This window comes from Homarus americanus, unplaced genomic scaffold (genome assembly GCF_018991925.1).
Source record: "Homarus americanus isolate GMGI-L3 unplaced genomic scaffold, GMGI_Hamer_2.0 scaffold41027, whole genome shotgun sequence".
In the NCBI taxonomy this organism is placed as follows: Eukaryota; Metazoa; Arthropoda; class Malacostraca; order Decapoda; family Nephropidae; genus Homarus; species Homarus americanus.
Genome location: NW_024745073.1, coordinates 917,377 through 989,465, shown reverse-complemented (window position 1 = coordinate 989,465; position 72,089 = coordinate 917,377). Strand labels below are relative to the sequence as shown.

Sequence of the window (72,089 nt, the reverse complement as noted above, 5' to 3'; positions counted from 1 at the left end):
TCTGATGGCCCTCCTTTGAACATTTTCAACCAACTGACAGTCCCTAGCATATCTCGGGGACCAGATGGGGTGACAGTACTCCAGATGGGGAAGCACTTCACTCCTGAAGATTGTTACGAGGGACGGACCATCTAGATATCTGAACGACCTTCTTATAAGACCCAATAATTTTTTTGCCTGATTTACCTTCTTTTCACAATGGCCCGAGAACTTCAGCTCATTGTCAACATACACACCTAGGTCCTTCTCACATACAGTCTCAACTAGTGCAGTTTCTTAAGCTGCTAAAACCTATCAAACCCATTTCATGTAAACCTAAGATTAAAATTAATGATACGTAGTAGGCAGCTATCAAACAGGGAGGTACTACTGCTTGGGAATATATTGGAAGCATAGGGTGTTGTCTAATGGTAGACCCTGCTGCCATATGGCATCACAAAAATTGTGACCAAGTCCCAGGTTGGTGATCTGACTTTCTGCCTCATTTACACAAAATTGCAGGGTCCTAATCGTTTCTCTTACTATAGACAACACAACATATACATTGTATCGTTTCTCACTATTTTTTTTGTTCGTTATCAATATTATTATTATAATATTTTTTTTATAATTGTTTTTGTTTTATTATTATTATTATTATTATTATTATTATTATTATTATTACTATATGTACTATCATTTTTGCCTCCAGGCCCTGATGTGGGTCATTCTGTCCTGGGTGGGCTAATCCCCATTAAAAACAAAAAACAAAAATAAAATGGTAAGACATCAGCTCTACACGTGGAGAATTTTTTCAATGCTTATGGTGGCGGCACACTGGGCAGTTTCTTCCAAACATGTTTGGCAAACACGGTCTGGCCAGCAAAACAAAGAGACGTTTTGCATCATACTGGGATGTTTTATTGGCGCATCTACCCAACACAACGAAAATAACAACAAAGCATTTAGATGAGGTTTGCCATGGATCCTGTTACTACAGTTGAGGCCTTGCAGGATTGTTATAGTTCTTCAATTGCTGAAGCAAGTGAGGCATCTGCAAAGGCTAAAGAAAAAACAATGGGTGTGTCGTGACTTTGATTTAGTGGTGACGGCTGGCTGGTCAAACAAGACCCTGAATAATGATTTAATAATACTAAAGAAATTTTAAAATGACGAATAAATAGAAATGTCACTGTTTATGTGTTATAATTTAAATTATTATTGTTTCATGAGTTATGTCAATTTTTACTTGAAATTATATGATGTTCATGTAAGCACCTATCTGGCCAGCAAAGATCCCTGCCAAACCGTTGTCCATTTTTTTGCAACAGTGGAAATCCTGCTGTTTGCTGGTTCGTCAGGCCAGCGGCCAGCAACATGTTTGGAGGAAAGTGCCCAGTCTGCCGTCACCTTTATCTGGAACATCTCTGTGGGTTACTGTTTACTACCAGTACTATGAGTACAATATCCAATGAGATAATATCACACGACTAATTATGTGGATAATGTAATTATGCTATATTGTACTTATGGCATTTACATGTGGGAATCATATCATTGTTTAATACTAATCACATTCAGTCATGAATCATGTGTAGGTGAGCAACATCAAGACGATGTGGGCACAGCCAATACAGCCCTATTGTAATCCTATCAGTCTCATAGGGGTGAATCCCTTCTCTGCGGAATTAGACTCTTCCGTCTCCTTCTCCTATTTTTAGTGGTAGTGAATGAGATATTTCGTGGGTCTGTGAGTTACAGAGAAGCCCAATGGACGTAAATATGTTAGGGTTGTGATGATCTGAAAGTGTTCCGAGGGATAAATAAATTTCTAAGTAATCAAAAGATGAGATTGCTGAATTTCTGTAAAAATGCTTCTGCTTGTGTAAAGGCTACACTAAAATTATGATCATCATTAAATAGTAAAACATGTGGTTAAAACATGTGGTTAAAACTGCAATAAAAATTTCAGTCATCCATAGACAAGGTATTTGATAGTTATCACGTGGGCACAGGAAATAGCTGCATCAAGAAAAACGCTGGAAAACATGTTATTGTTGGAGAAAAACAGCCACACTGTATCAGTGTGGCCAATCAGTGTTCCCCACAGCTGTCCATAGTAACATCCCCCTGGGAATAAGTTATCAGTCTGGAAGCCAGTTACAGTAACAGAGTGAAATGCTAGTGCCAGGCTTCACACGTCAACTATACACCCAGGCAGTGGGTCACTATTCAAGCACGAGACACGCAACGCTGCACAGCTGCAGACACAAAAATGAATAAACCAAATAGTAACGAGAATACAATGGTTGAGAGACCTTGATGTCACTCTAATGTAGCGTTCAGATGACTAAGACGTGTACAGTATATATCTTTGTAAACATTATCTCCTCCAAGGGTACTCAATCCTTTTCTTGGATTGCACCTTTTAGGGTGTAAATTTTCAATTGATATTTTATCAGCATGATTATCATTATATAAGAGTGTGTTACAGCCATGCAGAATGTAAAAAAAATAATCTTGTTATTTTGTATTACAGTATATACTGTATATTCGTCACTATATAACAGGCGTAATTTATGAAATAAGTTTACAATGTTGTAAATGTAGAACATTAATAGGGTTTTTTCTGTGTAATGACAATATTGAATAGTGTTCCCTTGACACCGATGGTGTTCTTGACCCACAAAAAATATTAGAGTGAAAAGGATTACAAAACCACCATCCTCACTACCGGTACCCTACCCTGTCCACCAACCCTCACTCCTCACCTCCTGCTTCATTTTGCCTATGACTTGCACCTTTGTTTGGGGGATATTTTGTTCATAAAGACTGTAGATACTTGCAGAGTTTTGCTTACAAAACTCAATTTATAGCACAACATCCAAGTTTAGAACATATTATTTAAGAGGAGACCCGTCAAATAGCTGCCTTGTTAATTTTATTGTTTAAATGATCTTCAAATGTCACTTTAATATCAGGTGTCACCTCCAGATCCTCATTGTTTGTTTGTTCTCGTTAATTCAGGTCGTTCATTTCCATCCTTCACATATATGGTTCCTATCTCTTGTCCTGCTAACAATCATCATACTTCACATTTTGTCTTTCTGTCCACATTGTTTTCAGTTACTGTGATAAACTCACATAATCCAGACAAAAGTAACTCAATAATTGGCTAAAAAGGAACTATTCATCAGGCAGTCACCACATAAACGGTTTGCCAATTGAAAATTTATCAAGCATAAGAAAAAAATATGCATTTTAATTAATAAATCTACTGTGGAGCACCGGAAAATTGCCCGTTTCCGTTGCTCAGAGGATAAACCGGTCCTGTACATCTAAGATAATGAATGATACGTAGTAAAGTATATAATTTGTTTTTTTAATTTTTTAAATGAGAAATAGCATCTGCAGTAAGCCGCCATTCACTAAATGTATGAGATAAAAGAAATTTGTAATTCACATTTATCATAACCAATTAAAATCTATGAATGTTGTAGTCTTAAACAGTAGAGTATCTATGAAGTTCCTCTGAAAATGTATTTCGGCTTGGTATAGATTCCTTCCTCCCTCTTCTCTCCTACACAGTCACACAAAAACAAATACTGTACTCAACCACCATCATCTTCACTGCACCATTTTTATTCTTCCTCCTCCTCACCACTATCATTTGCCACAACGCCGCCCGAATTGCAATTAATCTTTAATCAGAATTTTTGGCACATTAGGGTCAAAAGGTTATAACGACGATTAAAAATTTAATTATCGCTGCCACATTCTGTCGGTGTCTGAGATAAATGAAACACCATTAAGCAATTACTGCGTAGGTTCGTATGTAAACTCTTTAGTAATCAATGTTCAACCGTAAACTTCAAGTGATCTTCAGATGTTTGGCTTACTCATCATAGTTGCCTTAACTTGCGTGGCAAAATGAGTTTATGCTATACGTCACTGTGAGGAAATATATATCCTGTTTATTTCGTCAGCACATAACAGCAGTGAATCATATTGATTTATGGGCAAGTTTCGTAAGGCTATATATATATATATCGATAAAACCACACAGGAAAAGGGAAACACTTTTTTTTCGAGATTTATCTTGTCCACGTTTCCATTGTAGATCTATATGAAAAATCACATAGTTTGGATATCTAAATACAGGGATGAGCGAAACTAAAATTTTACCGTTTTTTCATTACTTCAAAAGAATATGAATAAAAACAAGATACTGTACTGCATACTTATGTAATTAATAAATTTTTGATTATTAGAGAAAGACCGAGTCACTAGAAAGATTTACATTAACGGATAAACAATAAATGCAAAATTATTGTTTGAAGCTTGTCCTCAATGCTGAAAGGCTGCTGTGCTAGTCAGGCAGGTAGTTGGATACAGTATTAGGGTTGGTGAGATGATAGAGGAAACATTGTACGTTGCATCAAATATAAATTCCTTTACTTGGAAACCTTGTGTTTTTAGTATTATATGGGACATAATACTATGATCAGTGCAACGCAAACCTAACCTAACCAATTACTTTTGAAAATAAAAAATCTCCCACCACTCACATTTCAGAATGCAATCATTCTGCCAAATTCTAAAATTGATATGCTCGGCCTCACCATTTCCTCTAAAATTTCATGGAAGCCACACATCCACAATATTGCTAAAGCTGCCTCCCGAAAGCTGGGACTGCTGTACAGATGCCGTAGCTACTTCACTCTTGAGCAGTTGGTTCAAGTTTATAAGGGATTCATTCATCCTAACTTGGAGTACTGCTCTCATATCTGGGGTGGTATTTCGTCTTATTAATCCTTTAGTTGATAATCTTTCTTCTCTTTCTCTTCGCCGCAATGTTGCTTCACTCTCTCTCTTTTACAGGTACTTTAACGGGCAATGTTCGGTAGATTTGGCCTCCTGTGTACCGCCGGCAAGGCCGCGGGTTAGTCTTGCCCGCGGTGTCCACCATTTCTGTGTGAATGTCGGTCACACTAGACTAACCCGTTATAGTACATCCTTCTTCTTTACACAGCCAAACTGTGGAATGCTCTGCCTTCTTCTGTGTTTCCATACCTTTACAATGTCTCACTTCAAAAAGCTGGTTTTCCGCCATCTTCGTGGTGTAGATTAATAGACTTTTTCTCTTATATTTTTTATTTATTTTTACCTCTTTTTTTCGCACCCCGAGCACCGTTGTGGGTCGATGACCTGTGCCCGGGTGGACTATTCCCCGTGAAAAAATAAAAATAAATAAATAAAACTTAAAGTTCCTCAGTGCGTAACAGACGTGACCGACCTCCCAACGGGCTGAGCACTGTGAGCAGTGGGCCAGTGGTGAATAGGATAAGTTTGCTTTTCCTCAAAAGTGGGCAGGTTATTTGCACCTCTTATAAACACTTATATGCATTGTTAATTATCTATGAGGTTAATAGTTTGTCATTAATAATTTGTTAGTGAAAGTGGAGTAAGTGATTAACTCGTAAACAAATTATTTTGCTGTATAAAATCTTTCTCCGTTACACAGAGTGGCAGGGTAGTGGACCACGGGAGATAATAATCTCGTCCGCCCTCTCACGGTCACGATAATCACGTTACCAGTTTCACTTCCCAAAGCTTAGGCAGACTAATCCGTAGACTACCTCTCCTTGGTGTCTGTCCTGAATATATGGTAAACACCTGTCCCACGCCCCCATGGACTTTACGACAAAGGAATTTACCTTCACAAGCTATCGACAGTTCGACATAAGGCTCGTTGTAAAATCTCGGTAAAAGCAGTATCCCTAAGTCCCTGCACTCTCTTTGTGGTTTACCTTCTAGAGTCTAGACTAGAGCTAGACCGTCACATCAGTTACTTTGATGCCATTTTTTGTAATATATCGCGATAAAGATTAATGCCTCCGGGAACTATATCCCGAAGAGGAAATATCCCGTGACACCGCCATGGACCCATTTACTAAATTGAGAAAAAAAAGCTGACCGGGAGCACAATTCATTAATTGAATTTTCAATTAAATTTCAACGGGCTCCTAGTGCTGTCACTAGGTATCCATGTACAATGTTGCCAGAAGATTTATTAATTTTAATCAGAATGTAACAATATTGAAATCATGTGTTAAATTATGAAAATGTTATAAGTATTCAGTATTATCCATTATTTTTAATGTTGCTCATACGAAATAATAACAATAATAATAATAATAATAATAATAATAATAATAATAATAATAATAACAATGTTAATAATAATAATTAACGATTTCTTAATAAATACAATATATATATATATTATATATATGTATATATATACATATATATATATATATATATATATATATATATATATATATATATATATATTTAGCATAATTCAGATTTCATTTAAATATTGCAAGTTTTCGTGCACGCACATTATTTCAATATCCGGAAATTTTGAGATGAGGGAGCCTCAGAGCACTTCACTGACCGCATATTTTCGGGGCCACTGATAGTCTCAAAACAAACCTATAAAAGAAGAAGCGGTCCGACTAATTACCCAAATGTACCCAAATGTAGCCGCAATGAAGTGAAATAATGGTCCTACATGAATAAATCGGACTGCTAATCACTTCTCGACTAGTATTTGGTGTCACAAAGTCACAAAAAATTGGAAAACTTACTTTCATCTGAGTTAATAGATCGCATGCATGTACCGAGGGAGCGAGTAATTACCCAAATGTACCCAAATATAGCCAAATGTAGCCGCAATGAAGTCAAATGATGGTCGTACAAGCGTAAATCGGGCTGTGAATCACTTCTCGATTATTATTTGGTGTCATAAAGTCACAAAAAATTGGTAAACTTAATTTAATCTGAGTTGTGTTGTGTTAGGTTAGATTAGATTAGGTTAGGTTAGGTACATGCACTTGATCTATTAACTCAGATTAAATTAAGTTTACCAATTTTTTGTGACTTCGTGACACCAATACTTGTCGAGGTTAGGTTAGGTTAGGTTCGATACATGCACTCGATCTATTAACTCAAATTAAATTACGTTTTCCATTTTTTTTTTACTTTGTGACACCAAATACTAGTCGAGAAGTGATTGGTAACCCGATTTATTCATGTAGGACCATCTCACCTCAAAGACAACAATAAAACCTGACTGAACAGTACATTCACCAAACGCTTCACACGTGTACACTACTATAATGTGGTTTTACAACCAGTAGGTTTACTCAACTGTTCCACTTGTCTGATACGCACCTTTTAAATATTTACAATATACCGTTTCTAAAGCTGGCTCAGTTTCCCTCGTGGTATATGCACACCAGGGAAGGTTGTTGGATGTTGTGTGCAAAAATAAAATATGTACAGTATCTTCCCGTAGTCACTTTAAATCTCCGTAATATTGCATAAACAAACTGCACCTAAAAATTGCAACGCAAACACTACAGAATGATCAATAGTTCTTGAATTGACTGTCAACATTAAGTGAACTTACAAACTGGGCTAAAAATTTTGAATATTAATGATGAGAATATATGGTAGATAAAACTATTGTGATTCTGGCAACGCCAGACGAGTCACGAGAACGCCAAACAACCATCCTGAGTTTAAGACTGGCAAGTCCGACGGTCCCGGTTCCCTCGCCTCACTCCCTCCGCTTCAGTCGTGTGTCAGCGGTTGCGTAGTACGGACGAAGGCTCACCCACCAGCTCCTAACCAGTAAAAATGGCCAAGATCGAGGGAAAGTACAAGATGGAATCATCCGAGAACTTCGATGAGTTCATGAAGGCCCTGGGTAAGTGTATGGCATTAAGTGACGTAGCGTAGTTTAAGGTAAATACAGTATGTGTTTGCCGGTGAGATGGGAATCGATAAGAACGTGACAACTGAGGTTCCGGTGAGCAGCCGCTGTGGTACACGTGGTCACACGGCCTCACTATCGATTACTAGCGAGAACTCCGTCATTCCAATAACCACTGTAGGACTTTGTACAAGTGTAATGGGCAAAAATAAGTAGGGCTGTACAGCACGGTTTTATGGGGTCTACTGTAAATGTCAGCATGCCCCGAGAAGCTTGTAGTAGAACATTTATAGTTTTATCACATGGCATTCATATGCATCATATTACAAAGAAGCATTAATTGCCAACCCCTATAGTAGTGAGAGCCACAGCCAGTAAAGGCCGAAGCTTACCTAATTCATGTTTTTGGTGCTTAGTATGTGATGGTGTTTTCTGTGTGCTTAGTATGTGATGGCGTTTTCTGTGTGTGATGGCGTTTTCTGTGTGCTTAGTATGTGATGGCGTTTTCTGTGTGCTTAGTATGTGATGGCGTTTTCTGTGTGCTTAGTATGTGATGGTGTTTTCTGTGTGCTTAGTATGTGATGGCGTTTTCTGTGTGCTTAGTATGTGATGGGTTTTCTGTGTGCTTAGTATGTGATGGTGTTTTCTGTGTGCTTAGTATGTGATGGTGTTTTCTGTGTGCTTAGTATGTGATGGTGTTTTCTGTGTGCTTAGTATGTTCTGTGTGCTTAGTATGTGATGGGGTTTTCTGTGTGCTTAGTATGTGATGGTGTTTTGTGTGTGCTCAGTATGTGATGGGGTTTTCTGTGTGCTCAGTATGTGATGGGGTTTTCTGTGTGCTCAGTATGTGATGGTGTTTTCTGTGTGCTCAGTATGTGATGGTGTTTTCTGTGTGCTCGGTATGTGATGGTGTTTTCTGTGTGCTTAGGTGATGATGTTTTCTCTGTACTTAGTAGGTGATGGTGTTTTCTTTGTTTAGTAGGTGATGGCGTTCAGATGTGACCCATAAACTTGGACGCGAATCTTAACATTTTTAAAAGTTAGGAAAGGTAGGCAATTATTTCAAAGGTTTGTTTGGTGTTCTTGTTAACGTTTTACCCCACATTTTTCCTGTGTTTCAAAGCCCTGCCCACTTTGAAGGACTGATGTGTGTAATTTTATTGGTTAATATATTCGAAAAATATAAATTTTCGACAAACGCTGTAGAATATATATTTTTTTCCTATACAAGACTCGATATAGAAGTGGGTGTTGGCAACTACTAAATATTAACAAAGGCCAAGATTGACAAAATGCAACGTCCCCAGTTACAATACATTAGTTACAAAACTATCCAGCAACGCTTTGACAGGGGGAGAAGGGTTTGCCCGATCGCCATCCTTTACTTGCCTTGGCTCCAGCTGCTATTGGGAGGGGGGGGGGGTAACACTTTACTGCTATTTACTGTACGTGGCGTGTATATATATTTTCTGTTTAATATCATACTAGTGTGTAGAAAAAAACTCGGACAATTCCTTCTGGTGGTCACCCTCTTGTACACCTTTACCATAATTTTTTGTGACTTTGACACCAAATGCTAGTCGAGAAATGATTAGCAGTCCGATTTATTCATCTAGGACCATTATTTGACTTCATTGCGGCTATATTTGGCTACGTTTGGGTAATTAGTCGGACCGATATAAACCACTAACCGAAGTACAGTAAGAACGAACCACCGAATCAATGTATACTCGAAGTGTAGTAATACAGTAGTGCGTTGTTAGCATGTTGATACGTAAGATTTAAAGTAGTTTGATGGGGCTTCGTGAGGTATTATATTGTATGAGTGACTTGCCCGAGTCACCGCCGATGCGGGTTCTTAACGTTTTAAGATATTTGGTAGTGGGATCTGCTGCTGGAATAGTCCGACATCTTGAAAGCTAAATCAACCAAACACTTCCCAGCGAACTTTCCACAAGTGCTCTTAACAAAACGCCCTAACCAACCTAATCAAGTGATGCATTGCCATGCTAGGATAGGTAGGTAAAGTTTGGTTGGTTTATCATATTTACGATAAATCAGTCCGATTCGGTCGACGTGATGAGATGAGACGCTGTTTAGGTATGGCACAATATTTAGAACAAAATCGCCAAACTGATAAATATGAAAATTGCTGAAAAATCTAATTTGTTGGCACATTATTTGGTAAATTTGCATAACTGCACACAACTGTTAGAAAGTAAAAAATGGTTTTCTAGTGTTTGTGTTTAGATCGGTTATGACTCATTTCCGTCGGAAATTGGCATTTTTTGTGGGGCGTTTTCCGACAAAAATTATGGCTTGGCGAATAAAAAAAACAAAAAAAACGAAAACAAATCTGACCTAACCTAACTGTCACCATACGATGGAATCCCTTATTTCTTACCTTATTGGCCTGGTGCTCGATCGGTCGTTGGATTCCGAGATTAGTACAGGTTGCTGACGATATTTACATTGGTTCTTGCACTTAGGACACTTTACTGAGGTCGGGGAACACCTTGAGATCGAAAAAATGCTAGTTTCTTGGTTTTTCCCCCAAAACTCGCAATCTGCTCCATATAATTGAAGTGACACCCATCGCAGACTTCCGTGGTCGGAAAGGAATTTGAATTTCGAAACAGACCAAAAATAAAAATCGAATTTGATTGGGCCAAAAATACCGCGAATTAAACCGCAAATAATTTTAATTGGTTGTCCCAAAAATCGATTTTGATTGGCCGCGTGACGTGCACGGGAACGCGTGCTGATCTATGACGGAGACACGCAGTGTGGGAGGTGAGGTAGGCTATAATGGCAGAAGATTAATGGAAGAAAATAGAGGAAATTTTTGATACGCTATCTCCGTTATACATTTGCGACGGTAATGTAATGAATTGTTATCTAATTAGACGTCTTATTCGAACATGATAGTAGATTAGGGGTAGGAATGTTGTGTGGAAATGCAATAATACGAATAATGGCAGCCGCACGTTAAGGTGCCGATGAAAATAACAGAAAAACAAAGGTGGGAAAGTTGTAAGTATCCCCCAAATTTTATGTAGATATTAAAGTCATGAAACTCGTTTTCAAAGATTCTTTCTCCAAAATTGTTCCTTCAAACGCCGTTAGAAGGAACAGTGATCCTACAGTATTTAAAACGCTGTGGTTATCGGTTCGATAGGTTTTTTAAACGACACCTGTAGTTGAGAGAATTGGATGAAACTTTGTGGAACCTTACTATATTAAATGGGTGAACGGAAAAGAGTCCGTTCAGTGTTACTGGGTATGTTTTTAAATGTATCTGCTATACCGTATAGGTTTCGTAAGGTTAGCTTGGTTAGATACAGTTCTAATAGGTTCCCGGCAACATATGACCCTGGCTGTTGCGGAGCGAAGATAATATTAATAATAATTTATTCTAATAGGTTCTATGCCTTCTCGTTTCCACAAAGTTTCGTCCAATTCTATCAACTCCTGGTGTTATCAAAAAACCCTACCTAACCGATAACCGGACAAATATCCACAGCATATTTAAAATTGTTTAAAATTTACCTTAATCATTAACCTTGTTTTTTCTCCGTATGTTTGTGGATTCGGCAAGGTTAAACTTATCCGCAACGAGGACATTTTGTGTGTAAAGGACCGTCACTATCGCCACGTAACCAGAGACTGCTAGGGAACACACTAGCGGAAGTCTGTTAAAGTATGCTTGGTTACATAACGCCTTATGAACAGTGTTTATGGAAGGCTGAATTAGCAAAAAATATTGTGTATTCACACCAGTTTTGAAGTCGTATTTTATAAAGCTAACTGCAAGGATGGTGTATTTTTTATTAATGGCTATTTTAAATACTGAATGCGTTCGGGACTGTTAAGAAAAAAATTGCAAGTTGGATGTTTGTTAAATTTAGGATTACGCTTTCTTGAAAGAAAATTGTGGTTCCCTCTTAGCAGCAATAATAGTGGTGAGGGGGTGGCGTGGTGGGAGGCGGGAGGGAAAAGGGCTGCTCATTGGTCGACACTCGGGCGCGGCCTCGTACGATGTGGCGTTGGAGCCGCACCAAGTAGCCGCACCATCCAAATCGTTATTTTTCCCACATCACCTTTAACTTTTGTTTCTGTCCACCTGAAATTGTCACTCGTACGTTGTCAAGACCATTAATATTTTATTAAACATAGCGCATGCTGAAAGATGAGCACTGAAAGATGAGCAATGGTATTAACGAAGGGATGTAATTATCAATCCTTTAATCAGAGTACCGTCCTCCTATCTGAGGGTTGGCGACCACAGTCCTCCACTAGCGTTTTCGGGCTGTTTTTACCATTCCTCCAAGGTTTTGTATCTGTGGTCCAGGTTTTTAATTTCATTCGTCTATCTCAGTCTCTGCCTTCTCTGGCCCTCCCACCCTCAACTTTGCCCAGTAATATCCCTAATTATATGACCAGTGTATTTTTTCTGTGCATTTAAAGTTTCTCGTTTTTTTTGTGCTAATCATGCTACTTCATTTGTTTCCCTGTATGTATAGCTTATTCGCCTATAACACCTTATTTCAAAGGCCTCCAACCTCGTTCTGGTGACTACTTAAAGTGGCTTAATTGGTTGACAAGCGCAAAGGCAACATGACGCAAGGGAAACCGTAGACAGTATGTGTTCTATACGCGGCTCGAGACTTTGAAATAGAGCTGAAATTTGGTATGCTTACGTTAAGAACCTCCAAATATACAAGCCAACATTGAAGGTTTCAACTGCCTCTATTTCCGGACGTCCAGTTTTTATAATGACTAACAATGTTTGGTATAACTCGTGTTTTGCATGTGCGTTAAACATTGGTTAAGGACAGACATAGGTTATTAGCTGCCCCACGAATAGCAGGGGTGGGCCTCGCTATCGTTGTAAGATAGAGCTGAAATTTGGTATGACTATGTAATTGAAGGTGTAATCTAGTGGAGGGTCGGTCTCACTGAAATTTGATAGTATATTAAAATATATCCTTGCAAATACAAATCCGGCCAACGTCAGGTACCCCATCTAGTATACATTGAAAGTGAGGGTAAAGATGTTAGGAAAATAGTAAACGAGCAAATATAAATGTTACATCTGATTGTTGTCAGTTAATGGGGAAAGCGAACAGTGATTAGATAAATGAATAGTTCATTAGTAATGAACAAGGATTTAGGTGTTCTCGTACAGCTGAAACATGCACCCTTATTCATTCTAATGTTGTTTAGCTTTGATGAGGTGTTGAAATTCTGGAACTTTATTAGTCTACCCAGATCTAAACCGTTCAACCACAGGGTACATTTTAAAACATTTTCGACCACCAACTTTTAAAGAGATGTAATTTTTGGAATTATTCATCGTAGTGTTACTTGCCTATTACCTTACAAGACCCACTTAAGGAACCTTTCTTATGACCTTTCTTAATACCTGGTGCTGACTATACGCAGGTACAGTGAATTGGCGTGAAAATAGTTAATGCTGGACTGATGTATATTTTTTGCTCTGGGTTTCCAGCTATTAGGTTTACCAAGGTCTTTTATGACATTCGTGTAAAAAAATCATTGGATGGTTGAGAGTATTGGTCCCGTGCCGGGGACCTACTGGGTGATCCCCAGACCTCTGGCCTAAAATTTTAGGACTAGCAGTAATGTTAAAATCTTAGTCCTTTTCATAAGCAAAACCTTTCGAAAGAAAATCTTGAAAAATTTACACACATGAGGTTATAAATTTCCAAAGTTAAATTCTTGGGTGACTCGGCAGCGTTCCCCGAGCTGCTAACCATTGACCAGCATCTATGAATGGTGGCGACCCTCACCACCTTATTGTTGCTGGGCCACCCTCATAAACACTGAATAGGACTGACCCAGTTACTAGGGGTTCTTACCCGACGACGATCTTCCTAGGGTTTGTAAACTACCAATGTTCTCTTAGTCGGCAATTCCTCGCCAGTATTTTACTAACCGGTTATCATTGGGCATTTTTAAACACGTTACCCTTCTGCCATGAACCGCGTACCCTTGTTCATGTTTACTAGGTATTTTTCGTCGGTCGTCGACACCCTCAGCAATGCCTTGTTAAAGGGAGATTCCTTAGTATCTTGTTACACGGCAACCCTCATATTTCGGTCGGCTTTGGGTAGCAGCTGCCTCAACGCTCGCAAAGAGGTCTTTGTTGTGGAATTGGTGGGAGAGACTTGAACTTGGGAAATTCTGCTTTTACGGTCGAGTGCCAGGAACACAAACTACCAAGACAGAGTTAAGCAGGAGAAAATACTTCCAGGTTGACAAGAATTTTCTATGGTCATGCTTTTGTTGGAATTTGGACCCACTTCCCCCACCTCCGTGTCTGGCCCCTAGTCCTCATGTGGCTAATTTTGAGAGTAGTTTGGCGATTACAATAAACTGCTCTATTTTTTTCACCCAAGAGTAGATTTTTTTCTTAGTGGATTTATTGTAACCACCGGGATATGGGGCTGTCGTTGGCTTGACCAATTCTTAACAAGAGTTTTGAGTTTCGCACGATGACTCGCAGACACTCTTATTGCCTGGGCAGTTAAATTGACCCCTGAATGAAGAACAATGTGCAAGATGGGATATGCTAGGCCACTTTCCACACCTTATACTCCATCCCTCCTTTCTTACACCCCGAAACCCCCTTCCCCATTGGTTCTCCGTACCCTGCCCCGCCGTCCCCACTCTTTGTACTCTGCTACCCCGCCCCACATTATTTCCCCTCGTACAACCGCCATCGTCCTCCCCCCCCCTCTTTCGTGTACCCGGTCACATCCACCCCCTTTCTAGTGTCCCGTTATTTCTTTCTTGTACCACGCTCCACCATCCTCTAAGTACCTCACTACCCCACCGCCCCTTCTCCACTTTCTCGTGTCCAGCCCCCACTTCACCATCCTTGTGTGGGCTTTGACGACCACACGTCACAGCCACACCCCTACTCCTCCCACCTCACTGGTTCCTCGGCTGCCGCCGCCGTCACCACCACCCACGCCCCCGTCCTCGGCGCGTGCTTGTGAATGCAACATGACAGGGGAAACCTGAACCGATGGAGCAGCTGTCTTCCCCAGGGGTTCTGGGGACATCAACAACAAGGCTCCTATTCAAAAAGTTTTTTTCTTTTTAGTAAATGGTATTACTTGATGACTCGGCTGACATAACTAGTTATGTATTGGGAAATAATGTTGGTATAGGGAAGAAAGCGCACCGGGTTGGACTCTGAAATGGCACGAGGGATAATGTCTTTCAGAGCGAGCTGGGCGGTTGCTATAGTCACAGGAAGCCCAGCCACCATTATTGATAGGACACCTTAGCATTCACATCCACTATTGCAATATTTACGAATATGAGATTAGTGTTAGGTGCGTAGTTAAGAGGGGGTGGGTTGGGTTTGTGTATTAATTATTTAGGACTAATGTTGATATTGCCGCACTAATTAAATTGTGTAGTTTGTTTTAAGCACATATTTTTAGATACATAAACATTGGTTACAGTATAGTGTTTCAATGCTGAAGGCTGACTTGCAATGTCGTTCTCTTTCATAAACATCGCTGTCTTCTCTTGTCTCCTAAACCTTATGGGGGAAATGGAGCGCAAAGGTCACCGCAGACAAAGTAGAAGATAAGTAAAGAATTCTGAAAACGGCAATGACGAGCTAAACCGCATTGAAATGGGTTTGAATGTTGTCCGTATGTAAACCTCGTACACCTAACTTCATACCGTTTAGACAATGATTAGAATTCCTCGAAAGCTCCCCCCCCCCCTTCACAATAGAATAATTTTATCTCTAAGTGGTCAATAATAAGTCTTGATTGTAGCTGATCAAGTGAGCATTGCCTGGGTGGTGGTGGTGGTAGAAGTAATAGTTGAGTGGGCTAATTGGAGGGACCATCGCCTCGTGCATGGTCCTGGAATGAAATACTAAGGATTTTTTTTCAGCGGTTTTCGTGCTGTATGAAGAACTCGCCATTTCTTCTGGGTTTCATTTGGATCAAGTTGTGTGGTGGTGTTCATTTGTATTTTATTATTAATTTTTCATTGTATATTTTCTCCAATTCTGTTTTACGTTCCATTGCTTATCACGTAATCATTCTTGTTCTAAAGACCCAGAGAGATGAACTAACAGATATAATTACAGCGGACTCGATGTAATTCTATAAAATCATTGACGTCAGACATTATGGTAGTGCACGTCGTCATGGTGTACAGTGAGACCCGGGATACTGCCAAGCATCTTTCTTTGAGTGTTGGAAACTCAGGGAATAAGGAAGGTCATTGACCATCCTAAGGCATTTTTACGAGTTCAAATAAGTTTTCCTCTCCCTTCTTTCTATTCTATTTGCACGGTCTTGTTTTACTGCTTAAGCCTGTTAGAGCCACTTGTCTTGAGTAGGGTGCATAGCTTTCAAGAAAATCATAAATTGTTCTGAAAGGAGTGAAGGTCACATTGAGGGTCATGTTACATTTATTTTGTTCGCAGAAACCCTGTACATATTTTTTTCTCTAACCTTTAGCCGTGGCAGGTGGTTGACAGCTCTTAGACTTCGAATTCCAGGGGCATATTATGTAGGTAGTTCCAAGAAGTCACTTGTACAATTTTTCCTTGAGGGTGAGATCATGTTCTTTTGAGATGCATTGTTAACTAGGTAGTGTTATGAAAAGAACACAATTATTGAGTAACGGATGTAATTTGGCTTGTAGGAAACAGGAATCAATACACTTAGCGTTTACATTTATTAAGTGGTAAAAATTAAGGTCCTGCTGACGGTGACTAAGCTGGTTCGTGTCTGGGATGACTTGCTTGGTGGTTGCAGAGGAAGTTATAATTGAGTAAATGGAAAGATTGGGGCAGGGAAGATAGCGGAGAACTCGAGAAACTTCACTGGGGGAGGAGTACCAGGAAACCCAGACTCGAATTACACCACACAATCGCAATCATCGTTATCACCACCACAGCAACCATGCCCTGCCAAACTCATCACAACTACTATGACATGCCAAACTCACCGCAGCCCAGAGTTCCTGCATTGTTGACACAATTCGTGTGTTTATTAGCTATAAAAAGTGTTACAAGGTAATGACTTAAATATCACATTTTGAAAACTTTCTAATAAGTTGTGGAATTTTAGGTTAGTGTACAGCAGATAGCCCTTTATTGGTTCGTGGTGTTGGGGGCTGGAACACCTAGCATAGACTGGGTGCCGGTGGCTTCGAGTTTCATTTTGACATGTGTATGCATAGGAGGTGCTTGAATTGACTGATAACCGCGGCTACAGATATTAATTTTCTGTTGATATAGCCCTAACTGGAGCTCTGTTGTATTTATTATTTCAAGCATCAGATTTTAAGTTTTATTTTTCGTTTAAGTTATGATTTGTATTGTTCTCATTTCGGTCCGCCTTAAGCTTTAGCACCATTATACAGAACTGATTGTACGTGATGAGTGGAAATTAAATAAGTGGATAAGGTTTCGTGTATGTTTGTGGTCGGCGCCAGCGGTCATGTGAGCATGTGTACGCTCTTAGCTGGGAAAGTCTGGGTCCCATGACTCAGTGGCGTCTCTTCGATAAGGTCGAGTGTGTGTGTTAACATCAGGCTGGTCTCGATCATACAGATGTGTTTGTATTCCCCCGAGCGCGTGATGCACCCACCAGATGAGGGCTTACGTACTTACTGGTGACTGAAGGACATAGCGGTAGTGATTAGGCTGTTCCCTACCCACTAACTGTTAAATGTTAACATGGTTATTGTGATTTTAAAGCTTTTGTAATGTGACATAACTTGATATTTGTGGTTTTGTAAAATTATAGTAGTTGAAACAGAAGTGCTTGGCAATATTTAAATTTGTGGCAAGCCTGCCTTATTCTCACCGCCGGCTTGTTGGATATTGTAGCAATTAACACTAGTTCAAACGTTTTGTCGAAAAGGCAGAGATAAACTCTGAAACAATGGATGACTACATGTCACGGCGGTCATAATTGAATTAAATACCAAGTAGCTTAGTGTTTTGGTTTTTTAACAAACGGTATGTAGTGTGGTTATTTTTAAATAATTTGTATAGAGTATGGAATTGCCAGCAACTAATTTTCATGTAATAGTTTATTTGGTAAACAAATTGTATTGCCATTTTCGAATACGGCATTTTAGAAAAATGTGTACACACTGCCTTAGAGATTTTCGTGGAGATTACGTGAGTGCTTGAATTACAACAGCAGCCTTGTCCTTATTGATGTGCAAGGTCTTCCACAAGTGAGGACGGTTTTGCTGTTGTAATAAAAGCATTCATGCGATCTCCACGAAAATCTTAAAGCGGTGTAATTTTTTTATTCGTGGGACCCTACAGAGGTATATAAACGCATAAAATACACACTGGGTATTTTTGGGTATTTTAAAGTCTGGAAATATCTACTACCCACTTGGTAATTAGTTTTTTTATAGTTAATTGATTACAGAAAGGTTATGTAGTTATTGGTAAAAATAGGTAGTTAACAAACGTTCCGTATTTTTTTACAGAAAGGTTTGATATTTTTTTTTTGTAGAATATCACTGATTATGGTTAGGTTTTGTTATTGGTAAAAATAAATTGATCACAGAAGGGTTTTGTAATTTATTGTAGAAGTTTAATGACGTTCTAATTATAACACGATTGCATCATGGCAGGGTGTTGGTACGTAATACCAGGTACTGTACTTGCCAACTTTCCTTCAGCTGTAACAAGGAACATGTGTTGTCACTCTTAGCTCTGACTTCTGCTAAGTAATGGTTCTTATTAGTGACATCTTAACGATGGTTCATTTGAACAGTTACCAGATTTATTGAGTGTCAGTTTAATTAATTAAAACAAAAATTCGTGTATTAACATTTTAAGTTTTCGTATTGGGGGTTACGTTTAATTTTACAGTAAAACATTTTAAGTTCTTGTTGAGAATTACGTTTAATTGTACAGTAAAATGTAGGAAACTAGAATACTGTAATATTCCTTAAATAGATATCGTATGTTGCTTACGCGAGCACTGTGTATTTAATGGGTGTAGGGGGACCATGAAATGTCTTGTCTATAATGATGGTGGCCGAAGGAATTCTTATTGCATCTAGTCAGGTAATTGATTACTCTCGTTAATAAAGTGACGGTGTCTGTGACATATATAGCTGCTATACCTAACGTGAGGGCGAGCGCTGGGCCAGCCAACCTCTTCTTTAATCTACTGTACCTTGAGAGGGCCGAGTATGATCTATTTCTGGTAGTTCACGTTATTTAAACCCCTCCCTCTGTTTTAAGTCGCTTAAAGTAATTTTTAAGTGTAGAATTGGTTGGGCTTCCCAGCCTATGTCGTACCTGAACCTGTTGGAAAACGTATACAGAAACCTGTAGGAATTAAGTCAATCTCCTAACCCGCCAGATGAATATCATAATTTCAAGATCAGGTTTCGTTGTTCAGGATTTCTTAAACCATGAGTTTGGGATGGGAGGAGGTGGACTCATAGTTGTGGTTTACATCTTTCTACCCTTTAAACTAGATGTAAACCACAACTATAAGTTGGTTGGTGGGGATGGAGAAGAGGAATTGGGATAGGCTGATATGAATGGCAGGGCATTGGATGACCAAGTTGGGGGTGTTTCACATGCATATCATTGACCACATCCTATCTTATCATTTCCCTCTCCCAGTACTTTGTTGTTAATTCCCTCCTCACGTTCCACTCTTATCAACCCTCAACCCACGTTATTAACTACCTCCTAAGTTTATTTGTCACCCCTAACCTCGTTAACGCCGCAGTACCCCATCCCCATGTCCACCGCGGGTATTTTCAGTGGTGTGTAGGGTGGTGGTGGAGGACCTGGTACTGTACTTATGAGTTGGCCCCATTTTGAAGGTAGGGGAGGGGGGCGGGGCTTCTATGACATTTACCTGGCAACTTATCTAAAGTTACCTAACCTAACGGGGGCTAGTTCACAAATAGGGTGGTGGACGAGTGGAACAAGCTTAGCAACTTTGTAGTAAGTGCGGGAACCCTGGAAAGTTTCAAAAGGAGGCTAGATAGATTCATGGATGATAGAGTGGTAGTAACTCTCGACAGGAGCTGCCATGCACAGGCCAACCGGCCTAGTGCAGACTCCTTATGTTCAGGCATATAGAAGTAGGTTGCGAAGGAAACGTAAAAGAAGTGTCTTAGAATAGTCGTATTTATTGATTGCAACGATGGAATTCTTAAGATACCTGTGTTGTCTGAATGTAAAATACTGTACTAAAGTGATGTTATGATATAGTTTGATATTGGCAAGTGATCACAGGACCCTATCTCATAAATCTGCACGGGGCCGTCTAAGCTCGGGAAGGGGGGGGGGGGCCTGTTTAAATGTTCCAGATGATAATTAAAATCCTTATTTATGAAGTGACCTTTGATTGCATAGATGTTAATTGTATTCTGGCGAGATTTGGTGACAAGCATCGTCTTGATTGCGTTGTTCGTTGTTTCCAGGGACATTAATTAATAGTAAACCCTAATTATCGTCAACTTTCAGATAAGAAACTAATGATTTTGTATCAAGTGGTGCTTGTAGTTCATTTTTGACTGGTATAGTCCATCAGCATATTTCTTTAAATGTGATATGAGAAGTTAGTGAACGACCTGTGTTTAGAGTACTGTACTTTATTGGAAGTCTGGCCAACAATACCAAATGCAAGTTGTTAACATTGTTGAACCCGATTTAAATTGATAGCCCAGTGTTAATGCACAATTTCAATTTTGCTGATCATATCCTGTTGCTGAAAAATAAATCTAGGATATTCTCCCTATGTGTAGCTTCCAAAACATGTTGGAGGACATTTTCTTGTACAGCTTTTAAAAGCCATAACAAACAAGTAAAGTATGATACAGATTCAGTATTGTGCCTAAATGCAACCGTGTTCACACCTACACTTCAGGCACCCAATTATGATTAGAACTCCCAAGTTACAGGTGCTGATGCCTGATTATCACCAGATATCGCGATATCCAACATAATTTATATTTTACAGTATCGACATATACAGTGCCGTATAGTTGTCGATACTTACCATAGAGGAAACCAAATCATAGCAGATTGGTATAAATTTGACAAAGGACAACTAATACTTTCATCCTCTATACAACTGATTGGCTTGTTAGCCGCTTGGTCACGTCTGTTACACACTGTTGGCAAGTAGGCTCTACTGGGCATGCACCAGCTCCTGAATGTTTTAATAAAGGTTTCCATTAGTACAGAAATTAAGCATTAAAGAAAAGGAAATTGAGAAGTACTATCCAATTTCCATCAATGGCTATGTGCAAACTTGCAGTACATGGGAAGTGGTTTGTCACTGCAGCTAAGATGGAGGAGGAAGGTTGATCCCGTGTGGCACGGGAGAACAGGTTAGCCTGGTGGTGACTGGAGTGGGGTTGGGAATATGAGACAGGAGGCAAAGTCCGTGGGAGATGTTGGTGCCTGGGGACACCACATGCACTTTAGTCACTCCCACCCTCTGGTACTGTGCTAGGTCTTACTTAAAAATTATTCCCATAAGTTGGGATGACAGAACGAATCAGGATATTGGTAGTCACACCTGACTAGACGAATAAGACGAGTCAAGGCTTTGAAAGCCTGGGCCCAGTGCGACTTTGATTACCACTAATAATCATATTGAAATATCTTGTACTGTATATGTATCCACAGTACTGTATATTGTAGTGTACCAATATTATATATTGTACTGGTTTCAAAATGGCTGAACTTTAGCTGCATCATATGTTTTTTTGAGGTGGTGAGTAGATACAGTAATTTGAAAATGTTTTGTCCAAAAGAAGACATGAATCGAAAAAGTGAATTACAAGTTTGGGGTGTACTGCTTGGGTGATTAAATCAGACAGGGGCTGGGTCCATGTTGTACTAGACTTGTCCACACTGCCTGGTAGCCATGGATGGCATGTGGTACTGTACAGTATACACAATACAGTATAGGAAGTGTTAATAATTGCAATGTGGAGGTAGTGTTTATAAGAATACAGGATAGATTGACAGTATTTCCCTCTACCCTTCAAAAGGACATAAATTATCTTCCCCCCCCAAAATAATTTTTCAGAAGTATATTTGTCTACATTTATGTAGATTCTACAGTATAGTGTTTGAAAATAAACTTGGTGAACAGAGGTACCTTGTTCCTGTATTGAATTCAAATAACCTTAGTCATTAGAATTAGGAAGTTAATAAACCTATGACCACCTCTTGTAAACGTTTGAGTGTCATCTGTGTTGCCTTAGCCAGTGTGATTCTTCAGGCACTATTACAGCTGTGCCAACTCACTCGGTCTCCAGAGTAAGTACCATCTGCAGCTTTTGTTGGCTAGTCAGGGTTAGTGAGAGCATCTCGCCTAGGGCTTTGGCACTACCCCCAGCACTGCCAGTCATGCACACTTGACCGTTTTTGTTGTAGTGGTTAAGGGTGATTTAGACTATCCAGCTTAACTGCAGGTGATATCTAGTGATTATTGCACTTGCCTGCCAGTCAGGTGCTGGTCAAGCTTCAAATATGTAAAGTTCAATCCCTCGGCTTATTATTTATTGCAAACATAAAATATTGGTTGGTGTAGCTTTTGGTGGCTTCTAACCTCGAAACATAAAAAATTGTTACATAGATCCCAGTAGATCATAGAACCTGGTCATCGCTCGACTGCATCATATTTTTGTCCCATGATATTGAACTGTAAGCTGTTAAACATTAGTTTAAATCCTTCGTGTTCCAACTACAAAAAACTAAATTTCTTATAAAGCATCTTTTGCCCATTTAGAAATACTGTTACAAATTTAGTAATGGTAACAGGTCTTGTGAGGGGGGTTATATTGAAACTACAGGAAATGTCCGAACCAACTGTATTAGTGTTAAATGTTAGCTGTAAGCAGGTAGGTTATACTGTATAATTACTGTAATTGGCTTATTGTGCTTCCGGTGTTGGAGTTTGGGAGAATTGTGGTGCATACAGTATAAATTTATTAGTGGCCATATGTTACCATATGAAGGTTTTTTAAAGCAAAACAGTCTATACTTTAATATGATAGGCAGCATTTCAAAGGTGCTAAACCTTAAATGAAAAGTGCTATCTACCCCTCTTATTTTTATATAGTACTAAACAGTACTGTACTCTACTGAATGTGTTATTTATTTTTAAGTACGGAACTATACAGTACAGCATTGTAATTTGTTCACTACCTATAGGTTCTGTTACGTAGAAAAAAAAGCACCTATTGCTTATCTACCTATAATGCAATGTATGACCACCTATTATATTATAAATGACAAACCTACATCCATTGAATTGCACCCAGCATACTTGTGTTGGCATTGTCTCGCAAGCATTGGTAGCCAGGATGCCGAAGCATTTGTGACACTGGCTGTGTAACCTGGAGAAAATTTGGTTTATTGATCCTGTGAAAGAGGCAGGTAGTAGACAAGGGTGGTCTGTCTGATGGGACTGCAGGTTATTTATTTGATGTTCATGGTATGTCTGATTAGGCTGGAGCAGCATGTGTGTATTGTTTGGTTGGTTTTTGGACTATGCTGGGACTATGGGTAGTCTCACTAGTTTGTACAGTACATGGAATTGACTTTCTGATTTGGGATAGGCTGCATGTGTTGGGTTGATTGGGTGGTCTGAACTCCCTAAGTTATGTGTTTGGCCTAAAATCTCTGGAAGAATTAAGTTATGCTTAGTTGTTCGTGTACCGTAATTGGATGGGTTGTGTGACAGGCTGTGTGCCATGGAGACATAATATATTGAACACAGAACATCAAAAGGCTTAGGTAGGATATATTATGAACCTGGAAATTAAGTGTTGGGGCATAGTCAGATCCAGAAGCAAATGACTTGATGTACTGTACTGCAGTTTTTTCCTGATATAATACAGTACTGTACTATAAAATGAATATTTAAGAGGCCATCCTTGTACTTATAGCCGAGCTTTACACAACGGATACATGTCATTACTGGTGTCGGTACACAGTTTGGGGGTTTTACCAAGGAAATAAAATGAAGGCCGTGTAGTATTTCAATGTGATTCTGATCTTCTAAAATATTAAGTTTTTGCACATTGTAGTGTTACTGATATGTAATTTGTCTTGGTATGCCTTATTGTGGGTAAAAATAGGTACAGTATATATTAAATGCGTCCCCCAAAAGCGTGAATTTGCTACCAGAGTTTAACAGTTAATTCATGTTTAATACTAATGATAAACTTCCTACTTACTCATGCTTGAAATAATAAATGTATGGATCTTTATATAATTTAGCTAAATATCTTTCTCATCAGAAATGGTCATCCAAACGACTATGAACAAACTCATTTAGAAATACTGTACATCAATACTTCAGGACGAAATCAGACAGGTTTGCAACAGCCAATCAGCTGTAACTCTTGAGAAGTGGGTGCGGCATCTCTCCTCGGCTGGGAAAAAACGCACGAAAGAAGGTCGTTCAGGTATCCAGATGGTCCGTCCCTTGTAACGATCTTAAAGAGTGAGGTGCTTCCCCGCCTGGAGTAGTGTCACCCTGCCTGGTCCCCGAGATATGCTAGGGACTGTCAGTTGATTGAAAATGTCCAAAGGAGGGCCACCAAACTGGTGTTTCCACTTCGGCACCTAAGCTATCCAGAAAGATTAGAGTGCCTGCAACTGCCTAGCTTATAGTACAGACGGGCAAGGGATGACCTAATTGAGGTTTATAAACATCTCAAACTTGGTTAAGTGTTCATACCTGGAGCTGGTGGATGCTAGCCCCACAATTGGTCACAGCTCAAGGTGAAGAACCCTCTATTCCAAAAAACTGAGGGCAAACTTTTTTGGAGTGAGAGTTGTGAACTCTTGGAACAACCTGCCAGAGAATGTTGTGACGGCACAGAGTGCAGGCTGTTTCAAGACCAGACTTGACCAACACTGGAGCAGGTTCAGATACATTCAGGAATCAATACTTGCCAACAGTGCGTAACAGACGTGACCGACTGCTCGAGCTGCTAACGAGCCGATCAGTGGCAAAGAGGATGAAAGTAAAGGTATAAACTTTTTTGTACAAACATGAGGATAAAATGTTGCAATTTTAAGTTTTTGGTGCGTTTGATATAGAATCAACAATTAATAGGAGCGAAACATTTTCTTATTAGTGTCCCTCGTATTACACAGTAACTTTTTTTCATCACTTGACAGTAAATCATATGTGGTATACTAGTTAAATGGCTTTGAGATATGAAGAGACCGTACAGTATGTTCATTAACAGACTGGTGGGGATATATGGTACTGCATGTTTTTAGAAATTATAGTTTATTTAGTCGTATAGTAGTTCAGCACATGATAAAAAATGGTATATACTGTACAATAATTTTAATATAAATAATTGAAATGTCAAAATTCGTGCATGATTGTACATGTACTATGACCAGGTATTTAGCCCTGGTGAATGGTAAGGTTGGCGTATTTCCTTTATACTGTATTTAAAATAACATACTTTTGCATGCTGTAATTTGAAAATACTTTCATAGCTAGTCAAGAACTTGTGTAGATATCTTACTATTATATTTTTAGGATTATGATTACAAACTGCAAGTACTTTGAAACTAGGCTGCTCAGGTTATCTCTTCCCCCTCTCTTGGGTGTTACATTTCCATTCAGTTTTCAATGGATTTTGCTGGCGTAATTTCCTCTCGTATGTTAAACTCAAGTACTGTACTGTAGTTGAATTTGTGGAGGAAAGGGGTGGGTATAGTAGTTAGGGTAGAAATAGGGCAGCTTCCAAGTACAGCCATCCCTATAATCATCTGTGAATGGGAACTGCTTTCCTCCACTATCATCTTGTTAGGGTGGCAGCGCCGCTTAGCATCCTCTTTGTCGCCTTGTTGGTGGGTGGTTGTGAGGCCGTGGGAACTGCTGCCTCCATGACGCTCCTCTTTTTCACCCCTTTTTGTATTGCATGGTGTCAAAGAAATTGGTGGGGAACACACACAAATTTCAGTACAGTATTTGCACATGCATCAGTCCAGGCAAGCATAAATTTTGTTCAGACCACGTGGTTATATCCGCGACAGGCATATAGTCTGACTTTAATTTAACTTGCTGATTTACAGTAAGAGAACTGCATTTACCATAATTTTGATAAATACATTGTGAAGTGAAAAATATTATATGTAGAAACCCCTTAAGGTCACACTCCCTCTTTGGGACCTGGGAATGTACTCTGGTTGTGATGTCCATAAAATTTATTTAGTAATTAACTGAAAATTTACTCTTAAGAAATTACATATTCATTATCATTTATGCTAAACAGGTGTGGGTCTGGTGATGCGGAAGATGGGTAATGCTGCCACACCGACAGTGGAGATCACCTTGGAAGATGGTGTCTACACCCTTAAGACTGTCACCACCTTCAAGACAACTGAAATTAAGTTCAAACTTGGTGAGGAGTTTGAGGAGACCACTGCTGATGGACGTAATGTAAAGGTGAGTGTTGGGGGCTGTGATTTAAAAATACAAACTTGGTGTTTTCTACTTCAATATCTGTACAGTAGACCCATGCCATTCACGGGGGTTAGGTTCCAAGGAATGGCGCGAATTGGCAAAACGCGAATATCAAGTTATACTACCTTAGGGCACTACTGTATACCTATACCAAACAACTGACCAGCTGTGGCAGCACTCCTCCCCTTTTTTAACTTATCTTAATAATAAAACTTTCTTTGTCACGGTCACCACTGACTTCTGCCATTTACATTTCACTCCACTAGCACTGATGCTAGGCTGTCTTTTAGGGGCCATTTCACTCAAACTTTGTTTTTCGAGTACAACACAAGATGCTGCGAGGGGTGACTCGTTGTTCTGCGGGAAAAAGGCTTGTATAAGCAAGCTAGCCACCATTTGCTTACCGCGTTCGTCGAAATCGCGAATCAAACCTCGCAAATGGCAAGGGTCTATTGTGCTTTATGTACTGTACAATGAAATATTAAGATAATTACCTTTTTTCTTTTTTTGCATATATAATCGTAGTGCAGTACATGCACTGGATGTACAGTACAATCGGCCCAGGGTGTGATGTCACCGTTTTCAGTATGATTCGTTCGAACAGGGTTATCTGGCAACTTGGCGGAAACAAGAGCAAATGACTGACCACTCACCAGTGGGTTGGATTTAGTTGTATACCTGTAGTATATCAACAAACTTAGTGGGTCAAATTTCTTACTGCCTAACACTTTTCTGGCATTCCCTCGTATGTTTGCATACAAAAGGCTTCCAGGTTGGTAGTAAAAGAAACAATTCCATGCTTAAAAAAGGTGGTGGCGATGCACGCAGGATAAAAACAAACAGAATGCCCGCTATGCTACAGTAACACTTACTTGTAGGTGTAGAATACTGTAGTCGGCATATAGCTCATTTCCCTGTCAAGTGGTTTTATTTTTAGAACCATATTAAAGCGTTTGTTGCTCTTAAAATAATTTATTGAAGAAGCATTCATGGAAGTTAGTAATTTTGCCGAATTTTAATCGTTTCATAAATAACAAATGACTGTTAAACGGTAATTTAATGTTTTATATTTTATTCATTGATGCAAGGAAAATTATACCCGAGTATAAATGACAAGGCAGCGAATATGTAAAATAATTTACAAATTCAATGTAGACACGGCAGTGTATGCTTTTTCATATTGACGCTCAATTTTAACTCGAGTTATTCATGAATGTGCTTGAGCAATAATCTCTCATTTTTATATTACTATATTCTTTCAAAATGTCAGTATATTAACATCTTAACCATGTGATTTTTTCTTGCAACATTCTTATGAAAACCTGCTTTTGCATGGAGTAATTCATTTGTTAAGATCTCATAATATTGCTTTCCACCTCAATACTATTAAGTTCAGTGTGAAACAAATTTTTTCCATAAAAAGGGGAGGGGGGGATGCATCTACTGTATGTTGACCCTAATGGACCATTAAGCGAGATCACGTTTACTTCCCAATTGTGTTTTTGAAGGCTCTGCCTTGTATTCAGTTTAAATCTAGTTTTGGTTTTTATAAGCTTTCATCTCCATTTGTCTTTGTCAGATGCAGTTTAATTTAAATTTTGGCAGTCACCAGGAAGTTTATTTATGGAATCATCTTTAGTTTCGTGGAAAATTAAAATGTACTTGTGCATTATGTACAAATTAGTGCTCTGGATTCTTAAGTAAATAAAATAACATGACAGATTAACTCACTGGGTGTACATGTCTTTTGTACCACTACCTCCCTCTTTAGCTACATCAGTTTTAAGAGATTTGCCTCATTTAAGGGTAGTAACTTATAATTGGAAGATTTATCATGAAATCCCAATTTTTTGTCAAACAAATAGTTAGGCTGCTTGGATAACCTCCATCCTCCCTTGGGTTGGTGACTTGGCTGGAATAAAACTTCGAGACGGTGGATTGACATGAAATCACTGCGAACAGTATGCCTTTGTGTGTCTGGTACTGATGAGAAAACTTGGATCAAATCAGCCCACTTAACCCTCAGAGTGCACCCTTATCTTGATGAAACTACTGGGTTGGGAGGTAAAGGTGTTTGGTTTATCCTATGTGGATTATTAACATAAATCCTGACATACAGGGGAAACCTAATGACAATAAACCTCTAGTAAATTGCACTCCAGTATATTACAAGAGATACCTGCTCTTACGGTATGTCTTTTCCAGGAAGAGGGATTACTGGACTCATCTTCCATATTTATAATATTAAAATTGGTGTTACAGAAGTGAATATTCATTTAATTTCTTTCAACAGTCATCCATCAAACTTGAGGGTAACAAGATGATTCATGAGCAGAAAGGAGATAAAGAAAAGAATGAAAAGGACTCTATTCTCACCCGTGAGTTCACAGACAAAGAAATGATTATGGTAAGTAAATTTTTACATAAAAACTTGGGAGAAGTTATAATCAGATGCTTTTAAACCATGCAAGATTGAATAGGATTCATTTTGAAAAATGGAAATGGTCAGAGACCACTTTATTCCTGTAAATTTTTGGGTGTTTCCTGAAGAAAATGAAGGGATAAAAGAAATTGATTAAATTAGATTTTTTTTAATGTACTAGTATTTTATTTTTTTAAACTTTCAGGAATGTAAGGTTGAAGACATTGTGTGCAAGCGTGTCTACAAACGTCAAGAATAAGTTTATCTTTTGAACTTCTGTATCTGCACTCCAAAGATGGCAACTTGCTTGTTGGCATCTTTATGAAGAAAAAGGATACAATGATTTTCTTAAATTTTTCTTCTTAAAATGTTTTAGGAATAATATTGTATCTTAACTTTACAGTAAAATTTAAATAACTTATTTGAATATTGCTAGAAGTAATAAGTGAATGATACAGGTTTCAACAGTGTTTGGTTCAACTGAGTATTGTGCATTTGTGGCTGTTCATCTGCTTCAAACAAACACTATCTTTTTTCTTTGCTCAAAATATTTTCCTATACATATTTTAGTCATTCTACTGTATTAAAACGTGAAAATTAAACAAAAATTTCAACATTATTTAAAAAAAACTTAATTGAGGTACTGTATAGATATGCTTTGAATAAATTGTCCCATGAATTTGGGAAATTTTTATCTGCTAATCAGACTTAAGTATTAAGGCTGTAAAGGTAAGATAACACTGACAAGTTTTGTAATCTTTATATATTAAATTTCCAACTTGATATTGTTATTTTAATGAGTTCCCTATATCTATAACCAGAGTTGATGAAACTAGTACAGTAGTTGTAAAATCTACTCGTATAGATATGTAATCAGTGATGGTGGTTTTCAGCAGTGTTGGGAGTATCGACATTACTTTTTAATTACCTAATTATTGCAGTAACTGTTACTCAAAATATGCATTGATATTTGTAACGGTGTTACTTTTGTGGAAATTTCAAATTCTTAGTTGTTACTTTTATATTTCAATAAATTAAAGTACAGTATATCAACAGTGGAAAAAAATCCATGCAAATATTGTAGTAGCTGAATACGGTGGCCATGTTCTAACCTATTTTGCTACCATCACTCCTTGTCGAGCCCTGTGGCACTTGCACAGTTCCATCAACCCATGAAGTGTGGTGTCTTTCTATAAGAGACACTAAATGTCCCATACAATGAGCATCACACAGTAGAAGTACCAGACAAGTGTTATTTTGGCGAATTAGTGTACTACATAATGTACTATCAATAGTAGCCTTATCTGATAACTCCTCAGGGATACCCAGGTCTAATACTTTACTGCCCTCCATTAACAGTACAAGATTATGTATTGGTCTATCAAAAAAAGTAACTGGCTTGGTAAGCTAACCCCTCACAATCAAGTAATGGGTCAGCCATTACATGAATATTCGTCATTTGGCACAGCCTAGACTAGACGTGGCAGTTTCCCTTCCTTTATAGGTAGGTTTGAGCCCTTAAAAAAATTATCATCCACCTGAAGGTTCTTTAGTCTTGTCCATTTCTGTTGCAGCTGGGTGGACTGGATATATACAGTATTCCCCCTTTCCATCTGTTCCAAATTCATTGACAAAGTACTGAATGCTATACCAATGTTTCCTCAAATATTGATCAGTGTTTGAAAAAGTGTGAAGGCAAGACAACCTTGGATTTTACAGTCGGCAAACTTTTCTATTGTTTTTAAGGGACGACTATTGACTAACTTGCGTCTCTACCATAATGTTTTAAGTATCTCTAATGGTGTCATTTTGAGCATCTACAAATATTGTACCTTAATTTAATCTTGGCTGTTGCACCGGTCCATGTCTACCCACAAAACGACATTAGGCTTTTGAGAACGAATGTTTCCAGTGAAAAGTCTAGAATGGATTGCATTTGAGGCCATGCAGGTGAATACCATGCCATACCTCTTAAGGTAATGACTTCTGTCATTTAAATAACAATGCCAAAAGCAATTGATTGCATCTTCTGGACTTCTGTAGCTCCTCACAATTTTCTGCACTGAATGCATCTGGATATGTATATGCTGGGCTCGGACCGAAAACTAACCACAACAAAAAATAACCAGAAAGCAAAATCTTGCTACAGGTTAGGCAAGGTGAGGTTGGGTTATGTTGTTAGGTTAAATTGGGTTAGGTTGTATCTATTGGGTAAAATCAAAGACGACAATTTTGTTTTCTGGTTCTTTTGAAAACCTCCACAACGCGTTGTTTTCGTTCTTTGAGCAAAAACACGTGCACCAATGACAAACAATTCCTCAATGATCCAGATGCTTGCATCTCATTCTCTGTGATGCCATGCCACTGGAGCTGGGCAATATTATGTTAATAACAAACCACAAGTTCTGTTATGTGACTTTACTAGACAAAATTGCAAGATGCTAGACTAAATTTGGGAAACCTTGTCTGCTTGATTCATCCACCTACTCCTTAAGATGCCTACTTTGATCAGAAATGGATCTCGACGAAGGAAGACCAGATCTTTTGATAACAATGTTACGTTTCTTGGCATTGTCAGTCCAAGGCTTTCATTCTCACATTCAAAGAAAGCACTTTGGAGTTATTCTTTAGTTATGGGGTAGTATTTTGATGCCTTGTCTCGATTTGTCTTTAACTAAGCTCATTCGACCTTTGAATTTTTGGCACAGGTGTAGGAAAGCAGCCATTGCCATTATTGCTTGGTGCCAGTCTGAGAAGTACTCCCATTGTTCAATAAGGGAGGTACTGTAAATGCTTGGAATTTGAGTGGCACTCCTAGAACCACCTATGGAAGTAAATCAGCATAAAAGGGCTTAAACGGGAAAATTGGTCCATTCCACAATTTAGACTTAGAAGCTAGGTTGTAACCAAGTAACTTATGTGAAGCACATCAGTTGGGTTTGACTGTTAGAATTTCCTTGGATTATTGCAGATGTAACCAAGCACCACTTGACTATGTCCAAAAGAAGCTCTTCACATCTTGATAAATGAGCTTTCTATAACTGGCAGAGATTTTGACTGCTACTGTGTCTATGAACTCTAGTCAAAGAAATTTTATTGGCTTAAACAATTGCTCTTGATTTGGCCATGGCAAGAGAACAATGTACTATATGGCCATAATCATCTTGGCTTGCATCTGAGAGGAAGCATAGCTCAACAGATTTGAATTGTCCAAATTTTGTGGCCAGAGTTGTAAAGTAACTAAATAAATTTACTCGGGTAACATTTTTGGTCACAGTATTTACATTTTAAAAACTTATTTTTTTATACCTTTGTTATCAAGTATGATTTTCCAATATTTTTACTCCAATACAATTGAAAAAACAAATATTGTTGCTCGTCACATGCCCCAAACAGAGTTTATCTCTGGTAAACTATTATATATTTTTAGTTAATTAAGTAGTAACCATAGTAAAAGAGTTGTATGGGTGGAACCTGTTACAATATGGAAGCTGTGATGTTTATACTACAAGGATTGTAAGTGTTTTAGTTCCTATGAATGTACAGTATTAATTGTGATAAGCTAGTTGCAGAGAAATGACACTGTTTCATTTTATCTAATTTAAAAAAAAAGGAGGATGTAACAATATGCCATTGTAATGCGCTACATTATTAGAAAGTGAATGTTGAAAGATGTATAGAGTTAATTTTTGAAAGAAACTATGCCAAAGTGTATGTTTTGTTTACTGACCGCTAGAGGGCAGGCTACGATTAACAATAAACCTGGAGCATTGTCTCTCCCTCAAAACCTCAACAATAAACTAGGAACGCGAAGTGAAACCGCAGCCACGTACCTAGAACTGGTGAGGTCAGGTCAAGTGGCAATGGCCATAACAGCGGACTTTCCCTTTGATCTTCTTGCGTCCATTAGCACCTCGACTAGCCTGTAGTGGATTTCTCCCCTACAAACGCTGTTTGTCGCTGAGTAGCCGACCCCGCGAATTCCCGTGTATGCCTCATGGTCTAGGTCAACCAGTGCCGCCCAAGGAGCGGGGGTCAACTACTAAGCCACGCCTACCCCCGCTATTTAAGACCTGACCTCGTGTGCCCTCTCTTCTTCTAGCTACAGCCGCAGCAAGCTACACCACCTCCTCCTCCGCCTGCCTGGCGGTCCTCGCTCCCGCCGGAGAGCATGGCGACCCATAAGCTGGTCCTCCTCTGAGCATCCTCACCAACCAGCTCTCTTCTAGCTACAGCTGCAGCAAGCTACACCTCCTCCTCCTCCGCCTGCCTGGTGGTCCTCGCTCCCGCCGGAGAGCATGGCGACCCACAAGCTGTCCTCCTCTGAGCATCCTCACCAACCAGCTCTCTACATCACGCTTGTAACCACGCTGCCACTTCCCAGCACCAAGCTGCATTGTACATCCAATACAACATGTATACAGAGAGCACATCATGATTTTTGAGTCTCGAACCCAAACAACCCATACCCCACAAGCCTACCCTCTACCCCATCGAGTCCTCTCTTCTCCCCCACATTTCCTTCGGGGGCTTAGTCTTCCCATTAGATGTCAGTTGTTCGCTGTATATACTTGGCCTAAAATGAATTTCAAAGAGGCTGTGATTCTAAAATGCTTTACATAATTCTATCTTGGATATAAAACATATATATATATATATATATATATATATATATATATATATATATATATATATATATATATATATATATATATATATATATATATATATATATATATATATATATATATATATTGTATATATGTATGTTGCCATGTATTATATAACCAACCAGCAACAGCAACCCTTCATGCCAGCATTGCTTGTATATTATATGTGTATATATATGTGCCCTTATGTATATATTATATATGTATATGTGCTGTATGTTGCTGTGTATGTATATATTATATGTTGCTTATATATATGCCTTATATATGCTTAACCATATGCATGACAAATTATAACAACTCAGCAACAAACAACATCATTCAACCAACAACAATATTATTGTCGTAATTTAACAACATAATAATATTATTATATGTAACATAATAATAACCTTAATAATTATAACAACAATAAACCAACCAACATATATAATGTATATATATATAAATATATGTATGTTAATATATTATGTGTGTGTGTGTGTGACAGTGTGGTGTGTTAAACAACAAACAATAACCATATGTATATATATATATATATATATACATATATGCACATAGCATATATATATACTATATATAAATATATGTATAATATATATATATATATATATATATATATATATATATATAAAATATATATATATATATATATATATATATAAAATATATATATATATATATATATATATATATATATATATATATATATAATATATATATATATATATATATATATATATATATATATAAATATATATAATATATATATATATATATATATATATATATATTATTCAGGAGGAGGCTCTGTGCAGCCGAACAGACTGTACATAGTTGGGGCTGGCCCTGATGGTTATCATTACCATCATCAGTCCTCTCCTCTGGGTCAACTGGATTGAAACCACCATTTCGAGTTCATGCTAGGATTCCATGCACGCTTTAGCGCCAAAAATAGATCATATTGAAATGTGCACTAGGGTTACCATATTTGAACATCGAAAAAGGACAACCTGAAGTATTTCTAATCTTTTTGGCGGGAGAGGGAGGGGCAAAATATCCCACGTTGAATCATTGTTATACTCGTGCATTGTACACCAGTACATATATATCGAGTAGGCCTATCGACATTTTAGAAATTTTGTGGCTGAAAACATTAATATATAGTAATCACTCAAAATTTCCTGTAGCTTACCTTATGTTTAGTAGAGATTGAGCAATAAATTTCTTCTCCTTGATGCGCCCATGCATATTTTTCTGTAGATCGCATTATTCTCAGCAGTGTTTGATTGCCTATTAAGAAGGCATGGAAGTCTTTGCAGGAAATTTCTTTGAAGTTGTACTGTACAAGCAGTTCTGCCGTGAATTTGCAATTTCGTTTTGGCATTGTGCTTGAGGATTAAGAAGTGAGAAATAAAATTAACAGCTTTGGAAAAATGCCTCTGTACTCAGCACCGTCTGAAAAGACACTTCAGTCATTGAACATTTGGCGCGTAATTTCATACCAGAATTAACAATCTAATGTTGCTAGATTTGAAAAGAAAAATTGCTAGAATGTCGATATGATCTACATCCTCCAGAAAACCATCCTAGTTATATTGGAATATTAGTCAAACTTGATAAATATATGACGTTTATGGGCTAGTATTTGCTATGTAAGTGAACATCGCTACATTAGCCACAAAACCGCTAAAATGGTATCGCTAAACACATCACATCCGTCAAAGACGTACACTGGACTAATGGCGTAACGAACTAGACAAGTCTCATAATCGAAATCCCGTGTCTGATGTCATTTACTCTTATAAAATATTAATTATTCTTTAGGAAGATGATAAAGACGAAATCCCGGACATTTTTAGACATTTGAAAATTCCCCCCGGGCGGAATTTTAAGGACATGTCCGGGAAAATCCGGACGTATGGTAACCCTATTTATACACTTTTATTGTTTTTTTCTTTTATCCTCTTCACCACTGATCGGCTCGTTAGCCGATCGGTCACGTCTGTTACGCACTATTGATAAGTACTGTCTCCTGAATTTATCTGAACCTGCTCCAGTGCTTATCAAGTCTGGTCTTGAAAGAGCTCACACTCTGTGCCGTCACAACACACACTGGCAGATTGTTCCAAGAGTTAACACTCGGTGCCGTCAAAACACACTGGCAGATTGTTCCAAGAGTTCACAACTCACTCAGAAAAGGTTACCCTGTGGGGTATAGTAATGTTTGTGTTTACACTCAGGATGGGATGGAGGAAGGAAACTCACAATGCGCTTTCTGTATATATATTGTTGTACAGTGCAGTGCTTAGGAGTGACTAGGTGAGGAGAAGCTTGCTCAGAGGTCCTGTAGGGCGAGGTTGTTTCTGAGAAAGCTGGGTGGTGAGGAGCTGTGAGAGATGTTGCTGGACCGGTAGCCGAGTGTAGAATATCGTCTCCCTGGCCAGGCATGGCCGTATTTATACAATTTACGAGGATCAGGATTTGGGGCGAGCGTAGCGAGAGGGCCAATCGCAGCGGCTTAAGCGTGTGAAACGCTCTGATCCTAAGCTGGAGGTTGAAGATCGAGACTAGGTCGGCGATCGTACCCCTACGTCCACTGCATAGACCTAGTCTCTCGGCGTAGCTGGCTGTACGCAGCACTCTCTAACCCTCTCACCATGAACGGTTACGAGTTTGATAACGTGGCGCGGATACGCCAACCTGCCCCAAGAAATTAAACCTCCTAGTCCTCAAGAAAATCTTTGAAACTAATGAGATCGTGGGGGTCACCAAGGTGGAACGACTGAAGCTCCATGGTGACATCAAGATCACCTTCGCCGAGAAGGGTATGCCCGTACAGCTCGCGGAGATCCCAGACATCAATGGCATTCCATTTAAAATGATTGCCTACAAATGGGACAACCTGAAGCTGGGAGTAATCTCCCACGCCGAAATTGCCCACGTGGACCAAGCAGAGCTGAGCGAGCTCCTCAAGGGGCAACTCCAAGTTGTGAAGAAGCTGTCCGACACCACTGCCCTCATCGGACACCATACAACCTTACCCAAGGAGGCTTAACTGGCGTGGGTAACTGTGCCAGTCAAGCCCTACTGCAGACCGGAACGCTGTTACAAATGCCAGCACTACGGACACACTGTCAACAAGTGTGAGGTGCAGGAGAACACCTGCTCCCTGTGCGGCAGCCCCGGACACCGCTACATGGTCTGCCCCAACACAGTAAAAAAATGCGCTGCCTGTGGTGGCCCACACTCCTCCGCCGATCGGGCCTGCCCGAAATGGAAGGAGGAATGCAGGATAGCCAAGGCGCGACTCGACAAGACACTGAGCTACAAAGAAGCCCTCCTTGCTGTACGTTTCTAAGCCAAGAAAAAACCAGCAGAAAAGAAAAACCAAGAAAGGAAAACACAAGAAAAGACACCCACCACACAGAATCAAGAACACCAAGAGGCCCGTGGAGCTGAAGCCCACATGGTCAACCTCACCGTCTCCGACTTCTTCCACACCTATGAGGACTTAAGACAAGAGGAAGACGAACAACAAGACCCAAACACGAATGAATGGACACTTCAAGAGAGCAAGAAGAGGAGGAGAGTCTGGTGGCCCTCCTTTGAACATTTTCAACCAACTGACAGTCCCTAGCATATCTCGGGGACCAGATGGGGAAGCACTTCACTCCTGAAGATCGTTACGAGGGACGGACCGTCTAGATATCTGAACGACCTTCTTATAAGACCCCAATAATTTTTTGCCCGATTTACCTTCTTCTCACAATGGCCCGAGAACTTCAGCTCATTGTCAACATACACACCTAGGTCCTTCTCACAGTCTCAACTAGAGCAGTTTCTTCATCCCGTTGGGACATATGATACGCCTCCTTACTTTTGGTACGCCCCAGGTGCATCCTCTTACACTTCGTGACATTGAATCTCAGCAGCCATTTCTTCGACCATTGGTTCATGCATTAAATGTTGCAAAAGTAAAATTGACATGTTCTAACCCTTCACTAACTTAATCACTGTTAACCACACCAGGCACATCTTTAGTTTTTTTTGGAGGGGGGATCAGACTATATCTTCTTGATTTGAGTCTGGCAAATCTGTTAATGACTTCATTATGTTCAATGCCATCCAGCGTATTCTTTTCAGTGAACAGAACTGCCAGGTGATCGAGTGTCCCGTCCCATAGTTCTCCTTAACCATGTGTGTAGACGTCTCAAGGCACTGAAGGATCGCTCACAGCTGCAGACAGAAATGGTCATTGCCACTTGAAAGATGGCTTCTAGATTTGGAAACATCAGATTCAAGCAACCTGTATACACTGGGCATGTCAGTAGTGGCACCTGTCTCTTTCTTCCTGGCTAGAAAATTCTTAGCAACCAATATTTCCTCTGATTTCAGCTGGATTTTGTAGTGTATAGCAACTTTTGTTAAAAACTCTTCAGATGGGAAAGTAGCAGAGGCTGGGTGACAAGCCTGGATACCTTTCACGAGATCAGCTCCCAAACCAGTAAATCATTGGTCAAGCTCATTGATCATTCTGTCAAGGCAATGAAAATACAAGTTCCTTTTCAGAAGTTCTGCATTGCTGAGATTGAAGCTTGTTCCACAGGAGGACTCCACCACATGCTCCTCCATCTTCTTTTGTTTGCATCTTGGACCCCTCTGCTTCTGGATGTGGTCAGTCTCACATATGACTTTCCAGTACATGCCAAGCGCTCCCTGTAGCAATTGAAAACCGCATTTTAACGGACACTGCTCGGTTGAATGTACATACCTGGAGCTGGCGGACGTTCGCCCCACAAGGGGTCACAGCTCAAGGTTGAAGAAGCCATAAATCCAGAAAAATGTGAGGGCAAATTTTTTTTCAGAGTGAGAATTGTAAGCTCTTGGAACAATCTGCTGGAGACCATTGGGACGGCACCGAGTGTGAGCGCATTCAAGGCCAGTGCATATCAGAGATGTGACTGACCGCCCAAGCGGCGAAGAGGATAAAAGTAAAATAATATGTCTTTGGTACAAATCTGAAATACAGGGGCCCTTAGGACAATTATTTCTTTTACCTGTAGTATTGTGTGTGTGTGTAGACACACACACATACAGATATATAATAATTGGAAAATCCTCTCGCAAATAATCAAACAAATTTATTAAAAATGTGAGTCTACCCTCAAGTCCATGCTCTATTAATAAAATACTGTAAAATAGCACAGACTTGAGGGTGGACTGACTTGAAGGTAGACTAACATTTTTAATAAATTTGTTTGATTATTTGAGAGAGTATTTTCCCATTATTATTTATTTGTACCCACAGACATTCTTGAGTACATCCAGGGGTGTCATCCGCGAATAACCGAGAACCACGAAGTAAAAAATCAGCGAACTTGGGGGGGCCCCTTGTATAACTATTATAGATTTGTTCAAGATCATGAATCACTGACCTTTGATGCACATACAGTGCATTGGTTCTATTGGTTTAGGTGAGGCTGTATTCATAATCTTATAATGAGCAAGCTGTCTTTTACCAAAGTATCAAAATGCAAAGATTAGAATCCCCAATTATTGAGTGTATATACCAAGACATGTTCTATACATTCCATATACTGTACAGTAATCTTCTCTCTTCACAAATACATTTGCTTCCTTATCAAAGCTAAACACTTCCAGGGATATACCTCTTCATTTTTCCGAGGGAAAAAAATTCTACATTTTTGTACAGTACTGTATTGGTATATGCCATTTGCGAAATTTATTTAGAAGCTCACATAAGATACAGTCATTTGAACAATTACAAACATTACCCGCCATTTGTGTATTAAAGAACGAAAAGACAGAACCAAAAGAAATTGCAACAAAAAATATGTTCTTGAAGTTTGACTAGAACAGAGAAAAGTATGTCAAATATTTACAATGAATATTGGAAAATTTAAATGAAAATCAGTAAAACTTGGTTAATAAGAGCTGAACCTTAAACCGTAAAACTAATAAACAAGAATTTTAAATGACTTCTATGTATCACAGTATCTACTATTATAATTATGTATTAATGGATGACACACTGCACAGTACAAACAAATGGAAAGTAGAAGTTTCCACTCAAAGTCGTTCGGTTCTTATTCCACTAGCATTTGTGCACAATTTAAGTTAATAGCACCATTATAACAAGATCACCTACTTTAAACCTTAACCTAATACCCATCTGCTGTAGTTGTTGCTTAATAAAGTTTACTATGACAAAATTGTGATATTACTTACCGTTTATTTCAAAAGTACTGTAGAGGGATATAAAAAAATGTAACTAAACACGTACTATACATACTGTAAGTTTTAGCTACGCCAATGAACAAAACTACAAAACCTTGATAAACAAAACAGGAATATTAACCATTTTCTATCTCCTTCCTCAAACATGAAATATACAGGTATGCATATTCCTTTTGCATGGAAATCCTGCTTGTTAACTTTCAATATAATTACCTGTAAACCGAAAAAAAGCATCTAAACAGCATTTAGATCTATCTACTCACAAGGACAATGCCCTACAATGATCTGATACAATTATATATGTACAAGTATAATATACAGTATACCTAGACCACATTGTAATCTTAAGAACAGAACTAATACTTTTTCCTCAGCTAATTATTCTAATGCTGCCTGGGCCTTTTTACTGTACTGTACAGGGTAAAAGCTAATTAAAATGTTAATAATAAATCCCAGCCTTTGTAAGTCATGCCTATTTATCTTGAGACATTCAACATACTGTACTCTGAGCACCAGAGTACTGTACAAGATTAAGTTGAGAGGATGAGCATGAACAACAGAAAATACTGAAAAATTCCTCTAAAATAAAAAAGCATTCTAAACACCAGCATTATGATAGCTACCATACATATCTAGATAGGAACCCATCAATACCTGAATGGCTGTTTAAAGTATCCACTTCAATTTCTGTTTTTGAGACAAAATTAAAAATTAACAAATAATAATAATGATCTTCTGGAGATCAGGTCATGGCAATGTCATAGCCACGTGAGGTTCAAAGAAATAAATTAATTTAAAGGATATTCAAAAGAACTTCCTCATCATGTACATTTTCCTATTGTAATTTGCATATAAATGATGTAGCTGTGTTGTAGATGGAGGTAATATTATTATACGAGGCCACTTGAAATATGAAAATTCACAAGTATCATTCTAATAAAAAATCCAACAGACTGACAACCTGAACAACTGGTATGCTGATAAGTGGTGGAAATTATAAATAAATTACATCTTAAGTTATTCATTCACAGTACAGTACACTAATGCCAATTATATAATAAGACAGCTTATGAAATTAAAAAAAAAGGCATTTTACTGGGGATACTTCATCAGTGTATAACCACAGATGTATTAGTTAAACATATCACAGAAATACAAAATCATTTCTACTTTACCTTGCCACTGTTCCTTGTTTACAAATTCAAACAAAGTGAATTTGAAAATATTTTATATTACAGTAATGCAAAATTCATAAACTTTCCAATGTATTTCAAAACTCTTAGGTGCTCATCATGCAACATTAACAGTGAAGAAAACTAATACAAATAATGCTAAATGTTTCACAGGTACTCACTGCTTCTTATCATTTTTTCATAACAATCCTTAGTCCACACATTTTCTATTCAATGCAAAATTTCATGATACTGTACAATATACTGCATGATGAACAAAAACTAAATACCAAAGTTCTACAAAAAACATCCATAACTCAATATAAAAACCTTACATTTATAAGTCTTGTGGAATGTACACAATACTTGACTAGCAGCAAATCCAACATCTTATATACATCTATGAAGCACTTGAACTGAACTCTCTAGTACTTATGGAGATCCTTGGAGACTGGAGCAGCGACTCCCATATCCAGAATCTGGGGTGTTGCAGACACTGCTCTTTTCTTCACTTTCATTTAATCTGCCAATAGGGAGAGAAAATGTTAGTACTACGTCTAGCAATTATCTCTAGTAAGGAACTAGTGCTAAAAATAATACATTGCCCGTGGTAATACCATAAACAATATTTCTATAGCAATTCTAATTTCATCCATAATTTTTCAAATTGTCCACAACTGTACATGATAATCTTATATTCTTCATTATCTACTAAGACAAACTCTCCTTTAATTCACCTAAGTCTTTTGCTTTAGAATATTTATATCCAACATATTTCTTTTTGGCATCCCATTTCAGAAATTCAGCTTCAAATAAAGCATTTGCTCTTCTACTTCTACAACTTCACACTTTCCATAACATAGCATTTTATAATTTCTAAGATTGTGGCAAGCATGCTCATAAAACCAGCTTACTCTTCAACTCAAAACTTGGAATCCAAAGACATCCATTCATAAGGCAATTGCCAATGAACTGGGGATCCTCTGAACTGGGGATCCTCCAAGCTAAGTCATTGGAATTGTAAAAGTCACTTGCCAGAAGATTGATGGCCAGGGTTCATTCCCTGCTGCTCAGCCTGTTCATCGAGATACAGTGACCCCTCGTTTAACGAACACCTCGGTTAACGTAATTTCGATTAACGAACTGCCTTCCATAAGGATCTTCAATTCAGCCAAAGAAAAAAATTCGGTTAACGAAGTTCTTACGAACTGACCTCAACATGTTTTCGCTTGCACTGACCGGGCAACCAGCTTTAGTATCAGTCCGCCAATACATTAATCGGTTCTAGGGCTTAAATTCCTTACTATTTTAGTAAATATCAAGAAGTTTATACTATTCAATAATTTTAAAAGTTCAATATTAATTTTTTTAGTCATTTTAACAATTATTGAACATAATTGAAGGTAAAGTGACTAGTTTAATGCGCGGCATCCAGCCTCTTAACACAGCATAACAGGAGTTAGTCTCTCTCTGTTTTCACTGGAGGTAACATCTTGCTTGAGACTCTCTTCAACTAAACGCTTTTTTTCTGTGTTTCCAAGCAAATTATTGGTCATTTTGAAATATAATTTACATATTGACAATATATAATGCAGTGCAGTGTTGATTTAAAGAAAATAATCTTGAATTACACCAAGAGAGCTAAAATATTATGGTGAAATGGCACCATGGGGTGACTTCTCTTCCACCCCAATGCCTTCTCTTCTTCCTTCTCCTCCACCCCCATTCTAAATCCCATCATCATCATCATCATCATCATCCAGGAGCCTTCTACATACACACCTCAAAGTAAGTGAACTTTTCTACCATTTTTGTTGAATTTAGGAAATTTTCGGTGAGCTGGAACCAATTACCCAAAAACCCATTGAAACAATGGTTTCGGTTAACGAACTTTTCGGTTAACGAACGACCTTCTGGAACGGATTGAGTTCGTTAACCGAGGGGTCACTGTACTTACCCACATGGTATATTCAAGTGGATTGTTTTTGTCTTTTTTTTTTTTAATATGTTCAGCACACATCAGTGTTTACCATACGGTATTGTGTTTTACTGTACTTCTAATTCTATATGGCATAAGTCATAATCTGTATAATTTGGACAGATAAGGGAGAAATATAAAGTGTTTCATTATGGTTCAATTGGCACCTTAAATTTGTTGAGTTCTGATAAATTTCATTTGAATGTGACAATAAATACAGTGTGTGTGTGTGTGCGTGTGTGTTCATTTACAAACACACAGTTACACATTTACAGTATTACACATACACAAACACACACATTTACAGTATTACACTCTTACACTCAGACACATTCACAAGTACAGTACTCTCAGACTACAGCACAGGTTCAGATGTTGTACATCTCACTTCGTCACACACATACACTCACTCATATATACAGTACACAAGCATTTCTAACATACATGGCCTCGATTTCCTGGACACTCAGACTGAGGTGGAGACACTTGAATGCATGGCTACTCTCCCCCATGACTGAGAAGGCACTGGCAAACCATGAGATAATTTGTGGTAAGTGGCCACTTCCCTACATGCCAGCTGATCAAATGAGAAGAGTCTATCAGGCAATAAGATTCAAAGTATGGGCGGGAAAACCATTACCACAAATGGTGTGACAATCACACTGGCACTATTTATTGTAGAGAGCACGGGAATTGTATCATAGGGGTTAAGAACAAAACTGTGTTTATCATATTTACTACTTAAACTAGTTATGGTTACACCATCACCACATCTGATGTCCCCTCACTACCCTAATGGTAGCCCAAGTACTTCCCTTCTTACCTGGCATAACAAATTCACAACTACTCATGCATTGATGACAAGTACACCAAAGAGGTCATCATCATCATCCATATTGTCACATGATTACAATAGCCAGGCGTCTTTGTTCATTTCTAAAACACCAGATTAAGTACACTAGTTGCACACTAGTGTACTTGCAAGTAAAGGAGTCCTTTGGACATCTTAGGTTGGAGGAGGTCATATCATCAAGCAAAATAAGTCATCCATCTTCTTCAACTCGTGTACCATCATCAAAAGGATTTAAGATGCTGGGAATAATATATTTCAGATTACAGTCCAAATTGGCAATTTGCTCCCAAAGCATGCATGCTCATGCAGCCATAAAATAAAGGTAGCTGACCTGATTCCATTTCTCCTTTCTTCGTTCTGAACAGAATGTGAAGTACTGAAGGTCACTGAGCAAGTTTTTTGGAGGGACTACGCCTTCCCAGAGTGAATTCCTCCTCTTAATGTATGCTTTTCAGTAGGAGCTCCAAAGGACTAACGTCCCCTCAGCCTTTAAATGCATTAACTGCATTACACCCAATGCAAGTTTACATTTCTGATGTTGATGTTCTGCTTCAGCCATTTTGTTCACATTAATATTATGATTTCTAAGGTGTGTGCTTGCTTTCATACAGCAATCTAAATTATTGTTTAAAGCTCGAGACTACCGGATTATAATATGTTTTCCGAGGCAATAATCACAATGGTATAAAGTTCTCTGACACTACATGCATTTCCTCCATCCTGAATAATACCAAAGGCTTCAATTTCACTTGAAGTGTCATTTGTCAGTCTTACGGTCAAAGTCTTGGAATCAGATGAAAGGATTTCTGAATTAACTTTTCCATCAATCTTTCTTTGAAGTGCTGGTATGGTATCTCTCCTACCTGCTTATGTAGTTACTTGAAGATCACCTGACATCAGAAGCAGTTGTGGCTGTGGAAATGCTGCTCGGCTCTGATGTTACTGTCAAGAGGGGATGCCCCATCCATTTTCCATCAGGTCAACAAGTGACTGAACATCTGGTTCATCCCTGTGGATATGTGTGTGCTCGAGTTAAGTCTGGAAGTGACCTGATGACAGACTATAATCTCTCAGTTGTGTAGATAAACTGTCAATATTCAACTGTAAGGTAATACTTACTGCAAGAGAATTACAGCATCATCCAAACCTCTCCACTGGATAATTCTTTGAATTTTCATTTCTCTTTGTAACCACCACTTTTTATTGGCCTCTCTGACACTAAGTTGTCAATCTAGTAGGTAAACCAAAACATATTGTCATTCATAAATATTCTGTGACAAAAAGTGAGAATTGTTTGTGGAACACAAATAGCACTACAGGAACAATTATCAAACTACAGTACTACACTTTAAAATCTAACCAGGTAATAACAAGAATGTAACAGCACTGTATCTACAGGAATCTACAAAACTTTACTATCTTTGCTGGATACTTTTTACATAATCCAGCAAACACTCGAGCAAAACTACATGCAGAAAAGCATACCACAAAGTGCATATCATTGTTCCTCAGCATTGAGAGAAGTCATAAAAATGTAAAATTATGCTTGGTTCTTCTAGATAGAACTAACAAGAGACTCAGGGTTATGGAAAATACCCAGTATACTCATATAAGTCTCTCCTCGACTTACGACGGGGTTCCGTTCCGACGACCAGGTCGTAAGTCGAAAAGGCGAAAATAATACATAGAAATTCTAAAATGAGTCTCTTTTTCTTCTCAGCACCACGAGAACTCTCACTTTTACGCTTGCCAGCCATTTTAAAGGGAATTACAAAAAATAATTTGTCAGTGCACAGCGCGATCACTAACTTCGGGAGGTTTTACTGTACCATGCGCGCATGTAAGCGGATAGCTTAGAAAAGTCACTTGGAAATTACTTTTTTCAGTTAAAAAATATAAGAAATTGGTACCTTATCCACATGGATGCCCCTGGATATTTTGTGGGTTCTATGATATAATGCACAACACACACACATCTATCCCAATTAACTAGGTCAGCAATTTGGAGAATATGAAGATGGAAAGGTCAATAGTTGCTGGGAGAAAAACAGAAAAATGGTGAACAGAAGCATATCAGTGGCATGCAGAAATACTACACAATACCTCAATAACAGATCCATAAGTTGTGAGAGAGCCTGTAGTTGGTATCCCGTTGTGCCTTCGAGTGCCACTGGCCATGTTGGGAGTAAATGACAGAACAAGCGTCCACAAGCGACACATGCTGCAGCCACTTGTGAGCTAGGCCATTGTAGAAAAACTTGGTCTGTAAAAAAATATTTATAGATTAATTTTTCTTCAGTGCCACATTACTTACGTAAGTCCTACTTTATCTACAGTACACAGCTACATCTTAACTTTCTGTTTATAATTTCATAAACTATGAAGTTTTAATTCTCAGTTTATTATGAGTTCACATAAGATAGATGGATTACTGTCTTGTAAGGTTTGAGCACCTGGCCCATCTGATGAAGCTGGGCCTGTTATTTAACTGAAACTAGCCAGAGAATATAAAACCCTATTCAGTCAAAATTTAATTATCTGCATAATAATCCCCTTGAACTAACCTGCAGGATAGGAGCAAATGGAGGTATCATGTAAACCTGACTCCAATTGTTCCAACTCATGGAAAAGGCTTCACCCTTATCAAACACTCCTGCAGAATGGACACCACACACAGACATAGTGACTGCAGACATTATGAACAAATCCACCTCAAGACACTCACTCAGAGAATGAGCCTTGATCCAACATCCTTTCAGATGGCATGGCCTTATTCATCAACAGAGAATCTGCCCTGACATTTGAAAATGAAAGCAACATATGGGCAGAACACAACAAGATAGCTTTGATGCCAGAAAAAGAACCTTTTTTGAAACTATAGGTAACTGTAGTTTTGCTAGAGGAACCTTTTCCTTAATATCTGCCATTGCTAAAATGTTATCAATCAGAACAAAATACTCCTCCCCCTGAAGTTTATTCCATGGAATGAAGAAAGTAAAGAGAAACCAAGATCTCCTTCAAATTAATGTGCAGACTCTGTATGTAGAAACTGATGCCTGGAGTTTTAATCATCCTCTTCCATTGACAGGAGTCGTCGTGTTTACAAACACTTCTAAAAAAAAATGAGTCTCAAAGGACACCCCACTACACTGCTTAACAGGGAGGTGTGGCAGTAAAATGAACTAATTCCAATAGTATAAGTTAATTTTACTGCCCTACCTCCCTGTCAAGCACTTGTAGACTTAATTTTTTTAAGTCTGGTTGTAAACATGACAACCGCATCAACGGAAGAGGGTGATTACAACTTCAGGCATAAGGAACGTCATCACTACCCACATAATGATCCAAGAAACAAAAATTTCATCACTCACTGGAGGCATCCACCCAAACCGACATATCCCAAGGTGGATGAGTCCATGAATCAGGGATTGACAGTTGTCTCTTGTTCAATCATCAAAACAAAGCTGAATGGAACTTTCAAGAGAAACCAACCAAAACATTTCTGGAACAAGTCCTAAGAGATTGGTTCATCCTAATTAATGCTACCAAATGAAACAGTCTACAGAGATCCACAACTTAGGTTGCAAACTTGAATTACCTACAACTCTCTTACATTGTCTGATGGATGACCAACTAAATCCCTCCATATGTCCCATTGGGAAGGGAGAAATCCCCCCCCCCCCAAAAAAGCTTATCACTCTGCCAGTATCACACCTGACAAGACTTCTTGGAGTACCTAAAATCAACCAACTGTTAAAGTAACTATGCAGAAAATCTGTGTCTAATAAACTAAACAATCACTGTTTATGCATCATTGAAACCCTAGGAGACACCCTGAGACCAAAGAGAAGAAACTTAACTGCAAATAAATTTCTTTAACCTTTAAACCCCTGGTGACGTTCCTGAATGTTCTTACTTTTCATGGCATATTTTGAATGTCCGGGCAGGAGGAAATACTTTGTATGGGATATTTGTGTATAATTGGCAAATCAACTCACGTGAGTTGCTTATTTCGAATGATGAAGACAATGATAGGGAGGAAACAGAACCCAGATGATGTTGAGTTTGCTGAGGCAGCGAGGACAGTGTTTGGCCTACAGACCAGCGCTCCTTCCCCACCCACCCAGCCACCGTGAACCTTGGCACCGAGATATGGCGACATGATGCAAGGAGTGTGGAGTTGCCTTGTGCCTTCCATGTTACAAAGACATCCACATGATCAAGTAGCTCTATATTCAGTATAAGTACATGTAAATAATGTATTTATTTGAAAACAGTGATAAGTTTTGTACTGCCTAAACAGTCCTACTGGTCAGTATTTTATAGTTCTTTCGAGGAAAATATAAATATTTTGTTTTGTAATAGCTATAGGATAGAAATATGATATAAAAGGGCATCAAGTAAGAAGTGCATGTTGCAGGTGCGTATTTTTCTTATATTAACCCATTTATAAGGTGACAATGATTTAAGAAAAAAAGAAGTGTTTTTTTTACCAAAATAGGCCCACATGGGGGTTTGGCAGGTCTTACGGCAACCGGGGTCAAAGGGTTGAGTAATAAACATAACAGTGCATTACTACATGTCACTGGATATCACTGGGTATCCTTTAGATCAATTAAGGTAAACACTCCCTCCATCCAGTGTAGGATAAATTGAAAATTTAATTTGAGAATAAATATATGAAGCTATGAAAGTAAAAGAATGAAAAAAATTTGCATCCAAAATAATTACAGAGTGCATAAAATGGGAAATCATCTAGTGTAATTGAGGGAATCTTACCTTGTAGTGTAATATCAAGAAAGTGAGCAGTTGTCCTCCAAAGTGTTTGCCTGGTTAATGCAGGGGCTGCAAGGCTTTCTCCTTCAGTCGTGTCACCAGCTGTTATTCCATGCATGAGGTAGAACTCAGCAAAGTGAGCCACTGTCACAGTCCCTGAAAAATATAGCTCAATATGTTTGCTTCTTGTATATACTGTACTGTATGTAGTTTATGACTCAAGCAAAAACATCACTGGAAAGAGTACAGGAGCTTAGTGGCAACTTGTTCTTATTAACATTACTGAACTATTATAATGAAGAAAAGGTTCTTAGAATGAGTATATCTAGCTGATTCAGATCAGAATTGCTTTATCTAATCATCTTCAACCTAAAACCTTCCAAAATCACTTTAATGGCAAAAATATCCAATTTCCAGAATTCCCTAAAACGAACCAAGCTAATGCCCTACCCACCAATAATCCCTGGCTCCTCTAGCCGAGCTTTACACCATCCCCTTCTCCTATGAAATATTCTAATATATTTCACAAAGAACATTGTAGAGCAAGCAATAAACACTAAGTATATCATGTGCAAATATAATATCCATCCAGTAATTCCATATGCATACATTCAAGAGAGTAATGCCCTTTAAGGTACAAGTAGCCTTGCATTATTTTGAAGAACAGGGACTGAGAAAAAAAACCCATATAATTCAACACAAATAAAGGCTTGTGGACAAGTGGCCCAAAAGGTTTGCCAAACAAAGCTTAAAGTTTTATTTAGAGTGTTGTTCAGAATTCTTGGTCCGGTGTGTCATACTGTATAACACCTTAAAGGTGCAGAAAATTTTTTGTTGACTGTACATCCCCATGTGGATTAATGTACAGTATATAAGCATGGAAACCTTACCTCCAGACAGACTTACCATCCATAGAAAAGGTGCACCACAGAGCAACTAAGGTGATTCCTGAATTATACCAACTTGATTATCCATGTAGACCAAGGGCCTTAGGACTACAGTATACTAACAATGAACTCTTCAGACATGACACAAAATGGCAAAATCTTGTCAAGATATTCATAATCTTGAAAGGAATAGAATAAATGAGCATAGTCTATTGTCTTGCAATGTCATGCAGGACAAATAAAAGGAAATACTTCTTCACACAAAGAGTGGTAGACTTATGGAACAGTCTACCAGCTCAAGCTGCAGAATCAAGAACAATGCTGGGTTTCAAAATAGCCTTACCTCAGCACTGTAACCCCTAGTTTGGGTGGCCATTAGGTAAATAAGGTAAAGGTGCAAATAGATTAATAAATTTTCCATTAAGAAAAGATTTGAACATTCTGTCAAAATTTAAATACCGTATACAACAAAATATACAGGTTCTCTACAAGACAAAACAAAGTCCTACATACCTACATTCCAGTTGAAGTACTTGAGCATAAAAGCTTCCATCGAGTTAAAGATTTTAGTACCGTATCTGTTATTTACAAAAGCATTCAGCTCCGGAATTCTTGGAACATTCATATCCTTTTCTTCAAATTTTGCTGCAACAAATTATGAAATATTTTAAGTAAGAAAAAAATAAATTTCTCAAATTAAAAAAATAAAATAAATTTAATAAATAAAAACCTATATCACATACCCTCTACAGTGCTCAGGGCTATGGTTGCCCTTGCAGAAATTTTACCAAATATTTCAAGTGACCTTTGTACAATCCTGCCAATGCAATAAAGGTATTTAACTGATAATGGACCACAAGTAATCTATCATGTGCAAACATGCCAGTTACTTGCCAGCTTCACACAAACTAATAGCTGATAAAATCTCTTCACACTTGGATCATTATACAATACAGTACTCATACTGTATACACTGTGGAGTAATTCTTAAACAAGAAATTTGGGTACAGTATTATCTTTCAAATGTACTGTATTTTAATCCCATCTTATACATTTTTTAAACCACTGACAAGTGCACCTGAGCATGCTCCTTTTATTGTCGTGTGTGTGGAGCTACTGTACAAGGAAAGAACCTACTCCTCCACTCCTAAATGTATGGTACTCACTGTTAACTCGTCAGTAAATATTGAATTTCAACGAATCATAGAAACTATCTGTGCTTCCATATCCTTATACAATAACACATGAAATTGCTTTTAAAGGCTAGATGGTTCAAAAAATTACTTTCATTGTAACTAATGGCATCTGGCAATAGCTTTCTGTGGAATCGGCTCACTGACTGTTTGTGTGGTTTGCCTGTTCTTTGTTACTTTGTTATGAATTATAGTCTATTGCTAGTAAAGGAGGAAACCTGTGATGATTGGGGGGGTGACATTGGATAACACCCTTCCCATGCCTGTCCTGGGCCAGGACTTGAATCTATACAGAAAATTCTCACCAATTATAACCAAAAAATCATGATTTGAATGCAAGATGACTCTTAACCCCTTGTGTACATGGGGTTCCTCTGTGCTGAATAAAATTGCCTGGCATTAGCTAAATAAATTACTAAAAAAAGGCATACCTTGCCTAAAGTATTATCATTTACAGTATTTGTATGTTGTGTTGTCAAAGTAAGAGAAACAATTGAGACCCTGCAATTGTGTATAAATGATGCAGAAAGTCAGATCAGCCACCTGGGACTTGGGTCATAATTTTTGTGATGCCATATGGCAGCAGGGTCTGCCATTAGACAACACATTATGCTTCCAATATCTTCCCAGGCGGTTGTACCTCCCTGTTTGATAGCTGCCTACTACCTACAATTTTGTATGTGACAATATGACACAACATACAGAGGATTTTGACAACTCTACAGAGACAACAGAAGTCGCAATGTTAATTTTGAAATTCATCGCACCCCTCTGTAAAGATACCTTTTGGAGCGAGTGTACATACAGGTCACTGTATACTAAGCCTTTGGTATACAAGGAGGCAGCATGATTGTCACTGCACTCAACCATCTTCACTTACTCAAATTGAAAGTTAAACTGTATTGTATACCAAATCACAGCTGGGTGGACTGAGGGTGTCCTGGGATTGACAAGGGCAGATCCAGGATTCCAGGGGTCCTGGGGGTCCAGACCCCCCATTTCACCAGAAAATTCCAATACTTTTTCTTTAATGTAGTACTGAACTAAGGTATTTTTGCAGTGTAAAAAGTATTTACTATTGACTTCAGAATATCTCCTAATATCAACTGCGCATGGCTTGAAAATGGCCTCAAAATGCCCCTGATATTGGCCAGATTAAAAAAAATTCTTGGGAGGGGAGGGAGGGGGGGGACCTTAGCTGCCCACAAATTCCCACATGCTGGATGGGCTCACTGCACTCGAAATGTTCCCCCCCCTTTATATTCCTAGATTTGCTCCTGATTGAACCAGGGAGCCTCAGGCAAAAGGCAAACAGAGAATCCACTCGACTGCTGCACCCTATTAATAATAGTACTGTACTGGGTTAAATTTCATGGAAATTCAATATCATAACAGAATTATGAAAATAAGCACTTATTTAAATCATGCAAATAAACTCATGGTTCACACACAAATTTCTCCCTCAATTGTCCCCTATCCTTCTTTCTGCATCAAAATGATACACCACTTTCACACACATACTTCTCCCAAATTTATAAAATTAGCACAAAACCTACCAGCCAACAATATAGCAGCGAGAGCTGTTAGTCGTAGCTGGCTGTCTGCTATTTGGTGGGCATCCATGAATCTGTCTAGAAGGTAAACTGAGAGGTGGGTTGTTGCAACACTTAGCTTCAGACGCTCACTCACCATACACAAGAATTCTATTATCCCAGCTCTCATTGGTATCTGAAAATAAATTCAGAGCGATAGACTTAACAATAAAATGCATCAGTTTGTATTACAATAATTATCTATTTAGATATTATTTACTATTTCCAGTTCGCTTGCCTTCATGTGAGCACCAAAACAGGGTACCCCCGGTCCGCAAATGTTATTTGCGGCCATTTTGAGAACCTAATTGCCACAAATTTGGGGGGGGCCCCCCTGTACCAGCAAACATCTGCACTGCATAAACAGCATGGTTATGCTGACAGATAGAACACAGGTCGCTTTAGAAAGTAGGTTGCGCTTCTATGCCCTGGTCGCTCGATGCCATACAATACTCGCACATGGCACATAGCCTTAGAGTTCAAAGTGTTACTAACGATTGACAACTGCCGTGGTCACCCTGATTCTCTATGCTTTGCAAATCCCAATATCGAGGTATTTTTCTTCACTAAAAATGCAATTTCTCTTATTCAGCCTCTTGACCATGGCATAATCTCTGTTTTCAAGGCCGAATACATTACCCACAATTTCTTCAGGATTCATGAAGCTGTTGATGAGGGCAGTGAGGAAGGTGTAAAAGAAGCTTGGAAAAAATTTTACATTACAGACTGCATCGCCTACATCATGTTGTGCCATGACAACATCAGTGCCAAGTGTGTCAATGAGTGCTCTAAGACACTATGGCCTGAAGTGGTGAATAATTTTGAAGACTTTTCCATACCTGCGCCTGTGCTGCAACATATCGTTCAGATTGCCAAAGAGGTTGGGGGTAAGGGGTTTGCTGACCTCCAGCCTGTTGGAGAACGCAGGTGAAAGAGATAACAGATCAAGAGTTGGAGGACCTTGTAGGCTTCAGGAAGAAGATAAGAATGAAGAGGACAAGAGAGAAAATGTAGCTGGCCATGAATGCTATGAGGAGCAACAAATAAATTCATCGAGTTTGATCCATCTCTTGATCGTGCATTGATCTTTAAGAGTGTAGAGCAGTCTCTTGCATCTTACGTAGAGATTCATAAAAATCTAAAGCACCAAAGATCACAAATGCCAATAACATTGTTCTTCTCTAAACGACGACCTTCAACCGCAGCCCAGCCCTCAACCTCAACTCAGCCCTTGACAACTGCCAGGCTCTCAACATCTGTCAGGCCTATGCATAACTCCGAAGACAATCCCTACCCCTATGTACTCTTTCCCCCCCACCACTCTTTCCTGCCTCCTGTCTAGAGCCAGATGATAATTAATTCTCATCCAAAACATCATCACCACCATCTAATCACAACAACAGCATTCATCACATAATCATCATAGCAGGGTTGGGCAGGGAGAGGCAACAACATGATGGCAACAACTTCACATCTTGAATGGTGAGTGTGCATATTTAATTTATCATATAGTAATTTGTTGCTTTACAGTAACTGTTCTATCCAATCTGATGTATGTATTTCAAACACCTGGAGAGGGTTTTCTTAATTTTTTGGCAATTTGGGCTTCCCATGGGCGAGCTTCGCAGTTTTGGGACTTCAAGGGGTTTCCATTAACTTAACCCCCGCGATGTTTCAGGGTTTACTGTAAACACCACCAAATTCCATTAAAAACATGATTTGTGACATTTTAAGATGCTTTGAGGAAAGTTTACTTTTTTGCAGGACCGTATCTAAGTTTTTATAATAAAAATCTAAGGGAAAATGTGATCCAATTTCCAAAAAATTTATTTACAATATGTTTTTCAGGAAGGGAATCATTTCATAAACCAGGGAATGGGTGTTTGTGTGTGTACTTTAAGTTACTTTTATCCGCTTCACCACCAATCGGCTCGTTAGCCGCTTGGGTGATCGGTCATGTCTGTGATTACTTTTCCTTTTCTTTTATCCTCTTCACCAAAAGATCGGCTCGTTAGCCTCTTGGGCGATTGGTCGTGTCTCTGTTATGCATTGTTGGCAAGTACTGGGCATGCACCAGCTCCTGAATGTACCTGAACCCGCTCCAGTATTGGTCAAGTCTTGTCTTGAAAGAGCTCACACTCGGTGCCGTCACAACACTGTCTGGTAGATTGTTCCAAGAGTTTACAACCCTCACTCCAAAAAAGTTTGCCCTCACAGTTTTCTGGACTTGCGGCTTCTTCAATCTTGAGCTGTGACCCCTTGTGGGGCGAGCATCCGCCAGCTCCAAGTAAGGACACTCGACTGAGTAGTGCCCCTGGAGATGCTTATACACCTCAATTAGGTCACCCCTTGCCCGTCTGCAGTATAAGCTAGGCAAGTTCAGGCGCTCCAATCTCTCAGGGTACAGTAATATATATATATATATATATATATATATATATATATATATATATATATATATATATATATATATATATATATATATATATATATATATATATATATATATATATATATATATATATATTTATATTTATATTGGTTCCAGCTCACTGAAAATTGCCTAAATTCAACAAAAAAGGTAGTAAAGTACACTTACTCTGAGGTGTGTATGTAAAAGGCTCCTGGATGATGATGATGATAATTAGAATGGGGGTGGAGGAGAAGGGAGAAGAGAAGGTATTGAGGTGGAAGAGAAGTCACCCCATGGTGCCATTTCACCCATAAAATTTTAGTTCTCTTGGTGTAATTCAAGATTATTTTCTTTAAATCAACACTGCACTACATTATATATTGTCAATATGTAAAATAAATTTCAAATTGGCCAATAATTTGCTTGGAAACACAGAAAAAAAGCGTTTAGTTGAAGAGGGTCTGAAGCAAGATGTTACCTCCACTGAAAAGACACAGAGACTGACGCCTGTATGGTGTGTTGACAGGCTGTATGGCGCGCAAAAGACTAGCTTCCTATACTTCAATTATGTTTAATAATTGTTAAAATGACTAAAAAATTTAATTTAAAACTTTTAAAATTATTGAATAATATAAACTTCTTGATATTTATTAAAATAGTAAGGAATTTAAGCCCTAGAACCGATTACTGTATTGGCGGACTAATACTACAGCTAGTGGACTGCCAAATGCAAGCGAAAACATGCTGAGGTCGGCTCGTAAAAAACCTCGTTAATCGAGGGATTGCTCGTTAACCGAAGTTAAGAATCTTATGGAAGGTAACTCGTTAACCGAGGCGCTCGTTAACCGAGGGATCACTGTACTATCTAAGAGCAGGTTTCATTGCAGCCATTGTCAATTATCATTATATCTAATACCATTTGCCTCAAAATATTTTTCTGCACACTATCCACCTAACAGTAAATCTACCTACCTGTGGCGAATTACCGTTGTATGGAATGTGCTGCATCTCTCGATAATGCATCCATGAAAGCACCTCCTCTGCATAGTCTGTCATCCAACTGTTGCTTCGTGCCATCATGTAACTTACTAAAAGTCAAGTCAGAAATACAAAGATTAATCTTATGATATACCTGTATAAAGTTTGACCAACTGTGTACTGAATGCTGTCAGCACCTAAACACACCTATAATACAAAATGCCAGTGTGAATGGAAGCGTGAAAGGATCAGTCTATGAGAGCAAGTAATTCATACTTTGTGCAAGGGCATACTACAGCACCACTAATTTCAGTTGAAGTCTAAACAGGTACTGTACTGTACTCCATGGATCATGCATTAGTCTTGTGAAAACTGGAATCAAGATATTTGGAAGGTACACAAAAATGAGCCTCTGTACACCCTAATGTCCACGACATTTACCCCCAGCAAAATAAAGGAACCCAAAGGAAATACATAAAATATGAAAATACTGTATGCAAAATTATGCGGATTGGGGCATTGTACAGGGAGGGTGATACATGGTACAGTAATTATTGATGCAGAGAATTCTTAGAATAAATACTGTAAGAACATATTCATATACTGTATTCTAATATAGTAAAAACAAATAAGGAAAGTATATTACATACGGTAATTGCAGAGTATGAAAGTAAACACAGGCAGAGACAGGTTGCAACTCTGCCATGTTTAATATATGACGTTATTTCATCATTTAATGTTCTACACCTGGGAGTATTAATATGTGGTTTAGCAACGTAACATACAATTTCCTTAGTTGCAACTCCGGCATATTTCATGTGTAATATGTGTGCATCATAATTTAAATCTCAATTTAAGTTACATCAGTAGTGTATCATAATTTAATAAAATTTCTGTTAGCTAGGGGTATAATTATGTGATTAAAAATAGCATACAATTTTCTAGGTTACATCTGTCATATGCTACAACTGTATCATACAGTAAGACCCCTCTAAGTTGGACTTCTGTAAATCGGAAACCCCAAAAAACTCAGACAAGCTCTGTGGGGTGGCAGTTGGGAGAGGTGTCATCACCCACATGTTTATTGCTGTGACTACTGCTCCACCGCACACTTTTTTTTTTGTATTGTATTTAGTGCTTCTCTGGTGTATCATCATATCCTCTGAAACAAGTAAAGGCAAAACAACACCACTAAGGATTACTTGGTGAAAAGGAATGGTGCTCAGAACTCAACCAATTGAAAAGCGACTGAAGATACGAGACAGAATTGCTGCTGGGGTCTCCATGAATGCTATCTGTGAGGAGTTTGGGTTGAAGTGGAGTATTTTTTATGACATCAGACAAATTTAAGTGCATACGAGATAAAAGAGTACCTGTAATGCACATTATTAAATTTTATTAATTTCTCATTTACTGGCACGCATCCTCTACGATAACCGGAGTATTCCTGTTATTAGTGATCTACTTTAAAGCTGTATGATGTACAGGGTATTTCAATTTTGGTTTTGGAGTGTTTTTGTGTGTGGGGGGAACTTCTTCGAGTCCACCTGACATGTCCCCTATCTACCCATGTTATAATGGGTTAAGCGAAGAGGCAGTGTAATATAAAACTCAAAATTAACCCTTGCCTTGTTTTCAGCCTGTAATTCTGCCATTTCTTTTACTTTTACTTTTATCCTCTTCGCCACTGATCGGCTTGTTAACAGTTTGGGCGATCAGTCACGTCTCTGATTACTTTTCCTTTTCATTTATCCTCTTCACCAAAAGATCGGCTCGCTAGCCGCCCGGGCGATCGGTCACGTCTCTGTCACGCACTGTTGGCAAATACCGAGCATGCACCGGCTCCTGAATGTACCTGAACCCGCTCCAGTGTTGGCCAAGTCTTGTCTTGAAAGAGCTCACACTCGGTGCCGTCACAACACTCTCTGGTAGATTGTTCCAAGAGATTACAACCCTCACTCCGAAAAAGTTTGCCCTCACGGTTTTCTGGACTTGCGGCTTCTTCAATCTTGAGCTGTGACCCCCTGTGGGGCGAGCATCCGCCAGCTCCAAGTAAGGACACTCAACTGAGTAGTGACCCCTGAGATGTTTATACACCTCAACTAGGTCCCCCCTTGCCCGTCTGTAGTATTAGCTAGGCAGTTAGGAGCACAAAAGAGCGACACTGTTTTACATGTCTTGAATGGAAACAGAACAAAATCAAAAGACTCATTAATCAACTCGGGGAATCTATCATAGAAATATACTGCCACTTTTTGTCCACATCCATGGGAAGTAGAGAATGAACTGTGCTGAGGACTGCTCAAAGGTAGAAGTGTGGAACTTCTGTTGGTAAACGTGTCATCAGAATAAACCTAACATGACACGAGGAGAGTATGTAACTGCATTAGTCTCTTGACCATAATTTATGGCCCCGACTCAATGAGACAGCACCTGTCAGCAAGGTTTTTCAGTCCTTGACACTCGGACAAAAAAAAAAAAAAAGTAAAGACCGCTGTATGAACCAAGTAACTCCAGCAATCCCATGAGCTCAATGGGAGCCCAGAAACACTATGAGCTCTATGCGACCCCTTATGATGTATCTTGTGACCCCAAATACCCCGTGTTTGGAAACTGCTGCATTAACCAGAAGTATACAAATTGGTAAGATATGAATTTCCAAATTACCTGAAGAATCTTCACCCCAGTTAGGGCTGGATAGAGCAGGCTGTGGTGGAGACTCTTCAGATGAAGTTAGGTTAAATGGGCGTTGGCTATGCGACCTTGATTTGACCTGTATAACAGTATATAGTTGGCATTAATAATTACATGACCTAAGGCCCACACTGACATCATATAACATTAAGTTAGGTTAGGTTGTGTTCTTGTGTAACATGAAAATCACATGAAGATTAACCACCATAAGGCAAGCTTAACCAAACCTAACTTCCCCCAGGTAGCATTAAGGTGGTTATTCTTCAGGTAAAATGACTTACGATGTCTACTCTTCAGGTGATTCATGTTTTTAATGAACTTCAGCCAAGATGGAATTATGAATACCAACTCTGCCTGCGGGGAGACTGTGTTAGAAATCTTCTGTCACCTTTATCATGTACTCTGTCGGCAACAACCATGAGCATCTATTACTATAAGAGTAATAATCAACGCCCAAGTTAGTTCATATTAAAACATGCTAAACTTTATTTAACGCTATTTGTAGTATATAGATTAGTAAAGTTGACTCAGATTACAGTAAGATAATGATCCAATGTATAATAATTTTAACACACTACTAATAATAAATACCGTATATCTATCTCCCTTACCGAATTGCAAGCCCTATATACATTTTCACCAAGCTTGCCTGACAAATATACCGGCTTTGTTCAGCGCAGCACAAAATTTAATTATTTGTTGACACCACTACAAGACTTTGGGTTACTAACAAAATATTCCTAGTTTAAATGGCCTTCGTTGTGGTGGTGGTAGCACAACACGTGGGGGCACACCTGTAAACATCTTCACGTGACACCTATTTGTTTACGTACCGAAAGGTGTTCAAAGGCAAAATTATTTTATTACTACATTATCCACATATAAAGCTGCAAAACTTACTATGGTCTCACTATATGCCAGGTCTAACTAACTGCATCGGTTCACCAAAAAGAATGATCATTTACTGACAGAAGAGAACAGCCTTGTTCTCATAATTACCGGGTACTTACTGTAGTCAATGTCTACCGTCACTGGATTGGTTTCAAGGCACAAAATTTTCCACACGATTGTATCACATACATAAGAGACCCACCTTGACGCACGGGTTCGAAGTGACGTCTGTGAACTTTTAAGCATGGTCTGTCGGTGGTAAGGCTGCGCGATACAGTAGGCGACCACCGCGTCTGAGTAAGCTGCGCTGCGGCCGCTGCCCGTCCTAAGGTTGAGTCCCTGACACTGTTGCCAATTCGTGTCGATTGCTTAGTTAACCTCTCGTTCTGTGCGTTCATATCTAAAATTATAAATAAAATTAAATAATTAAATCCCACTAAGATTAGTTTTAATTTGATGAGGCATACACATAAATAATTACCACTGAAATTCAAGTGCCATTAACTATAAACACCTTATATGATATTTATATAAATTTAATTACTTGTAAATGTACTGTATGGTTAAAAATCAACAAGATTTTTATTGTGTTTATTTACTTACAAGTAATAGGACTAACGAAAAACATAGTTCCACTTCTTAGTGACACAATCACACAAATAAATACCAACTAGAATAAAAACAATTAATGAATACACGTTGAGGTACAACAAAATAACCCACGGGTTTGCATTAATTGTCCATAAACTGTACTTCCCTATTTTATGGCCCTCATCTGTGCATCATAATTATTATTGTTTAAGTTTTATAATACAAACTCCAGGTAGCAGGCAGCTATCAAACAGGGAGGTACTACCGCCTGGGAAGATATTGGAAGCATAATGTGTTGTCTAATGGTAGACCCTGCTGCTGTGGGTATACGGGTTGTTGGGGTTCACACTCAGGATGGGATGGAGAAGGAAACTCACAATGTGCTCTCTGTATACATGTTGTATTGGATGTACAATGCAGCTTGGTGCTGGGAAGTGGCAGCGTGGTTACAAGCGTGATGTAGAGAGAGCTGGTTGGTGAGGATGCTCAGAGGAGGACCAGCTTGTGGGTCGCCATGCTCGCCGGCGGGAGCGAGGGCCGCCAGGCAGAAGCGGAGGAGGTGGTGTTGCTTGCTGGTTGGTGTAGGTAGAAAAGTGACAGGTCACCACGAGGTCAGGTCTTATATAGCGGAGGTAGGCGTGGCTTAATAGTTGACCTCCGTGATGTAAGGCGGCGCTGGTTGACCTAAACCACGAGGCATACACTGGGGAATTCGCGGGGTCGGCTACTCAGCGACAAACAACGTTTGTAGGGAAGAAATCCACTACACTGCCATATGGCATCACGACGGTCACAAGACGGTCAAAATTTGGAGTGATTATAGTTGATAACATTAGTTTTGTTGCAATAACTACGTATGTGAGGATGTGTGAGATGCTGAGGTGCCGAAGCGCCACACACGCGTAGATGCATATGTATATCCTCGACCCAACTCATACATCATATGCCTGTACTGTATTACAATCTTCGTCCATACCTGAATCTTTAATGTTAATACAAAAAAATGAAAAAATAAGGCAATAGTTAAGATGATATAAACTATGCGTGGGAATATGTGCAGTATACGAAAATGAAACGTACTTAAGGGGGTGAAAATAATTAGACTAGTAAATATTTAGCTGCTCGCATCTGGTAAGGACTCTCAGCTGCCAAGTCTCGTGAGGTGAGAGATGTAAACACTGATTTTGGTATGACTGTCACGTGGGGGTGAGGTAATGACCTAATCCTGCCACGATCTTATATACTTTCTGTTATTCATTGTAATTTGTTCGCTGGTTGATTTACTATCGCCCATATCTTTAACCTCGACTATCGACAAATCGCCCTGAAAAAGACTCAGCATTGTCTAGACTACGTGTGCTTAATTGTTTTTAATTTCCGTTGTGTTTTCGATTCAGATTTTAATGTAACTAAGATGTAGAAAATAGAGAGGGACACTGTACAGTAAAACGTCTTCAGTGTGGAGTACCGAGAAGAGACAGAACCGCCGATATGGAGTAAAGCTCAGTGGACAGACAAGTGGCGACACTGGTGAAGGAAGGTGTTTACCTGAGCGACCTGTGGGACCTGACGCCGACATCCCCCTGCTCCTCTCAACCACCGCACCCCACTCTTTCCTCCCCACTCACTAGTCTCTACTACCGCAGTAAGGTCTGCGTCTTCAGCATAGGAGCGAGGGCGACAGACCGCTGCCAAATCTATAAGACGTTTGCCGTCATTAGCTGATTCTGGCAGCGCGCCCAACTATGAGCACACATATACACACGTGACATCTAACTTTCACTATCAATATTTTTTGTTTTGTTGTTCAAATTCTGGCGAAAAATGAGGAAGGTCCAGACGAGAAAGTGTAAGGCAAACGAGCCCTAGTCCTAATAGGCCCTTCCCTAACCTAACTTGGGGTCCATATAATGAGTCACATAGGATAACATACAAGATGCTTGCCCTCGGGCAGGCCAGTCTCCAAGATTCATACCTTAACTTTTCTCTCACGCCTGAGGGTAAGAGAAAGCAACTATAGTGATAGCAAAATCTCGTTCACACACACGATCATAGTTGTAACCTACGAACATTTGAGAATCTGATTTGAGGCTGCGGTAATTAAGTGGGGAATATGTTTGGCTCCAGGGTTTTGTTTTTTATGGGGATTAGCCCACCCGGGCACAGGTCACTGACCCACATAGGGGCCTGGGGGGCGAAAATGTAATAATAATAATAATAATAATAAAGAACCATAAATACAAAAAAAGATCAAAAGTGAGAAACAATACACTATTTGTATGTTGTGTTGTCAATAGTAAGAGAAACAGTTGAGACCCTGCAATTGTGTGTAATTGAGGCATAAAGTCAGGTCAGCAACCTGGGACTTGGTCACAATTTTCGTGATGCCATGTGGCAGCGGGGTCTACCATTAGACAACACATTATGCTTCCAATATCTTCCCAGGTGGTATGATATGATAGAAGTATTTAAGTGGGTGAAAGGAATCAATAAAGGCGACATAGATAAAGTTCTTATAATATCCGAGCAGGACAGGACTCGTAGCAACGGATTTAAGTTGGATAAGTTTAGGTTTAGGAGGGAGATAGGAAGGAACTGGTTCACAAATAGGGTGGTGGACGAGTGGAACAAGCTTAGCAACTTTGTAGTAAGTGCTGGAACGCTGGAAAGTTTCAAAAGGAGGCTGGATGGATTCATGGATGATAGAGAGTGGTAGTAACTCTCGACAGGAGCTGCCATGCACAGGCCAACCGGCCTATTGCAGACTCCTTATGTTCTTATGTTCTATTTATTCATGTCTACCCTGTTATCTATCCTGCCTGTCTATACTTCTTTCTTTCCATTTTATGTTTTTCTATCCTGACTCCCTTTTTTGTCTGTCTATGCATGTCTATCAAAACTCGAACTTACCTGAAGAGTAATATAATAAGAACATAAGAATGGAGGAAACTGCGGTAGGCCTATTGGTCCATACTGGGCAGTCCCATTTACACCAACCCCTATTGCTCATATATCCATCCAACCTATGTTTGAAGCTATCCAGCGTATTCGAGTTAATGATGATATTTGGTAACTTGTTCCACTCGTCCACTACTCTATTTCCAAACCAATGTTTACCTATTTCGCGCCTAAATCTAAATTTGTCTAATTTAAAACCATTGTTATGAGTTCGCTCCTGGTTGGATAGTTTGAGTACTTTTGTAATGTCCCCTTTGTTTAGCCCTGTCCCTTTTGACAAGCAAGTGTGTCTTAAATTGGGATTGTTTTCACATAATCGAAATTAGTGTTAGTATACAGTACATGGTATTAGTCTTCTACCGCATATATTTTAGTTCGGGATACTTGGACCTGAAGAGTTGAATCTCAACAACTTATGATGCTATTGTAGAATGGGTAGTTATACTAGTTAGTGTATATAGGGCACGGGTTGGCCCATGGGACACTGCTCTGAATATAATCTTATCATTTCTCGCCACTCACCTGTGTATCAGTTGGTCGGCCACACATGTCCTATGCCACTTTGTAAACAACATCCTCCTTTCTTATTACAGTATACAGGTATAGTGTTGAGTGTTTTGCTCTTACTACAGACATATTTTTTAAGCTATACCTAGTTTTAATCTTTTTATGAAGTTTCAAAGAAAGTAAAGTTGCGTTATTATTTCAATATTTAGAGTTTGAAGCAGACCTCTAATACTGACCTTATCGTGAACCCGGGCTAAACAAACAACAAGACTGACTCCCTATGTATTTATTTATTTCATAAGCTTCACCTGTTACAATAAACTTAAATGCGAAATAGCAAAAAACTATGTATTATTGTTACGTTTTTCGATTGTCATGAAACTTTTCATAGAAACATTTGTCTACCATTAGCAACTAATAACAGACACCCAGCCTACGTCGTTTATCGGCCAATCCTAATGTATGTATGGCGAAATGTTTAACAGATAGGACCAATTTAAGACAAGGATGGACATGGGCAAGGTAGGTAGATACCTACCTTGGGACATGGGTGACAGGAGGGTGCCTAGTCTTATTTCGTTTTATTTTGTGCAAAAAAAATATACCTAAAATATATGGCTAAACATATTTACCGAAGTAAATATTAGTTAATTATTTATTAAATGTACGACGCTGCGGAACGATACTTAAAAAGTCCATAGATTGTAAAAAATCGACAGAAAACTGTCAAATTTGAGGGCTGCAATCTTTCAGTTTTTATAATATATTTTCTTCAAAAGTGTTTGGAATATTTACACCTCGCTCCGCAACACCGTATTTTTAATCATTTACTTTCATCCTCTTCGCCACTGATGAGCTCGTTAGCAGATTGGGCGGTCGGTCTCTGTTACGTACTGCTGGCAAGTACTGGGCATGTACTGACTCCAGGATGTTTCTTTACCTGCACCAGTGTTATCAAGTCTGGTCTTAAAAGAGCTCGCACTCGGTGCTGTCACAACACTCTCTAGTGAGAGTCGTGCAGATTATTCCAAGAGTTTACAATTCTCACCCTAAAAAAGTTTGCCATCACAATTTTCTGGACAAAAACAAAACTCTTTTAATCTATGACACTTTTGGCGCATTTTACTCATAACCGAGATATCGGGAGTTAAAAATCAGAAAACTACTGAAAAAAAATCCAAGCGGTGGCGAGAAATAGCGTTTTTTATTACCTAAAATTACCTAACTTAACCTAGAAGAAATAGAAGAAAAGTGTATTAAATAGAAGAAAAGTGTATTAAAATTGTCTAAACTATCGGAAAAACACATTGCTCAACTCGAAATCCATATTGTCCGAAACTGCAGTCATACCGTTGATTTTTATATAGGGAGGTAGAGCAAAAAAAATTAATCCATTATCACCTTTTTGGCGCAAATTTATATCCTGCAATAAAATCAATATCGATTTAATAGCTATAGACAAAAATATTTTCACTAATATATATACTGTAATCATGTAATACTATAATTACAATTATTGCAAAGAATAGGCCACAAGATTTGTATATGGTATGAAATAAGGCTAATATTATGTTAGTTTAAGGTTGTTTGGTTAAGGTTATGTTAGGTTAATTTTTTACGTAGTTAAATTTTGACTCCCTGGTTATTTCACCTGAAAATTAGGCACCCCAACTCATTTCACCATAAGGTTAGGGGTCCTACTTTATTTCACCTGACAGGCACCCCAACTTATTTCACGTGATGATTCAACCATTTCTAACCTAACATTACCTAACTTAACTTTAATCTAACCTAACCTTACCTACCCTAATCCCCCAGGTCATGTTAGGGTGTTTGAAAATAAGGTTAGGTTAAAGTTAAGTTTGGTAAGGTTAGGTTAGGTCTTATTAGGTTAGCTTGTTTAATCAAGTGAAATAAGGTGGGGTACCTGTCAGGTGAAATAAGGTGAGATCCCTAATCTTCAGGTAAAATAAGCTGGGGTGCGTACTATGCAGGCTAAATAAGCTGGGGAGCCTAATCTTTAGGTTAAATAAGCCGAGTGCCTAATCTTCAGGTTAAATAAGCTGGGGTGCCTAATCTTCAGGTGAAATAAGCTGGGGTGCTTAATCTTCAAGTGATCAGTTGAGTGTTATCGCAGACATTGCCCATAATGTTTAACCACGAAATTAGGCCCAAGTTCACAGACATGGCACATGATAACGTCACATGATGTCACTGCATCATTAGACATCTGCACACCATGTAACACATTTAAAGCCACAGATAGGGTAAAAAAGATTCTAAATGCCGAGAGAAAACAATTACAATAACGATCATAGTTGTTCTAACCAGATTGCCGGAGCTGTTATTGCTACCCTCAAGATATTCCAGAGCACGATCACAGGGTGCTAGCAGCCTGGAGTGCCACAATATAACCCAGTTTTAGTTCACCCCCGTCCGAGCTTGTGCCTGGCCTGATCGAGACTTCAAGATGGCTTCAAGATTATTAAGTATCATACTACTTGGAATGGCTTACATGTTGTGTTTTATGGCATTCAATACTACCAGTATGATTGAGGTAAATGTTGAGATATTTTTTTATTTTAACAAAGTACTAATTTATTCTAAAATAATATTTAGTTTACTGCAAAATGTAAGTACTTTCTAAAGTCGTTTATATGCGAGATTTTTGTAAATTTTCTTACTGCTTGTAGTAACTAATAATAACGTTTATTAGATGGAATTAGGAAAGTATAGGAAGGATCAAGTGAAAATTTTTAGATATATTTTACCTTGAGTTTAGTTAAGAATTAACCGACGGTAGGTTAGACTACGTTTGGTTAGGTTCCTGTTGCTTGTATTAACTCAAATTAGCTTTTATTGTATTAGTTTAACATTAGTTATGTAAAAACTATTTATTATACATTGAATGTAGTTAATAATTGGGTTACATTAAGTTTAGTGTGGGTTAAAAATACAATATTGTTTGTATTTTGTTGTTGTCTATTAGGTTGAAGTTCATTTATCTTTATTAGTTTTATTGGTGTACCTGGAGATTAGACACTCCCGCTTATTCAGGGGCCGTTCCAAGAATATCAAAAGGGGGAGGGGGTCCACAAAGTAGTGTGTGGGGGAACATGGCGAGCACAGCGAACCCACCCAGCTTTTTTTTAGGGGGGGGGGGCGCTTTAAGCACATTGGGCAAGCAAGCAACAGGCATTCTCCTGTTGAGAAATGGACAACGATTTGGCGAGGATCTTTGCTGGCCGGATTAGTGCTAAAATGAACATATATTTTCAAGTAAAATTGAAATAAGTCATGAATAATAATTTAAAATATAACACATAAACGGTGACATATATTTATTTATTCGTCACTTAAAACTTCATTAGTATTATTAAACCTTTATTCAGGGTCTTCTTTGACCAGCCAGCCGCCGCCACTTTTGCAGACGCCTCACTTGCTTCAGCAATTAAAGAACTATAGGACAAACCTCGTCTAGACGCTCTGTTGTTGTTTTAGTTGTGTTGGGCGGTCATGCAAGCATCCCAATGTGACGCAAAAAGTCTCCTTGTTTTACTGGCCGGACAGTGTTTGGAGGAAAGTGCCCAGTGCCCCAGGTGCCAGAGCGCCGCCCTCGGCCCTCTTAAGAGCGCCTAAAGTGTGGCATGAAAATCGTCTTGTTTTTTGTATGAACTTATCTTTACAAATAAAAAATATCCAATATAAAATTATGTCCTCTACTATAAATTGACAGTGCGTATTGATGTTTTTGTGTAATAATAGAAGTAGTATATATTTTCCAACATATTTGTATAATTATTGACACATTCATTACGATTTCATTTGTTATGGTTGTCATGACGTGTGGGTCAGTACAGTATGTGTACCTGTTGTGTCAAGTGAAGAATCAAAAGAACAGTAATGACTTATAACCTTTAGATACAGATAATTTTATATTTTTGTCGATCGGAGGTTTTCTGCAGATCTTACACCTATGTAAGATATATATACAGTATATGTAGATCAAGATCATATGAAAACAAATTTCTGTGAAGCACTGAAATTTATTTTAATTGTGTATCTCATTCAGGTTAGGATGACTTGAAATTCAGTGAGGAAATGGACTTAGTAAGTCATTTTTTTTAAAGGTCTTAGCTCGCCATTGAAAATAAAGTACTTTATCAACACCTGAGTGTAGAAAAGGAGGGTAATAATGTACTTTCCTCACTGCATTACTTTGATATTTAAGACTTGTGTGATAGCACATTATTGAGGAAATTTCTACATGGAAGATAAAAGCATTCTTCGTGAAAATTACGAAAAGTGCAAAAGGAATACTATTATTTATGTCAGGGAGGAAAGGGTGAGAATCTTCCCCATGTCTATTTGCTTTTCGCAGTGGATATTTTGCCGTGACCAGCTAAGTTCCTACTAAGGCTATTTTACCGTGAGTGCGCTCTGACAGACGAACAATATGGCAAAACATCCGTTGCGTTCATTTGTTCTAAAGATGTTTGCATTGACGTTTTGATCTGATTAACTGATCAGAGCGCACTCAAGGTAAAATAGCGTAATTAGGAACTTAACCAGTCACGGCAAAATATCCACTTACTTTACTTTTTATTTTTATCCTCTTTGCCACTGATCGGCTCGTTAGTTACTTGGGGGTGGTCGGTCACGTTTGTTACACACGGTTAGCAAATACTGGGCATGCACTGACTCCAGGATGTATCTGTACATGCACAAGTTAATCAAGTCTGGTCTTGAAAAAGTCACTGGGGACCATTTGCTCATCCAGGCTTCTACTGATGAGGATCTTAAGGGGTTCAGCAACCTCATTGCACAACACTCTTAGCACAGGGCCAGGGCTCTTAGGAACCTTTAGCTTTGACACTTTATTTCTTATTACTTCTGCTGAGAACACAATGTGGGTCAGCACTGTGTCAAACAGTCTTTCCTGAAGCGCAGTAAGGTTGTCCACATCCTCTCGTGAACACCGAGGAAAATAATTTGTTTAATGCCTCCGTCTTGTCCTTATATAAGTGTGTAGCTACTACAGTATCTTCAGGCCTCAGATGTGATACCCCACATGTGTTTTTAATTTTGATTTTGCATAACGATAGAAAGCCTTTGGACTTAATTTCTTGTTCAAACTTTTAGGAAGGATTTTTGTGTTTATTTCATATAACTTAAGGAATGAGTATCTAGTACTGTACTTTCAAAATGTTATGTGGAAACTAAACTCCAGAAGTTGCAGATACTGCTACATCCTGTAATTTTATGTTCATAAAATGAACCAGACTAATTTACCAAACCAATTAAGGTTAAGATATGGTAGAGTATATCCATGGAACTCTACTATGATTTTTATATTAGCAGATAAGAGAAAAATAAGACTACGTAATTTAATCTATAGTATATTTGCTGTCTTACTGTACTGCTACATTCCAACATGGCTGATGGATGTTTCATTGTTACTGCGTAAGATTCAAAATTGAAAAAATTGTAAGGGAGATATTATGCAAAAGGTGCTCATTGTGCTTTTTGTCATTTTCAAGAGGTAAGAAAGCTATTATCTTCTATGGAGAAATGTTATCAAATTGCTGGTTCAGGCATACAACAGGTGTAAACTATTACTGTACAGAATTGGTGTTTGTAATGGAAATCCTGTGAAATATATCCATAAATAAATATAGATCAAAACATATCAAGATAATGAAAAATTGTGTGTCACCAATGAAGTGCCAACTTTTGACACAGCTACAAGCAATCCTGGCTTTCATGCCTATCAGCACACAGCAAAATAGACAAATACAGTATATCAGTAAGCGGTGTCTGATTGTAGCCGGAATGAACCAATACTAAGTAGCACCAATTTACTTTATTGCAGAGTGTATAGGTTAGCAGAGACATTATCTTCAAAATTATGTATGGAAATATGATAGGTAAGTGTCTGTACAATATATTGTGAAAACATTCCAGACTGTAAATCGTAAGATCTGAATAATAGGTTATGAAGCATCCACCCTCTTTTCCTTGATGTGTCTTGTTTGAGGAGTTGTCAATCCCAAAGTTTTTTGTCTATCTGGATATTCAAAAAAATTTCTAATTCCCTGCATTTCACTTTATCCACTGATGTTATGTCTTTCTCTAAAAGTGATTTTTAGATCAGAGTGATAATTTTCTTATCCATTTATTTACTGGTATGATTTCTAGAGGTTGTTTGGCTATTTTCACTGTTGTCTATTCTTGTTGCACTGCCCAGTTTCTTTTCCTTGTGAAGTACCTGGGAACTGTTATTGAGAGTTTTTGTGTTTTGATTTGTCAAGTTATGTAAATACTGTAGTTTTATACTCTGACACAGTACTGTTACTGTATAAAGAATTTACTTGTCATTTGACCACTTAAAAAGTTCATGCAAAGCATTTTTTTATGAATGCAATGGCTTCTCGATTGCTATTTTCTCCATAAATCTTAAACATCCACTAATTTGATGATGTGGCATGGTACATTTTGTCTGCATCATTGATGTAGGTCATGAACAGAGTAGATTCCCAATGTGGATTGTTGTGATACTTCACTTAGAACCTTTCTCCGACCTGATTCTGCTCTATATAAAATCAGTTTAATTCTTGTCTGTAAATGAGTGTTCAAGTTGATCTATAACTTTTGACAAAAGTTATAGAAAAATTTGTGTACACACTGTACTGTACTTGCACAATACTGTACATAAGGTGATATAGTTATTAGATTAGATAATTTATTGCATTTCATTATACTGTACTGTAATTTTATACCTGTACTACTAGTTGGTAATATACATTAACAACTATATTGGTAACTAATGGAGAGTAGATAAAACTTATTGTTGTACATCATGACACATTGGAAATGACCAGGAGATAAATAGATGGACCGCCAATGATGAGTGTGTGTGTGTGTGTCTGAAACAGTTGGATTAAATATAGAAAAAAAGATTAAGGTTTTTTATCCTTGGCAAAATATGGAAAGAAATTTAAACATTTTAGTACAGGAAATTTTTTTGGATTTAACATGACAATGAGTTTTCGTAAAAGAAAGAGCTTTAGTGGAGACATAAACACCATGGAAAGTACAAGACCGTTGCTTAGTGATGAGGAAGGTGACCTTCATAATCAACATGTAAACGAGTGTATTCCTCATCACACAAGTGATGGCCAAGATGTGGAATCTCATAAAGATCAACTTGCTGGACAACATGCTTCCCAGCAAGAGAAAAAAGCATTTCTAAGCATAATAATGATGGGCCTGGTCTTCATGTTACTGTTTACAGCATTCAACACAAATGGAATTATAACGGTGAGTGTTACTGACACAACTGTACTGTACGTTTCATAGTTGCATGTGCTTGAATATTTCCAAGAATACAGGTACTTTTCTTTCAACTACAGATGCATGCAATAGTGTACTGTAGACACCTTTTCCAATGTTTAGTCAAAAAGTTGCTAAAGCAATCACAAAACTTGATAAATTTATCTAAAATTAGCATATACTCATTAAAACCCACAAAAATCATTGCAGTAAGCTAGTTATTACATTATAAAAATTGCAAAAATTAATTCAAACCAACTCTAAAACTTGTTGAATGGCTCCTGAAACTCACTATTGGTAGATTTGGCAACTTTTCTACTGAACTGGCAATTATGTACTAAGTTTGTATACAGAAGTAGACTGTTTCATTTGTGCAATTTTACAATTACTGTACTGTACTACAGAACAGTACTACACTCCAATGTACAAGAGCCAGCATCAACAAAGATAGACTGTTGAATAGTTCTGCTTATTGTTATTCATGTTAAATATATGATATTCCCATATACTGTACTGTACAGTACAATACTTGTAGTAAAGAAAATAAAGATTTTAAGACTACCCGGTAGACAAGACTGCCAACATACATAATACTGTACAGTATAGTATTGTACACTGTTGTCTCGCTAGGGTTGGTACCGGTAGGCATGATTGTGAAACATTTCCTACCTATTATGGTAGGCCTAATTTAGTCACAAGGGGAGGATTTATTGTGTCAAATGGACCCGGCCAGTTACATCAGTTAGGTGGTGGAGTGGATGAATACTATTGACCATATATGACTGTACTTGTTAATTGCTTAAGTCTTATTTTTCTGTCTACTTCTTCAAGAACATGTAACTTTTATGGAACTTGTACAGTATAGCTTTACCATTCCTCTTCATTTATTATTATAACCTCTTATTTTATCTTTCTTTCCGAGAACAAAAGCTCCCATTTCTTCATGCATTTTTGTGCTGATAAATTATCTTTTTATCGTTTTTCATTTTAAGGGAATACTTTTGTCAAAAATTATCATCAGATCCATTTCCAGTTGATTTTATTTCTACCACACCATTAAATCTTTTATGGTGAGTCACATTAGCTACTATAATATACAATATACAGTACTTTAGGAGTAAAATGCAGACATGTAGATATTTGGAATTTTTCTTAGTTTTTAACCAAGAATATCCCGGCAATCTTCCTGAGGTTTTGCTTAGTTACATAGAGTATTGTAATATGACGATAATATAGTACAATGAAGACCATTATGCTCTCTTTCTCTCGTGTATTATATATATATATACAGTATATTTATATATATATATATATATATATATATATATATATATATATATATATATATATATATATATATATATATATATATATATATATATATATATATATATATATATATATATATATATATATATATATATATATATATATATATATATATATATATATATATATATATATATATATATATATATATATATATATATATATACAGGATGTCCCATAAGTTTCCATACATATGGTTTTTAACATTGGATTGGTCGGCGTGGTCCTGTGGAGTGGCCTCCCAGATCCCCAGACCTTACCCCACTTGATTTTTACCTTTGGGGGCATTTGAAGGCCATGGTGCAT

At 38.3% G+C, this 72,089-nt stretch overlaps 3 protein-coding genes across 3 annotated transcripts in view; 2 read left to right on the top strand and 1 right to left on the bottom strand.

The window, feature by feature from the left end:
- The first annotated feature begins 7,575 nt into the window (after window positions 1–7,575).
- Window positions 7,576–29,491, top strand: LOC121878354 (sodium/calcium exchanger regulatory protein 1-like). Its single transcript, XM_042384534.1, has 4 exons — window positions 7,576–7,759; window positions 26,096–26,268; window positions 28,580–28,693; window positions 28,914–29,491. The coding sequence occupies exons 1-4, from the start codon at window positions 7,690–7,692 to the stop codon at window positions 28,965–28,967; spliced, it is 411 nt and encodes a 136-aa protein (XP_042240468.1). The 5' UTR covers window positions 7,576–7,689; the 3' UTR covers window positions 28,968–29,491.
- A 9,090-nt stretch (window positions 29,492–38,581) lies between these two features.
- On the bottom strand, window positions 38,582–63,164 carry LOC121878486 (cyclin-J-like). Its single transcript, XM_042384743.1, has 9 exons — window positions 63,138–63,164; window positions 61,286–61,400; window positions 59,269–59,466; window positions 55,476–55,591; window positions 52,055–52,226; window positions 49,819–49,950; window positions 48,422–48,574; window positions 45,746–45,905; window positions 38,582–41,334 (listed from the first exon to the last, which is right to left on the bottom strand). Exons 1-9 carry the CDS (start codon window positions 63,162–63,164, stop codon window positions 41,244–41,246), a joined length of 1,164 nt encoding a protein of 387 aa, XP_042240677.1. The 3' UTR covers window positions 38,582–41,243.
- A 6,769-nt stretch (window positions 63,165–69,933) lies between these two features.
- LOC121878534 (UNC93-like protein MFSD11) overlaps window positions 69,934–72,089 on the top strand; it is a 56,015-nt gene continuing 53,859 nt past the window's right edge. The window contains exon 1 of the mRNA XM_042384803.1: window positions 69,934–70,442. Within this exon, the coding sequence (XP_042240737.1) occupies window positions 70,158–70,442 (285 nt within the window). The 5' untranslated portion in view covers window positions 69,934–70,157. The remainder of the gene's footprint in view (window positions 70,443–72,089) is intronic.

What these genes read in the sequence shown, in the direction of transcription:
- LOC121878354 (XM_042384534.1), top strand. Translation starts at nt 7,690, where the DNA reads ATGGCCAAGATCGAGGGAAAGTACAAGATGGAATCATCCGAGAACTTC. An exon ending in TGAGTTCATGAAGGCCCTGG is followed by an intron (nt 7,760 to 26,095) that starts GTAAGTGTATGG and finishes TATGCTAAACAG; the next exon opens with GTGTGGGTCTGGTGATGCGG. An exon ending in CTGATGGACGTAATGTAAAG is followed by an intron (nt 26,269 to 28,579) that starts GTGAGTGTTGGG and finishes TTCTTTCAACAG; the next exon opens with TCATCCATCAAACTTGAGGG.
- LOC121878486 (XM_042384743.1), bottom strand. Translation starts at nt 63,164, where the DNA reads ATGTGTGGCCGACCAACTGATACACAG. An exon ending in CTTCGAACCCGTGCGTCAAG is followed by an intron (nt 55,592 to 59,268) that starts GTGGGTCTCTTA and finishes CTTGACTTTTAG; the next exon opens with TAAGTTACATGATGGCACGA. An exon ending in CTTATGGATCTGTTATTGAG is followed by an intron (nt 41,335 to 45,745) that starts GTATTGTGTAGT and finishes CCCTATTGGCAG; the next exon opens with ATTAAATGAAAGTGAAGAAA.